Source organism: Anabas testudineus, chromosome 5, assembly GCF_900324465.2.
Source record: "Anabas testudineus chromosome 5, fAnaTes1.2, whole genome shotgun sequence".
NCBI lineage: Eukaryota > Metazoa > Chordata > Actinopteri > Anabantiformes > Anabantidae > Anabas > Anabas testudineus.
In genome coordinates this window covers 23,311,519-23,383,607 of record NC_046614.1, presented here as the reverse complement: position 1 = coordinate 23,383,607, position 72,089 = coordinate 23,311,519, and the positions used below count along the sequence as shown (strand labels likewise).

Here is a 72,089-nt window from a genome sequence, read left to right as displayed (position 1 = left end):
CTTGCTCCTGTTTTTGATTTAAAAAATAACGAAATAAAAAGAAGCCAAAACTCTATTTGCTCAACCATTTGCTGTTTTTTCCTGATATTTAAATAAAGATATGTATTATGTGTCATAGCCATACAAAGATCATGATCCACTGTAAGAAAGAAAATATATACTGCTCCCTATTGAGAGGTCAGAGGTCAGGATCAGCAGGAGAAGGTTGGCAGATTCAGTGTCTTGTTCTATCTCATCTCTGCCTGCAGCTGAGATTTTTTAGTCCTCATGGAGCTAAAAAAAAAAATTAAATAAAATTTGCTGTGTCAAAAAAACGGCAGCTCCCTCCAGTCATTGTAGTATCAGTCCACGCTGTAGCTGTGCTTTGTAGAGCTGCAGGGGCTACAGGTTGCCTGTGATTCTCTTTTCCACTGAGTCCAAGAATCTGAAGTTTAATAGTTCCAACACCGGCAGGTTTGCCTGTGAAGTCACATCAAACCTATTACATTCTAAACCATGGTGATTAACTAACCAACAGTGGCTTTGAATCTGACGTCCCTTCTCTTTCGCTTTCTGTTAGTTATTCTGCAGATTAGCTGCCTGTCCACTGGGAGCCTCTTGCTGCAGGGCTTCCTGCTTTCTCTCCATTTTTAAAGGGTACCTCGAGACTCCAGAGGGACACAGCTCAGGCTTTTTAGATTTTTACCTCATAGTTTTGACATGAGTCCTAATAGTACCTACAGTGGCAAGAAAAAGTATGTGAGCTGTTTGGAACTTGTCATAAAATATGATCTGATCTTAATCTATGTCATCAGTATTAATAAGATTAATAAGATGTGCTGAAGATAATAAAGCAAAAACAATTCTGCTCTTTCATGTTGTTATTAAGAAAAACCTCATAGTAACCCTGTGAACCCTTAATGACCTCAAAAAAGCTACCTGGAGTCCAGGTGTTATTATACCTTTAGTCTTGTTAAGAAAATGAGTTGGAGGTGTGGACTCGAGCTACTTCCACTCAAACCTTTTGAGTTTTCTCCGCACAAGAAGAATGTGCTTATGTGAACCATGCCTCGCCAAAATAAACTTTCAGAGGATCTACGATCAAGAATTGTTGATTTACATAAAGCTGGAAAGGGTTACGAAGTGATGTTAAAGAATTTAGAACGTCACCGGTCTACAGTTAAACAATCTACAGATGGAGACACTTTAGGACTGTGGCTACTCTACCAAGAAGTGGGCGACCAGTCCACACAACCCAGAGTGACAGCCAAAGATTTAAAGGCATCATTACAACTGGTAAACATCTGTGCTCATGAGTCTACAGTAGGTAAAACATTGAACAAGCAGAGTGTCTATGACAAGAAGAAAGCTGCTGCCTACTAAACTGGTTCAACCAGTTATTAATTCCAAGAGTTTACATATTGTACTTATTCCACTATCACTATGAGTTTTTTTTGGCTGTTCTGAACAAATACATGAAACATTTTCTGTGTTATTATTTAAGGCAATTTAAGACAAATTAATGCCACAACAGATTCACATACTTTTTCTTGCCCTGTATTAGTACACCTAAGTCTATCCTGAATCAGTCTGAGACTTTACAACACTGGCTCTAATGACATTGTCAATTAATCACTGTCTCAAAACCTCAAACTTATTATTTTATTCAGAAAACAAAGGAAGTGAAAACCACATTAGCAAATTTGACCACTAGAGAGCAGAGTGCTAAAGTAACATGAAACCCAGAAAAGAATAGCATTAGAATAATAATAGAAGAATAATATTAACACCAATAAACGCTGCATGTCTGTAGTTTGCTTTTCTGCTCTGCAAAGGTGGAAAGTACTAGAATGTGAGCTTGGAGTGAGTGCACATGGTTTTATCCTGAGAGCTCTCAAGCTTCCAGACCCTGCAATCTAGACAAAACCATGAAAGCTTGTGACAGATGAAGAGATGCTGGTATGGGCAGTATTACAGTAAGAACCCCAGTTTTCATATGGCAGAGAGTGTGTCATTTAAAATGGACACAAACATGATTATTAATGAAGATTTCAATCTGCCTTTTTATTTTTTGATGGTGACTGATGTATTATGAACTGTCTGCAGAATGATCAGTGATGCACAAAGAGTCACAAAGTATAAACTTAAGTTGAGTCTGATATGATGTGTTTTAATCTGTATCTTAATCTAGAATACTGCTGCGTTCTGTTCTGTTCTGTTGGACAAAATCCCAAACTGCACTGTGCTCAAACTGATGTTACAGTTATTCTAGTGCAGTTATTCATGCAAATACTTGTTCACACATGTTCATAAGTTTGTAACATGCCGGTTTTAAAGCATTGTTTTGCTTTCAATTCTCCAGTTCGACACCTCTCACGACCTGACGGTAAAATATCTGTATGGTTGGGATGTGAACTTGAGGCAAACTGTTTAAATTATTCATTAGGTTAAAAAGCTGATTGACAACAGAGCTGAGTGTTCAGCTTCGTCAATCTTTGTGGAAGCAGAGCTTTAGATGACTAATATAACTCACAGTTATGCACAACATTTGATCTTTTTTTTGTACATAAATCCATGTGAAGAGTTGGAAACTTCTCTCTCCCTCCTGTCACATTTTTCAATGACTGCACATTACAGCTTTTTCTCACCATCTATCTCCATCTCTTTGTCCTCATCCTTCAGTGTAATGGCTTTCCCATTTTTCTCTCACACTTTTTTCTGTGCCCCTCCATCACATAACCCAGTTTTGTCTGTCATTCCCAACAGTATCACCATTTATTTTCTCACCATTTCCAATTATATAATTCAGTTCTACTGACTGTGATCTACACCCCACACACATACTGTAATAGGCAAACTCAGGTCTAAATACATGTTAATCTAGACCTGACTCTTAACAAAATGCCAAAGCAGCCTGCCAGCCACACTGCTTCCATCACATTACCTCAAGTTTAATCTCTCTGACATTTGTAGGCACAATTAGCAAGCTTGCTGTCGATGGGAGAAAAAACATAAAATGTAGCTAGTCATGCAAAGAATAGTTGATTTTGAAAATCATCCACTCGACCGGGCAGCGGAAGAGCATTTTCAGCCATGAATACAGAGAAAAGGTCAAACATGGCTCTCTCATGTGAATATACTGTATCATCATCATCAGTTACTGCGATGATGCTGTAAATTCAAATGTTTAAAAGCTTAAAACTTATTTGAACATATCCAAATGTAGCATTTGGGTAAATCTACATCTACCTCTCTCCCTATTTCTCCACCTCTCCTACGTTCCCCTTCTCTTCCTGCCTACTGCTTTCCCTTTCCTCCCTCCCGTCCTCCGTTGCTCCTCTCAGCAATGCAGATGTGCTTTCTTTGATTTTGTCACCAGAGATTAATTAGCACTTTATTAGGAGTCCTATTTATACCGCCAGCCGAGAGAGAGAAAGCAAATGAGAGAGAAATGAGGAGGAAAGGGAGACGGGGCAAAGTCGGAGTGAGAGACTGATAGACTGAGGCAAAAATGGAGCTGGGAAAAGACGAATGTTGTGAGATAGAGGGAGAGATGGAAAAAGAGAAGGAAGCGGTCCAAGAGTGAAAGAAGATGGGGAAAAGACGAGAAACGTTCAGTGTAAAGGGAGACAGCAAGAGAAAGAGACAAATGGAAAGAGTCAATAGACGCTGAAAGAACACAATCTAACAAAAGAGGGAGAGAGGAGACTAAAGGAGACAAAGATTAAAGAGCAACCGAAAGGAGAAAATAGACAAGAAGACCGATGGAAGACAAAAAGTCATCCAAACTAAATGATAAAATAGGTCATTAGTTAAATGTGGAATGCAGGATTTAAGCCATGTTGCACTTTTTACGGCCCCCTGTGAGCTGCCAGCAATACAAGAAATCAGGAAGTGTGTTTAGTAAAAAAGAACATGCTAGGAAAACAAACACAAGGTGTCAGAGGTCATCAGATAAATAATTACCATTACAACTGATGACCAATGTTGGTTTGTACATCTGGACATTGTAAGTCTAAAATGATATTCAGTTGTGTGAATACACCATTCACAATAACCAAAATCAACAAGTTGAACAATATACATAGAAAGGATGTTTCATGTCAGGCAATGAGACAAAACACGTATAAGATTTTTTATATTAATTTGTTGCTGAATACATGTGAACCAGCACAATGTGCATCATCCCACAGGCAGAAAAAAGGATTTGATGACCATCACCTCTGAAGATGCTAAAGACCTGCTCAGCTGTGGTACATTTTCCACCAGCACAGTTCACTTCAGAGGCTCCTGACCAAGTAGAAACTGCTCTCATTGTCTTGTTCACTTTTAGTTCACAAGTATGTCTTTGCTTAGTTCATCTTAGCAAGTATGTGCTCATAAGTTGTTGTTAAACTCAGTTGCATAGCAACTGGAACGATGTTACTCTCTGTCGAGCACTTGCCTGCTGTTTGATTCATCGCTTGCTGCAGCAGCAGCATGTGAGTTAGGGGATCCGGAGCTCCCATCCAGGTGTAGCTCAAAGACGATAATTGTTAAAACCTGAGACAGAGCAGAAAATAGTGACTATTCCAAGCAGAGTGCGCTCAACCCACAAAAGTGCAGCTTGTTGGTATCAAAAGAGCAACATATGCAGACTTTAACAGGGTTAGCATGTTTTTGGAGCACAGTGGCTGTAATATGCTTAAAATCCAATCAGTTTACAAAGAAAATGGCACTGCTGCAGCAAAATGTAGTTCTCTGTTGCCAAACTACTCTAAGGCAAAGTACTTCTGTCAGTTATATCATTATAGCCGGGTTACATACTTTTGAATCAGCAAACAAATCTCTGATGTGTTCAGCAGTATTTAACTGACTGTAGGTTGTTTGGAGTAAGAATTTGTCTTACAATGTATTGATATTGACAGAATCAATGTATTTGTAACTTGTCATTTACACCAGTTAACAACATGCTCTTGTTCTGGTAAATGAAAACACATTTATGCGCCCTTCAGAAATCCTGTTGCTGTTTAAAAGCATAGAAACACAAAATTTAAGAGACCGTGTTGCCATAGTGGAGTTTATTGTGACAAACAGAATTTAAAATGATTACAGCTGAAAACTAAAACCTGCAGAAGAAAAAAATATAAAAGAAAAATAAAGGAGGCAAGAGTTTTGTTGTTGGCAAAACAGTACGATTCAAATATGATGGTCTGGTAGCTGCAAAACATATTATCTTTAAAATGAACAATACCCATAAAAAAAATAATGAGCATGGTGGGACCAAGGCTTGGACAGCCTGTTAAATTATCCCATTTCATTTTCAATTCACACCAGCACAGTGCAAATTTGCACAACAGTTCTAAGATGCAGAGATATTGTCTATTCACTGCATCAACAATGGAGGCAGATTAAAAAAGCCCCATTCAAAGCAACACAATCAGAAGAACTGCCACTTTGCATTTGATCATGTAAAAAAGTATGGAAGTGCAAAAGATGAAAATAACAGGATTTGATGTCATCTTTTGATTTTATCATGTAACATGTCACTTGTATGCCGCTGTCATAATGATGGTGCACATGGTTTGTGGGATTTCAGAATTCATTTCACAATGCTCCCCATCTGTCAGGAACAAACTGCAGTAGGACATTTATTTGCAAGATTGTGGCAGAGAACTAGCTTCAGGTTGCACTTAAGGAACAAACAACAGAAGCTACATCTATTTCTCATGTATATCAACAGTGCTTTGTGCTCGCTGCTGCTTTCTATTCGGTAATGCCTAAGTAATGAGAGAAAATGAGCCAAAGATGATAAATGGAAAAGTGCAGATAGTAAAAGTAGAAGAAATAGAAGAAAACAACACAAAGAAAATGTAAAAAAGCAAGAAAAACACTAATGAGGACAGAAGACAGAATGAGTTTTAAAGGGTGAGATAAGGACTGAGACGCCAGAGGGACTGACAGAGGGGGGTGAAGGCTGAATAAGCGACAGAGAGGTTAGAAAAGGCAAAACAGTCTAGGGGACATTAGAAGTAGCAAGAGAAAAAGTGTGAGCAAAAGGGAGGAGAAGCTACGGAAATGAAAGGGAGAAAGTGCAAAAGAAATTGAAAAAGTGATGACAGGTTGTGTTGCATGTTAGAGTAAAGCACGAAGGCAGTGACAAGTGCCAGTGTTGTCTGGTGGTATAAGTCAGATAAGGGCCGGGACGACGCTTTCAAGCAGCCCTTTCAGAAACCTTTTCAAAAAGCTCTGTTTGGACTTTCTCAGCTGCCTTAGTCTTGTGCCAGTGACAACAATAAGTTCACAGAAGGAATGAAAATAGGCAACAAAAAAATCCAAAAGACAAAGAGGCAGAAAGAGAGAGGGACAGCGGGAGACAGAGGCTTCACACATTTGGTACTCTGGCCTCATTATGTCAAGACAGTTACAAGAGTGCGAAAGGGAGGAAGAAAAAGACAAAGTGGGAGTAGTATATCGAAAGAGAATGAAAAACAAAGAGCGAGGCTGCTCACCACGGCTCAAAGAGAGGAAATGTACCACATGATATCAATTTAGAAAATCATCTTTCATATCAGATAGACATTAGTTTGAACCTTACACACAGCCTTTATCTAACATTCTGTAGAAAATCTTAATTTTAGTGATAGCAGATATGAATCATTTTATCATTCGGGACGTGTCAATTAAAGCAGTCAACACGATGTTCAGTGCGGGTTGTAATAGCTGTGTTCTATCTCATTGTTTTATTGGATATATTCACTTCTGGCATCATCTAAATGATATACGTGAACCTAAAATCATAAAATAAAAAAGATGGGCAGAACATTAGAACAGAATTACTTAGATTAATTTTGTCCATCTATTAAAAGTTGCTGTGTTGTTTGTTTTGGTTTAACCCTTGGGGTTGCCACAGCAAGTAAATGGTAATTGGTCTGCTCTTATTGTATATAGTGCTTTTCTACCTAACTGGTACTCAAAGCGCTTTTACAAGTCATGGGCAGCACATTTATTTGGCACAAGTTATACACCAGATGCCTTTCCTGACACAGCCTTCCCAAATTGTGAATGGGCTTTGGACCAGCACCAGCACTGGCATGTGCAGCCTCACTGACTGGGGTCTTTGAACAGAGTGAGGGTTCAGTCCAGACACACTTTGACATACAGTCAGGAGGAGTCAGGCCATGAGCCACCAACCCTAGAGTCGATGGGACCACTCTGGCAACTGAGCCAGAAATGCATAACTAATAATTACGGAAATAAATATGTAAATAAAGTCTCAGCTGCTGATTTTATGTAACACAGCATTGCACGATTTCTATGTATGTGCAACCCTGGCTCCTAAAAAACTTACTGTGCAACAAAAGCAGCACACACAAGTGCATTTTTGTATAAAACTGCACCATCCCTTTTAAAATATACCGTAATAGGTATACACCACTGACCTGAGATGGACTCCACAGACGTGTTGTGAGGCCCTAAACTTAACCACAGAAACTGCAGGCGACAAAAAAACAAAAACTTGATGTTGCTCTGCAGGATCATTAGTCAACGTACCCTATGTTAATAGAAAATGTAACCCAGCAATCAAATTTGTGGTTGCAGTTGAGATTTACAGAAACTTCATTTTTAGGAGACGGAGCTGGCAGATGACCCACACTGACTGATTGTTTCATTTGCTCATATGAACACCAGTGGTGAAATATATCTGACTGGTGGAGAATCTGAATTGCTCATATTTCCTGGGCTTTTTGGAGCAGCAGGGATTGTTGATCTGTTTTTCAATCAAAATAAATCATACATAGAATGAGAAGTAGGCTACAGGGAGCCAATACATGGATGAGACTGGAAAAAAATCGTATTATCTTATAATGCAGCAAAATAATCGACACACCCAGCCAATGAACGTCGGTTGTTTAAATTCATGGAAAACAGTAATTTTTTATACAGGTTTTTATTGATACACTGGGAGAGAAGCCGGAGAAGAATGAGATGTACAGCAGGTGCAAACTGTACAGAACTTTCTTCCCTCTGGAAAAAGCACATTTTCTTCAGAGTTTGTTGGATCCAAAATCTTAAAACTCCCTTCTAGGCTCCAAGTTGGGTTTAAAGTCTGGTTCAGCGTTTTCCCTCTGTTGAAGACTTAGGTTGAGGCGGTGTTTTAGATGTTGTTACCGTCACGAGTTATATCATCTTCAAAGAAAAGTCATTCAAGCCATGACACTATCTCTACTGTGCTTCTTTCCATCACTTTTGTGAAGGTTAGTCTTGGTCTCACGAGTCCATTGAACTTGTTCTAGACCTTTTCTGGCTCATCTCTTTTTCCAAAGTCCAACCTGGCTTTTTGATTCTTACTGTTGATGGCACGGCCTCTGTACTTCTGCTCATGAAGGTAGTTCTAATGGGGGATTGTGATATTTTCACTCCTGCTCTGTGGAGATTGTGAGTGATCTCACCAACAGTTGTTTTGAATATTACACAACCCAGTTCTGTGTCGCTCTGTACACCGGGGGTTTCTTTCTTTTCTCAGATTTAAATGGCATGCTGTTCTCCCTTAGATAGCTCTCTGCCTGTGTCTCTAATGATTGATGTTTCCTGTTGATGTATGTGTCACTCTACTCCATTCAGCATTTTGTAAATAATGTTTACTGCAAAAGCAGAAATAGCCAGCCTACCGTAGTAAACTGGACCTCAAATTAGATTAGAAAACATTAACACATGCATTTGAATCACTGTAGCTCTCTGTGTAGAACATCCATCCTAACAAGAAGAAACTTGCTTTTTCTATATGTAACCCAAACTTAGCACCAAGAGAAAAGATAGAGGGAGATGATATAAAAGAGGGAGAAATGAGAGAGTGAATTATGAGAGGACTGACAGGTAGGATAGCTGGCATGGCAGAAAGCTGTGATTCCACAGAGGAGAAGCGGAAAACAGATTCAGGGTTAATTTGCATTTCAAACTCGCCCGACTTCCAGCTTGTAACGCCAGAAACCTGCTGATTTGCACTCTACTCCCCTCCGCTGTCTCTCTCTATCTCATTTCATCTCAATCTCCATTTTTCACTATTTTTGTGATTTAACACAGTCATTTTTTTTCTATCTTCTATTTCCCTTGCAGATTGGTTTAGTTTTTCAGTTTGTTTCATTCCGTCAGTCTCCATCTTTTTTTATTTCTCTTTTCTTTTCTTTCGTCTTTTATTTTTATCTCTATATTTGTCTTGCTGTTTGTCACCTTTCCTCTGCCTCTTCTTTTTCCCTTTGTCTCTACCATTTCGCTTTTCTTCTTCACCACACTCTTTCATCCAATTACTCTTCCCTTCTGTCTTTATTTATCGTCTGTTTTCCTCAGCTTTCCTCTTCAGTCTTTAGTGTTGCTCTCAGACAGTCCTTAGTCTCCATCTGTCCTCATTTGTATCCTGTAGTGTGGAGTGCCATTAAAGTGATAGAATGAAGATGCACAGCAGGGGGAGATATACACTCAGAGACAAAGATACTGAGAGAATTCGAGTGAAAAGGAGGTAAAGCTACAGTAAGAGAAGTTAAAAACACAGAGATGTCGTCACCTGATGAGAGCAGGAGACAGACAGAGGCATTTGAAATCCAAAACAAACACTGAAAGTAAATGATGTCACATTCTGCATTAGTCTCTTTTAAGTTGTCTTGAAGCTGTAAAAAGCTGGTTGACCAGAGATTTACTTTAGTTAGTTGAGATTAAGACAGCCAGACCCCTCAGATTCTCAGCTACTTCTCGCTGTGAGTCTGTAAACATAAACATACTAAACTTTAATAATGATATAATCATTGTATGTTAATGTAAATGAAATGTATCATCTGATAGCGTGCTATACATCCGTTTGTAACTTGGCCTTCACATTAATTATCCTCACTATGTTGTCAGAAAACATATTCAGCTTGCAATTACTGTATGTTTCCTACAAAAATATATTTCCATTGGCTGTTTAGTTGGATAGAAATGTACTGAAACTAATGCAGAAACTAGTTATTGACCCAATGTCCATAGATAACAAAGAGCCCACCTGGTATTCCTCATTCATCTTTTACACCCCTTAGAGCAGTTCTAGTTGATGATCACTGTCACAAAGTGTTGAGTATCATCTGCATACAGATATTATCAACCAAATGTATTTGAGTTATATTCAATCTATCCTAATGTTATCAAAACCATGTGGCGGATGCTGCATTGTAAGATTTAACATTTAATGTCTGCATGTATGACTGCTGATCTCTTTCTCTGTGTGTGTGTGTGTGTGTGTGTGTGTGTGTGTGTGTGTGTGTGTGTGTGTGTGTGTGTGTGTGTGTGTGTGTGTGTGTGTGCGGTCGCTCCATGTGTAAAATGGCCTGTGTGAACATGCGCCACTGAACTTGGGTCTCTTATGTATCTGTGCGTGTTTCCTGTACTGAGCCATATGAGGCCATCATTTGCCACTTCAAAGTCCTTCCCCATAATCCCCAGAGTGTGGATTCATTTGCACTTGAAACCCACAGAATGGGGGAGAAGGAGAGAAGAGGCGAGCAAGAGAGAGGATCGCAAACGAAAAACTCCGACCATGTGCAACATAAAATGTGATTTTAAGTGACTGTGTGTGTGTGTGTGTGTGGTGCACGTGTGTGGAGGAGCACGCTGACATGACTCATTTTCCTAACTGCTTATTTCTCCTCCTTCCACCTCTGCCTCACTCTCATTTTGACTTTTTGCTCCAGCCTCTTTCATTTGGAGCCTTGAGGGCTGCTCGTGTAGGGATGCCCACATACACCATCACTAATGCAGTATGCTGATACACACACTTGGCCGACCCACTTACACACAATCCAGACTCACACATTGACCGTGATTACACACAAGCACATATAGACAAAAACACATCTATCTATCCATATCTCTCCAGTTTAGCAGTGATTGATGGCTAGAACTGGATAAAGTCTTCATTCAACATTACAGGATCCCTGAAAAGAGTTTGGTTGGAGGTTGTAGGCCAGAAACATAATTTTTTGTCAATTCCCTTTTCTGAGCTCGGTAAAAATGAAAAAATAAAATTATGAATAAATAAATAATAATAAAAAAACTGCAAAAGAAAAATTGTGTTTGCAACACAGTGACTCACACCAATTTCAAAACATTCAAAGCCTCAGAGCAATTCTCCATCCAAACAACTAGTGTGAGAAAAGAAGAACAAAATAGTGTTTGTTGTCCCTGTGACGTCTGACAGCCTGTTTACAGGAATAGTTCCGTGTGCAGTTTAATGTGAGTTTCTCTTGAAATAAAACACAGAACATACGGAATCCAGACATATTTTTTAGATGCCCTTTGATCAGAATTCACTCCTTTGGTGTTAAGAAGTTATTTATCAGACGTTGACATGGTAGTGTAGAAGAGTCTGGTGGATGATGTTACACAGTAAAGTTCCTGCTGCTGTGCAAAAGACAATTATGTGCAGCCCAGAGTTTATTAGGATTAGGTTAAACCACAGATTGTACCTAAATACAACAAGAATATAACTCATGTCATTAAAATGAAACTCGAAATGATTTTTCATTTTTATTTGAAATGTGACAGAGAGAGATGAGAGTTCATCTCTTAATTTCTGTATAGTTGTCCAAGTTTTGATGCTTCAAATTTGGTTGATTAAAGTCTTTTACTCTAAACCACTGATGTATTTTCAGCAGTGTGATCTGCACTGCTGATTTATCCAAACCTCCCAGACATCACAGACTAACGGTTCCTCCAAAAATACGCTGAAAACACACTGAAGAAACTCTCTTGGTTGGTTTGATGAGGTGTCCTGAAGCTTCATCCCCAGTGGTGTCAGAGAGCTGAGAGGAGCCTTGTCTGAGGGCTACGATGTGTGTTTTTCACTGTGAATTCACTTTGAAGATAAGATTTTTCTGCATAATATATTGACTTTGCATGTAAATGTGAATATGTCTGTGTGAACGAGTGGACTTCTGATCCACATTGCATTGTTCTTGGATACACCGTGCATCAGCTATTAAGCAGGCTATCGAGCGGCCTCTTAGCGAGTCTCTCTACCTGAAGCATGATACTGAAGTGTGCCATGTTTTCACATTATGACTGTGGATGGCACATTTATCCACTCAAACATTCAAAAAAGAAAAAAAAACTCCATTTGGACTGTTGCATGCATTGCTGGCATTGACTGTTGAGTGATTTGTAGCTAGACTGGCCCGAGCAATGTGACTCAGAACGTCTGCTGATGTAAAGATGCGAGGTTGAGCTGTTTGGGATGAATCTAGGTCAGGCAGAGCAGGCTGAGCAACCCTCATGATGAACTGGACATGATGGAGAGAGAGAATAATAACTAGGGTTATTAATGTTTCTGCCCCCTCACCCAGCCAGCAGACAGATTAGTGTGTGTGTGTGTGTGTGTGTGTGCTTTGAAGGCATTTGTGCATGTCAGATATTCATGTATGTACTGTATGTGTGGCTATGTTTGTGTTTTGCTTTGATGCTTTTGGACAGCAGGGGAGGAAAAGCACCTGAAGCAGCTACCTTACAGAGAAAAAAGAGAGAGAGATGAAAAGAGGAAATAAATGAAACGAAGGAGTGCTGGAGGTTCAGCAGGAGAAGTGACCAGTGGTTGGAGAGAAGTGAACTGGGGGAAGCTGTTCGTGTAAAGGAGAGATGTGTTCTTTAGTGTTATTTGTTCTGCTAAATGTTCTGCTCATTTACAGTTAATTATCATTATCACTGGTTCTCCAGTTTGAGCAAACAGTCATAGTAAACATATTTATAACATCTGCATCTCATAACAAAACACAAAAGTTAGTTTGAACATGACATTGACCTCCTGTGTAAATTCACTAACCACCTTATAGTGGGAACGACATTTCTCTTACACATAAAAATATGATTTCTGGTTTGTGTTGTTATGGTTTTTAGTAACTGAAGTTTGTCACGCGCTGAATTAGTTTGAACCTACTGTGGATAAAAGTGTCAGCAAAATGTAAATGTGGAGAGAAGCTGGAGGAGGAGAGGTGGGATGTCTGGAAACAGTCAATCCCTTTCTCTGTTTCTTTCTCTATCTAATCTTCACACACTCCTTTCATACCTCCACACATACTATCTCATGCTGGAGCTCTGATGCATTCACTCCCTTTCTTTGTGTACCCTCTCTCTCTCTCTCTCCATTTTGTACCAGCTATATGTATTTTAAACAAATTTAACCTCATTTATTGCTTTTCTGGGATAACCATGCTGGAATGTATAACAGTAATATCACTGCAGGTAGTAAAAGCTTTAAATATGAAAGGAACAATTTGTAATACATTTACTGTACTCAATAATTAAATGACCATTACAGGTCATCAGACATATACCTGTCAGATAACAAGGCTATAGCCTGTAAACTCTTTTTGAAATGGAAGAACGTCTGTTTCTGTTTAGACATGTGTGATCAGCCAACAGTACGTTTGCCCAGTAACATTAGGACACCATGCTAAGGCACAGGTAACTAACCCAGGTTACCCCTGCTGATTACCTGCATCAGGTGTGTTGAGCCAATCAGAAGCTGTAAGTGCACGTAAAACCAGCAGAGCAGCGGCCCTAAAATATTTTTTTGTGTAATACTTTTACATACTTTTAAATACTTACGTTTTCACTATTGCTTTAGATAAAACCTCACAGCACATCTACTGTGTCAATCTTTGTTACTACAATGCACCATCCTTGTAGCATTAATATGGATTTATCAAGATAAATTAAGAGAATAACGCTAAGATAGTGGCTGATATTAGGTGCCTTGAAGAGGAATTTACCTCTGCTAGAAGATGACCTGTGGCAGTATAGTAGATTCCATTCAGCTTATTTGACAGATCCACAGATAAATGCAGATGTTTCAGCTTCACGTGCAGCTAAGTAATGGGTTACTGCCCAACACTTAATAGAAACATCTACTGCCTTGTAAAAACTGGCCACATAGAAACAGGCAAACCCAGGAATAGAGGGCTGTAACCTGGACGGGATATTAGTATAAATCGCTCTAAATAAAGATGGATGAACTGGCTCTAACGTAACCTATCTCACAATCTGCTTCCTCTCTTGTTCTCCTGCGCTCTCTTTCATCTATTTTTATCTTTTGTCGTTCACTCTGCCTCATAAAGTCAGCATCTCTCCTTTTCCTTTCTTTTTCCAGCCTCCCCCCTTCCCTTAAATAATCTTACACACATTCTCTCCTCTAAGCTCATTCTACACTTTCTCTCTTACTCCCTTCTGAATGAGTGTCTCTCTCTCTCTCTCTCTCTCTCTCTCTCTCTCTGGGGTTGAGCGGTCGTAACGTAAGCGGCAGTCATCTCTTATCATCGCCACTGAGTTCCCAGAGCGCTCGGCAGTCTACATCTCTCCCTCTGTCTCCTTCCCTCCCTGTTCTATTCTACCCTTTTAGTGTCTGTTTGTCTCTCTTTCTTCTCCCCTGTGGATGTTACTATAATAAGGGAAACTTCATGTCGGCTGTCATGTTTTGCGGTCTGAGGAGGGACGTTGGGGCAAATAGTGTTGGTGAGTGCAGAATGCATGAGGGAAATTCCTTCAGTGAACAAATAGCAGTGTTAAGCTTTTAATTATTCATCTATTGCTGTTAAGCTGCTGTTGTTGTGATGAGTGTGAACTACACTTCCCAGAAATCACCTGTCATTACAATATTCTATTGAGGCATCTTTTTTGTTGGATGTTCTGTGGAGGTGGTGCTATACAGGAGATTATTCTTTCTTCTTTGCATTTTATAATTTTGTATTTTGGCATATGTGTCTTGTGTTCTGAAGAAAAGAACATTTCCAAACCACAACTGTGTAATTGTTGCTTTCCTTCTTCGAACATCAGAAACGTGCAGCAGCTCAAATCCAACTGATCACAGCTCTTGTGTTTTGCATGCTGTGTGTTGTGTACGCCCTAATGCACAAGTAGGCCTAAATCCAGCTTTAAGAGACACCAGGTGTCAAACACAATTCAACCAAGAGAGCAGCAACAATGTTCTGCAGACTGTTGTCACTAACTGAAAGCATCACTGCCTGATGCCAGTTTTTCACTGGGGCCAATAAACTGAAGATCATCATTGAAAGTCATTGTAGAGAGGGATGATGATAGAGATACGGTCCTCTGTGATTTCTGTGGCGTTCACAGGTTCCTGCTAAAGAAACGTTGACATTTATGACAGGTGGTGCATTGTTTCAGTTTATCAGTGGTAAGACTTTAACTTGGTGCCTGTTGAACTTCCAAATGTGAAATGCCTGCAGTAGAAAAGACCAGATGTGAGTGCTCCTGTTGCAGATGTGCATAGCTGCATGTGCAGTGGAAAAAAGAAAAGGGCTCTGCAACATATTTTTCTACTTTGAATAGTATTTGAGGTGGTAGTGACTCAGTTACCAGACACTGACCCCCAAGCTGTCTAAAAAAGCCCAGCCCAGGCTCCTAGACAAATGGACAGGGTCCATCAGGGAGGGCGTTCAGCATAAAAACCTGTGACAAACAAATATGTGGATCCTAATCTGCCTTTATTTGCATACTAGGCTGTCTGTCTGCCTGTCTGTCTGTCTGTTTGTCTGTCTGTCTCATCTTGAAGTCCTCCAATCACAGTTATAGTCAGGATACAAAACTAGCAAACAAGATACAAGCACAGTGATGATTTTAATTTCTTCCTCTATAGTCTGCTGTACTGTAGCAGAGTTAGTAAAATGCATTAGCAGTATTGATAAGGTGAGCACCATCTTATTTCATGCACCAATGAGCATAGGAGCTATATTCACTGCGCTGGCCCCAGAGACTGAGATGATAACAACGCTGAGAAGGTGAAACCCAGAAATATGTTTTTATTTCTTCAGAGGTCTCACATTTCGCAGCAAGCATTTCTAAACGGACTTCCTTCTTATAAAGGATTAAAAGTAAAATGGCTGTGAGGAATGGTTTGGAGAACAGCAGGTTAAGCTGTTTTTCCTCCCCTTAAGTGATTTGGGAATGTCTTCTATCAAACGTTTCTTGGGCACATTCTGTTGTTATGAAAACTAAATGTACGAATTCTGCTCATTAATGCGTTTGGGATTGATTTAACCTTTTCATTATTGTTGAAAAGATGAGCACATAAAATACTAATGGGGAATAAATGAATGATGAGGGGTTTATCACTACCTTGGCTTTCTGCCAACTGCCCGAGTTGATCCACTTCATTTTGTGCGCATTACCGAGCTGGCCGCACAGCACAATTTAATAGTGACTGTGTTGGATGTTATCATCAGCTGTGCATGATGCGTGCACTTTTCTCTCCAGTTCCCTACAAACTGCTTTGCGCACAGCATGCTGCAACCATAATCTTCCAGGAGGCTGTCTCTGCTGTGATTACGAGCGTGAAGTGATGCAGCTAAACAGCACACGAAGACGACATTGTAATGAACACATACACACACGTACTGTTACGTTATAGTTGTTGATTGCACTTGAATGTTTCATAAATTGTAACGACAGTGATGTCTTTTCTTATCTTTATTAGTGTTTTCAATGACAGAAATACACGTTTCTCCCTGGGTCTTCATCTCATTTTGTTCTCCTCCCTCTGTCATTTACATTTTTAGGCATTTAGATAACGCTCTTACCTCAAGCGGCTTACAAGCAGCAATCAAGCACCTTACGACACCGTGTACGGGAGCTGATGGGGCTCAAACCATGAAACTTATTAATGGAGAAACTGTCTTTCACGCCACGACACTCACTTGCCTCGCATTTCCATCGTTTGTCTCTCTGTCTTCTCTCGCTGGCCCTCTGTTGAACCTTGTCAACAGTGTTAAATGGGCGTCATGTTGGATCTACGACCTAGAAGTGTTGGCAGAAAGAAACTGTAACTTCAAAGGAATCCTTGATGTTTTTTTCTGCCTTACACCTGCCAAGCTGTTTTCTCCTCATGTCTGCCTCTCTCAGCTCTGAGCCATTTACTTGTGTTTTTGAAAACCAGCTTTCCTTTTGTTTGTCATGTTTTTCTGGAGGCTCGGCTGCTATTATGGAGAATTTAGTGACACGTTATGTATGTAACAGTAGAAAAGCAAAACCCATACAAACAAGGCTCTGTCTCTTTTAGTAAAGAACTTGGACTGTACAATATGGTATATAATATGTATATGTAGTGTCTGGAATGGCACACACAGGTTGTTTAGCCAAGGATCCATAGCAAATACATTGATATGGAACAATTCTGCACCTCAGTGTGTACACACACTGCTACTGTCCAGTGCCAACGGAAGACATAGCGTGATGTGTATGGAGGTTTAAGAGTATAGTAACTCAGACTTCGATGCAGGAGACCAGATGTATTCTGTTGTTACGTTTTCTTTTTATTAGCATATCTTTAAGCACTGTCTTACCCTAATGACAACCATACTGTCATTGCGATGTGATTCTGAAAACATAAACACTGCCTTTGGATATAAAAATGAACATTACTGAGCATAATCCAGAGATTTGCAACACACTGTTGTTTGTCTCACATAAGGGTTTGTTATTTGATACCTGGAGTTATTTGCTTTACCACTTGCTTGCATTCTTGTCAGTTGTCAGAGCAAGAAAATTCAATTTGAGCAGAGCCTGAGTCTGAATGGAAGTAGAATGACTGAATTAGAATTGTTTGGCAGTGAAAGACGCTGCCAAACAATGTTACTGTGTGGACGAAGATCTAATTTCACCCTTTCTAACGTTGTAAGGCAAAGGTTACTGTTGCTTTATGTGAGAGTAGATGCTTGTGGGTTTTTTGCATCTATCTTGCAGCCATCAGACGAACTGCATTTTCTAAAAGGGAAACACAAGCTTCTTTCATAGAGTTAGATGTTACGGAGTTTCCTCGTGACGACAGCGGCACACTGGATTAAACAGAAACTGAAAATGATGTCTTCCTCCAATCGGAGGGCACCTCAGGCCACAGGTTTAAGAAAGTTTTACACAAATAAAGTTCAGAGCTTTGAGAGAAAGAGGTAAAAGGGGGATAGAGCGAGAAAAACAAACATGAGATTGTTAGCGCTTGAGCAGTGATGACACCCCTCTTCAGCCCTCCCTTCTGCTCCCCCACTCCCCACCAGATCCATGCAGTCTGCAATTAACCACAACAGAGAAGCCATTAACCGTCCTAATTACTGCTTGTTCCTTCCATAGCTGTTCTGTATGTGTGGGTGAGAGATAGTTGTGTGTGTGCGTTGTGGATGAGGGGGTGTAAGAAATTTGTGCAAGAGGTGACAGAGTTTGTTTGTATACAGATGAGGCTAATTGTGAGAGTTTACTGTACATGTCTTATCGTGCACTTTTGTTTCCTCTGCTTATTTTTCGTCTGTGTTACATTTGCTGGACGGGCGGGGTGGTTGATACAGTTCATGTGTAAATCATTGTGTATTCACTCTCTCGTCTCTGTTTCTTTTTTACCCCTGTGTGTGTGTGGTTATGTGTGTTAACCACAGTCGCTTTGTGTGCCAGCATAGTCGTGGACAATAGCTAATTACACATCTTCCCCGCCTTCAGCATCATAATGGCCGCAATCAGACGCTTTGGCATTCAATAACTGAGAGCCTGCACACACACACACACACACACACACACACACACAGTCTCTATTTTTCTTTAGTTCAGTGTGTTTTTGTGCATTGTGTGTGAACATCTTCATACTTTTACAAATTTCCACTTATTCTTACTAAAGACACGTCTTATGGTCTTAAAATAAGTTGCATATGGAACATTTTATCAGATATATACATATAAACAAGGTGCACAAACACCATCTACCGGACATTAGTGCTGTCTTTAACGCTAACTCTATTATGTCTTGATGCAGAGATGAGCCGTACCTAGTTGTTGACAACACACTAAAGATTTCAACACAGTCTCACTTTGTTTGATTATCAAACGTGTTGAAAAGCAGGTAAGTGCAGGTTTGTTTAGGTCGACACCAATAGGAAACATGTTGTTCTAGCTTTAACCAATAAGGCTGTTGACTAAAAATAGCTTCAGGGTTAGAATAAATTACTGTAACGTTTGTCAGGCACAAACTCTTTGTTGTCAATCCCAGTGATGTTTGTTGGACAGCAGCTGGAGTTACACGACAATCTTAAAGATATTTAATCTCATTTCATCTCATCTTCAGTTCTAAGTGAAAATGCTGTCAAATCATGTTAAGTTAGTTAGAGAGTGTAACAATTTCGCTCTATATCTGCCTTTTCTTGCTTTTTTCATTGCAGCAGCTGCTGCAGTCTAATGTAGACATTGGTAATATTTGAGTTGATGCAGAATTAGCACAAAAACGTTATCAGTGTCATGGGAAACTTTGGTAAAAGCGATGACACGTAAGATGAAGGAACTGCTACCTTTTCATGTTTCTATTTAAAATCTGAAGATGATTGTTTTAAGCTTGTTGTTGTGACAGTCTTTCTGTAAAATAGCTGTGAATAAACAGGTGTTCCTATCTTTATCTGACCTCTTCACTAGCACGCCAGTCCATTTGTGTTATCGTGCCGGTTGGTTCGCTGAATAGCTGGTTGATTATGTGTCAGCTTAAATACCTTATTCAACACACTGAAACAGGCTGAGTGCATTACTCTGTTCAATTCAGCTCCTTTCAGTGGCATCTTGTGTTTTCTTCTATGCATCCAGTGAAGCCTTGCTGAGAGTTGCTGCTCTTTTTCTCAGCAGCAGCCTGCTTTACTCTTAATACAGGTGTTAGTACCTGGCAGGAGGCCAAAACAAACACAGCACAATCAAACTCATTCATTATGCACATTCACTCAGACAATAAAGGTCCACCAGTAGACAGATTTATTATGTTAATATTTATTATAGTAGACATTCTGTTGATTTCCTTGTTATTGGAGAAGATTTTTTATCTTCTGTGTGATTTGCTCATTTGTGATTCAACTGTAAAGACACATACGTGAAGCTGCAGTTAAACCTGCAGCATAAATTAGTGTTTTATTTAAGTGGTTCTGAAAATGCATGTTGAGGTTGCTATAATCAGAAACTTCAAATGAAGTTCTCAGATGCTAATCTGAAAAACCCATTCATGCTCTTTTACACTGCCGTTATTAGTTGAATGCCATCTTATTGAATTAATTGACTTCACTGCACCCCCTTCACGCTACTCTGCTACACAGACACATTTATAGATGAGCTTCGTGTGCTGTTCTGTGTCTTTATGACAAACACAATACGCTTCAAGCTGCTTGTGAATTGTGTGCGTCTGCGTTGTATCTGCTACACGTTTACATGTGTATGTATCCAAGAAGAATGGAGTGAAACGTGCGTCTTTGACGTGTTTGTGTGCATCACTCTACCTAGAAGAGTCCTCATAGATAAGGTCATCGTGACTGCAACTAGCACAACAGAGCCCTCTGGCAAAGATACGCAAGTGTGTGCTTGTGAGAGAGAGAGAGAGAGAGAGATAGAGAGAGATAAAGAGAAACTGAGATGGTCCTTGAATGTTTGTGTAATTAAGTAATATCGCCCTGTCAGAGGACGCTCATACAGTAGATACTCCATTTGTGTTTTGTTTGTTTGTGAAGCTGTGTTTGTGGGTGTTTTGTGGACTGCCTGGAGCACCATCTCTCTCTCTCTCTCTCTCTTGTTGTCTGTCTGGCCCATTGCCTGTTTAATTGGTTTCCAGTGACCTTGAGGTAAAATTTGAAACTACACTGAAACAACATGGTAGCTAAGTGGTACAACAGTTTTCTTTGGAATGAGCTGTACGTCGCCTGTTTGGCTGAGCACAAAGACCAAAAGGATGTGCAAACACAAACCTTAACTACAGGAGCAACACGGACACACTTCTAGAACTGTCTTGTTTAGATGTTGTATGTATTCATCTTGCAGTTTTTCCAGAGAGAAACAAATGATGTGCAAAAAAACATCTACTTCTCGATTAAGACTCCATAAAGACTAAGTTTCTTCAATACTGTGGGGTGTTAACTTCAACTTTCAGATCAGCTTTCAGTTGGTATTTAGCTTCACTTTCTACATGTGTTTGATCCTCAGTGTACAATGTGCAAATAGAACAGCTTTGAAGCTCAGAGATAGATGATCTCTGTTTCACCCTGATACCATTTGTTTTGCAATTGATTTATACTTTGATTTATGTGGTATGAAACATTTGACTATAACTTATTTTAATGACTTAATTCATATTAACAATAAAGCTGGTTGTAGTAACTGAATACAAATCAACCTCCAACTGAGGCCCTGTGATTTGATTGGCTGCGCGAGGGTCACTGGAGAAAGCAGGAGGTGATTAATAGGAGCTAACAGGAACTAGCAGAAGCTAACCTGAGCTAACAGGAGCTAACATGGACTTGGCTGGAAGTTGACTGGAAGTTGACTGTGATGGAGAAAAGTTTCGTGATAATTGAGACATGGAGAACTGAATCCTAAGTGAAGGTGGAGGAGAGCGTGTACCGGTGGCGCAAAGGGAATCAGAGTAAGAGAGCGACGAGAACCACGTTGTTGAAGTTGTACAATAATCACAGCAGCAACAGGCTCTGGTCCTCTGTAACTGGTGAGTATAGTATAAGCAGTTTGTGCCACTGGTCGTATCTTCTCCAGCCTTGGTCTGTCTACGATCCCGGCTCATGTGTTTTCTTTTGACCGCTGGTGATGCGCAACAGTCGGTGCTCTCGGTTGGTCTCTGCCTGTCAATGGCAGCGCGGATGGTAGCATGCTTTGTTTTAATTAGTGGAAACTAAACCAGACTAAACCTTAAAGGAGCCAGACAAATGGACATCGTCCAGTTTGTCCCATTTCTTTGACATTACTAAATCAATGCATGCGTCACCGAGAGGAACGCTGCGCATTTTACGCACACAGTACGCGGTACTTCCACAATGCAACCCAATGCATGGTTTAATTATAAACTGATCTAGAATCCGAATGACAGATGTCTACTGACATTTTGTTGTGCCGTTTTGTAAAGATAGACTGAAACTGCAGCGAGGACTACAACAGTCACGACTCTGTGAATCTCAGGTTTATGCAAAACAACCTCATCCCCAGCAGCCTGCACCAGTGGTGGAGCTGTGTGTGTGTGAGTAATTATACTGTATATGTAATGTTTGTGTGTACAGCTCTGAATGTGCGTGGTTGTGTGAAGCTTTGGTGAAAGCTGGAGGGAATCCTGCAAGATTCTACAGTGAAGTGTCTGTTAGTTTTCCCTTCATGCATGCATGCACATTCAGACTGAGACACACACACAGGCCTAGCAGGTGTTTCTGTATGAAACTGGATGTTTGAAATCTGACAGGTGGAAGTTTTTACCTACAACCCCGTACAACAAGCAGAAGATACTGCACCTGCATTACAAATATGTGCTTGTGTGTGTGTGTCAGAAGATAAATTATTGGTGCCATTTGGACTGCTGCACTTTTAGCTGCATTTTCAAAAGAGATAAACTATTCTGAGTGTGTGTTCTTTGTAACAAGTAAACCTGTCCTCATCCACTACTGCTCTTTACAGGTCTGAAAATAGATGGATGGATGACAAAAAAGGCACCTGCTATCCTGAACTAATTAAAAGGGATGTTTAAAATAATTTAAAATCAATTGACTGTCGTGCACAAATCTAAAAAACGTAGGACTTATCAAAACTAGTCAAAGTTGTCTGCTTGAAAAGATGCTCATGCTGTATGCATTAGGTCTGTGTTTCTACTGCAGGAAGAAAATCTGGCCTGATGCCTTGTCTAAAACTCAACCTGTTCAGTAAGCTGACAGCGCCAGCAGTCATTAGCCTAATCACATTCAAATTATTCACCAGGAGACATTAATTTATCAGACACAGTAGGAGAGAAAAAGCAGTGGAAGAGAGGCCTTCCAAAGAGTGTCAAAGTGAAGTCGATGTGTATATGCGTAAAAATAGGACTTTTAGTGCCAGCAGATCATCTGTTAGGCTTTCAAATCCATGTTGTGATAAATATGTTTTCAGATACCTTAGCCGCCATGAGAGAGCTGTGGGTTCACAGCACTGAGGGAACAACTTTGTGACTAAAGCAGTTTGTCTTATATCCAGTTAGAAAGACAGAGATGGCAAAGGTGCCCAAAGCGTTCCTTTTGTCTGTTCGTGTGCCCACGTTGCTTTCTGTGCATGTAGGACTTGTATTTGTGCACATATTTTTAGTCGACTTTGTGTGTTTACGTGCCTGTGCACTCACAGGTGTACATTTGGTTCCTGAATCATTTTGTGAATGCATCAGTCTGCTGCTAGAGGCTCTTCCATGTTAGTTTGTGTGCATGTTTCTGTTTTGTGCGTGTGAGTTTGTTGATGAGCAGCCTTTGGGGTCCATTATGCCTGTGACAGCCCCACAGCAGGAAAGCAGCCAGCCAGCTAACTTGCGAAAGCGGTTTAAAGCAAAATTGAATCCACAACTGCTGAATTATTAAACTTATTACACCTCTGTGAAGATCGCTAAATTCCAAGACTCAACAACAATGGCCTGTTTTCCACTGTCACTGCTGGGACAAGAACTGATTTCTAAGCATTACCAGTGGGAAAGTGCTGCATATTTTAAAGTTGTTAGAGGGCAGGAAAATGTGCCATGTGTGAAAAAGCTAGACGGAAAATACTTTATATATTCAGGTTATTGGAAGTTGCATGGTAGAAGAATACTTTATCAATGTTATTTGAACGTTTCAGATAATTACTTTGTGCTTCAAAAGTTACCGATGTGTGTGAGCCCAAAAAAGTACTAAGTAAAGTACATAAACAAACAAGCTGGAAAAAATATTATTTTTAAACTTGAATTTCAACTTTTTAAATAAAAAAAAACAACCCTAACCCAAAAAAATGTTTTTTTCCACAATGTTCTAATTTGTTGAGATACATCTAATCCTAACCCGGAAATCTGATTCTATCAATTAACTTGTCTGCGGACATGAGTTGTCTTTGAGCTTCAGCTCTGGTAAGGCGTTTAAGGACAGTACGGAGTGTAGGTCAGAGTTCAATAATCATTAGCATCTCAGTTGTTAGTTATTTACATCTGAATCGAACTGTGGATTTGGTGAATCCACAGTTCAGCATGTTCTAAAAGCTTCAGTCAAAATTCAGTTTGTACATAATGTACAACATTATTCTTTTTGCAGAAATTGTAATGAATAATTCAATATATCTACACCGTATATATTGAGTGGTTAATGTAGATCATTTTTTGCTAGTTGCTCTTTATAGCTTTCTTTCAACTAACTCATCAAATAAATATCTTAAATCCACTGCTGATAATGACCCTATGTGTAAAGTGAAGCACTCTAACAAACCACTGTGAAGAGGGATTGTTCTGTTGTTCCTCGGCACTGTCGAGCATCTTTCCAGCTGTTTTTCCATCTCAGAACTCAACTGTTTTTGCTCTCTCTCACCATGGCTAGTTGAATCCTTTCCTCAGTCATCCTCAGTCAAACACCAATACAGGCGGACACATTCATTGTCACATTTAGCCTTCTTGTTCATTAGACAGCTCATAGCCACTGTGCTAACAACTGAGCCGCAGCTTAAGATTTAATTTTAAGAAGTATCGAAAAATCAAAACCACTATTTGATGAAAGTCTCATGAAATATTTTGCACGTTTTTTTCTTGTTATATTGTGGAATTGGGATTTGAAGGCAGACTTGTGTAACAGAGTGTGAATGTAATTTAAAGGAGAATTAAAATCACATCTTAGGACACTTGGCAGGACACTCGGCGTATTAAAATCCTTTCCAACTGCTCTGTTGATGATAGTAAGCTGGCTTGAAATGCTGCTTCGGGTGCTGAAAAGCATTAAAAATACATTTATGCAAGTGTAGCACAGACATTTCTGTTTAAGCAATGGTGTAATTGTCCTTCATTATAATTCAACATAATTACACTTCTAGAGTAGGGTATGAGTAGAGAATTGGCAAATGAATTGTTAAACTTCTCCCACCCCTCTGATGGAGCAGAGGTTGTAAAGTAGGACACATCCTCTCCCCTCAGAGCCACAACAACAGCCTCAGCTCCACTGTCACAGCTGCTGTCAAACTGATTTAAAGTGTGTGGGTTAGCAAAATATTTAATATCCTTCATATATCATTGATGAAGAAATATCTACATTGGAATCCCAAAGTGCTCAGTGAAAAAATACTTGAGACTCCCTGAAATCTAAAATGAGGCGCTCTCAGACGGTTATTAAGAAAAAATACCCACAGTTGAAAGTGATTTTCAACCCAAACTCTGTTTATTTCAGAGTAGTTCTAAGTTTAAACCTACACAAGTGCACACTATATATCAATACTGTCTCCTACAGACATAAGGTCTCCAAACTCATCAAACTTTATCCTCCAAAATAAACAAGAAATGCATGTTCCATAAAGGGTTAACCCTGCACCAAAAAACAAGTAACAAATGCAGTTTGTCCGGCATCAGGCGGCTTACATGTCATGAACCACGACCCTTCATCCATAGCTGCAGGACTGAAACTGCCATCCTGCGGTTTATGTTCTGGTGATTCACGTGCTTGGAAAAATTTGTCCAATGTTATTGTAAGAATTTGAAGGTTGTAATTTCTTGCAGATTGCTGTGATATACAGTTCAGTAGTTTAAAGGTCCAGCTTGAGACATTTGTGGACAAGTAGAAGTTATGAAATATTAAAAACCGCAGACCTATAGTGTTGTTGCCAAAAGCATCTGCCACAGACCATAAAACAGGACATCTGTTTCCTCCTGTGACATGTAACAATAATGGCCTCTGTTTTATGGTTCAACCAGGGAGGAGACAAACTTCATCAGCACTTCACAAATGGCCTTATTGTGTATCACCCAGCCTAATCAACCATATAGGTCGCCTGTCCCAATCCTCAATATGACTCATAAGAGCATCTGAAATAGTACCCCTTTGATGGGAGGTGTACTGGACCTCCGTTGTAATGGTTACAACACCAGTCTCTAGTGTCAAAGTGCAGTGAGTTGTTGACCTGGCCATGCATCCTAACCTCATCCCTGCATGTCACCACGTAATGACAACACCACGTGATGTGACCTTTGCTTCTGTCATTATTATGGGTTTTAACAAGCTGAATTCACAAAAAATCAGTAGGGCTCCTCTACAGCGCAAGGCAGCTTCATTTACCAGCTTAGCAAATGATACCTAGAAAATTGTCCTTACTGTACATGTAATCTTCTTAAAAGGTTGTATATACAAAATGGATGCAATTGCATTTGTGAAGATGCCAAGTGAGTAGATTATAAATGGGGGAGAGGTTTTGAGCATTTATGAAGCATTTTTGTATAAATCTTAAACAAATTTTACACTTGTCAGGTAAAAGAGGCCTATAAAACAGGTTTTAGTGAACTTTTTCTAGGAAGGGAGAGCTAATGTGGTGGCACTTGTTTAGTGGGACTGGAAACTTTAAGATGGTTCTTTAAGTAAAAACCTTTGTTGGTATTATGACGTGCTGGATTCTGCAATTTCTCAGCATTTATATCCCAAAGATTCTCAATGGGGTTAAGGTCTGGACTATGTGGTGGCCAATCCATGTGTGAAAATGTTGTCATGTACCCTGAACCTTCTTCCACAATTTGAGCCCAGTGAATCCTGGTTTTTCATCTCGGAATATGTCCGTGTCACCAGGAAAGAAAAATTCCATTGATAGAATAACCTGGTCCTTCAGTATATCCAGGTAGTCAGCTGACCTCATACATTGGACACATAACGTTGCTGAACCTAGACTTGACCAACTGCAGCAGTCCCAGATCATAGCACTGCCCCCACAGGTTGTACAGTAGACACTAGACATGATGGGTGCATCACTTCACCCTCCTCTCTTCTTACCCTGATGCTCCCATCACTCTGGAACAGGGTAAATCTGGACTCATCAGACCACATGACCTTCTTCCATTGGACAGTTCTTAACCCAGTTTTAGTAGTTTCATCAATCTCCTTAGACGTTTTCTTTGATCAGTGCCAATAATTTGACCCTTCTGAAACAAGATTAACATCCTTTTCACCACCACAGGATGTGTCTTCAGACATGGTTGTTGAGAAGCTTGTTGGCAGCTGAAACATAATCATCCATGCAGTAATTATCCAGGGGGAGGCTCCTACCTATTTGCATAGTTAAATTCAGGTAGTGGCAGGCAACGTATTTTGAGAAGGAGATGAAATGCTTTCAGAGATGAATGACTGACAGGTAAACATGTGCAGTATGTACTGCAGTGTTACTAAACTACTAAATTAATTTCTGCGTGTGCTTTGATGACAAATGCTTTCTTATCATGTAAATTTCCATGTTGAAAAGATAAGAGTAGAAAATTCTCTATTCTTGGAGTTGTAGATATTTTCACACATGGTTGTAGTGCCTGTTGTCAATGTGGAGCAGATGCTTGTTAAGTTTGGCTAAAATGATCATATTATGTGATCAGATGTGCATGCTGCACATCCTGCCTCTGCCCCTTTACAACTCTCAACTTTACTTGACCTGCAACTCACCTCTACAGTGCTGCTTTAATAGTAGAGCTTAATGCGATCCCCTTTTTTAGTTTCCTTTTTGATATTTCCCTGTTTGAAACTCAACTGTTAACAACACTGGATTGAGTGATACACTGTGTATTATATGTACCGCATGTTTTGTCATAGTCAGATGATCACGATATTTTAATGGTTTTCTCTGTGTCTTTTGTTTCTAGATGATGGACCGTATGGAAAAACAAAAGATATCTCTGGACCTGAACACACCATGGCCTCAAGAAGACACAGTATACCAGGTACATAACACTTCTATCACTCGATAGATCAGTCTATAATCTGTCTACATACTGAAGCATCACCATGGTCTCTTGTCATATTGTCACATATATTTCACATATACATATTATTCCTACTGCAGATTCTGGCAAAAGCAGTTTCCTTAATTGGCCTGATATGATATGTCACTGAGACGGATAATCTTCTTTTTGTATCTAAGTGGCAGTGTGATCTGATTCCTGTAGAGACAGTCTGATAATAACAGGGTCTCAGTTTGTCTGTTGACAGATGTTTGCCGAGTTTAAACTGTTCCACTAACCATTTATATTGTAATATCTTTTGCCATAATACACATACATTTATCGTTAACCTCCACACATTGCTTCTCCCCCATAAAATTACGTTCTTTGCACTTTTAATTGTCATTAATGAAGACCTGATGCTGTACAGTGTTTGATCTCAGACAACTCGCAGTTTATTTGTAGCATTATTAAAGATTAAACATTATGGTGGTTTTCAGGCATTCACAACAGTTTGTTTAGACTAGATTAAAAAGAATTGTGGTCTTGTCTAATAGTGTGTTCACCTTAGATACAACATGTTTATTTATCTTAAACTAAACCACAATCTTTTTCTAATCTTATCCAAAGTGTCCTAAACCTAATCACAGCTCACACTCACATCTGTGATGTGACAGCATTTTGTAAACACACCATCCACCTTGTGACTCATTTTTTTGTTGGTGAATTCATTCATTCAAAAATATGTGGCATCACAACATAATTGAGTCACTCATTTAGTAACAAGTCTTTGTACTTCTCTTACAGATTGGATTGTAATACAGTCAGAAGTTTTGTCTTTTTTACATGTAGACAGTCTGTAGATTCCAGCATCCACAGGGCTCTGCTGCTTCAAATAGGAAATTGGATTTTGGTTGTTAAAAAAACAACATTGCCTCCCTGCAAACACAGTTTGTTAAAATATTTTTATCTGTTTTTGTTTCACATCTCCATGTTGTGTGTTACCTTCTTATTCCGGACTCAGGATTCTGCATATTTGCCATTTTATTTGTATACCTTTACACCTCTGCTCTTCTCTCAGTCGGTATTCATCCGTAAACTGTTACATAACTGACCTCTGTGCTCAGTTCCAGCGTTTCCATGTGTCACAGGTGTACGGCTGAGTTTGTAGTTATCACATTAGGTAGCCACATCCTTGTTGATTCGCTCTGTTCTCTTGTTGATATTATTAGTATCTGAATGTGCCACATGTGAGGGTTTAAAAGATTTTCTTTTCACGTGCCTATTTACATCTTTACTGATGTAAATCACACTCGGTTCAATAGAATAAGAATAATGACATGACATGTTTTTCTGTCCAGTGTAACAACTACTGTCCTGTAGCTGAATTCTATGAGTGTCGATTAAATCTTATGAATCCCAAATTCATTTTATAATGGATTTAGCTCAGAAGGTTTCTGTGCACCACACTACATTTGTAAAAGCTTTGGTGCTTTTATGCAAATATGAACAGTAGGAAGACTAATGAGCATTTGTGCAGCTGTTGTGCAGCTGTGTGTGTGTGTGTGTGTGTGTGTGTGTGTGTGTGTGTGTGTGTGTGATGTAGCCATCAGAGATAACTGTGGTGTGAAACACCTCACTGATCCTGAGTGTCACCTGAGGGAATTATCTAATCTAACCATCCATCACCCTAAAGCTTCCTTCACCTGTGTGTGTGTGTGTGTGTGTGTGTGTATGTGTGTGTGTGTGTGTGTGTGTGTGTGTGTGTGTGTGTGTGTGTGTGTGTGTGTCTGGAGATTTAGATGCAAACTGAGAAATAGCTGTTTATCAGTACATTTTTTCAGTGCTCAGTCAGTGTGTTATATGTACATATGTAATGGTAATGATACAAGTTTTCTGGAAGATAAAACCTTGACACCCCTCAAAGCCCCGGTCCCCTAACTGATGTATCTCACAGTGGAGTCTCCTACATGTTAATAGCAGCTCCCTGTTGCCTTCAAATTCACTACAATATGATGGAAATCAGATATTTCTTGTGTGTGCGCTTTACATTAAGAAAGTAATATTATGTTACTTTAACATAATATAAAAGCCATAGCTGTCAGCTGTAAGTTTGACGTGCTGTGTTTAGGGACAGTAAGAGTGTAAGTCATTGGTGGTTTTTGAAAGCCCCAAAATCCCCATAAAACGGAATAAAAACCAAGGTTGCAGCTGAACCGTGGCTCAAAAATCAAGACCTAAACCAAACCATGGCTTTGGGGAAGTTCCCACCATCACCAAACCCTAAACTGTTGTCCAAACCACCCTCTGCTTATTTGTCTTTTTAAATATAGAAGATTATAGTAAGTAATGTACTTGCAGTCTTTCTTGCTCTACGTGTAACTAGAAGGTAAAGGCTGTTTGATACCAATTAGAAGTTAGTTTGAACCAAACCTGATCATATTTTTGTAGAAGTTACAGATAGATTTGAACTCAGTCAAGTGAAAACTAGTGTTTCTTCAGTAACTTTTGTCAAGAACTTAAACTTCAAGCAGGAGGATGAAGGTGAACTGAACTTTGCACCTCTGTAGTGTTGTTCCCAAGTCAACCCATTAAGTTGTTTACCTCAACGAGCCTTGACTCATCCTGAGAGCAGTTGCCCCTTTACAGCGAATAGTTGTTAGTAAAGTAATTTCTCTGAATATTGTGATGCCTTTGTTTATATACTGGTTAAGTGGATAGGGAATATATTGTAGCACTGTGCAGTAGTCTTTTGTTTGTTTGTTTTTTTACTGGTCCATTGTTGTTTGATCCTCATTACTACACACCATACTTTTCCCTTTAGTGGGTTGAGTGGAAGGTTATAGTTTTATAGTTAGAGTTGAAGAATGTTTAAACTGGTATAGTACATTGTTGCATAGTTTAAATTCTGCTGAGTAACACACATGTCCATGACAACATATTTTAGATTTATTATTTACCTCTAAAAAGGACACCTTCACTGGCAGGAAAAGGGTTTTGAAACACTGGTTATTATACTTATCGTATTTTTACAGAAAAATGTAAAAACAATGTTCCTCATTCATCTGTAACAATTTAATTATCTAAAACGTCATCATTTTCAAAGCACCTTTCTCTAGAAATTCAACACACAGTTGGTGGACTTCAGGTAACTGAAACCAAGTCTTGTGGACTTGTGTGAGTCTAAGTTTAAGGTGTTTGGATCCATGCGAAGAACATAAAGTGCAGAGCTCATGAAAAGATGATAGATGCCTCCTTAACACCATCAATGAAGCATGGAGGTGGAATCATAATGATGTGGACATGCTTTAGCAATGGGAGAGTGGGTGGTCTGAAGTGGCATGCATCCAGGCAACGACTAACTGGAAATAACATTTTGCAACAGACAGACGGTGACCCTAGACATTCTTCCTGGTTATGAAATAATTATTTGGAGAAGAAAGCAGCTCTTTTTGTGATGACTTAGCTCAATCTGGTGTGGCAGAAGCTGGACCCAAGGATTGAGGAATAAATGAATGGTGTTTCCTTTGATTTCAGTCTGAATCAGGTGATGTTTTTTGTTACAGCTTTGTTTCAGTATCTTTTGATTCACATACATTATTCTGAGAGTAAATAGTTTTGTATCTCCTGTACACGCACTTTAACCTCTCAAGGCCTGTTCATCCCTGTCAGGAGCTTTTCAAATGGAATGACGGCTCCAAACAATAAGGCTTTGTTAATTCTCATTAGCTGATGTTTATCTTTGCTGATGCTCACATTTACATTTGAGTCATTTCAGCTGAGTCTCTTGTACTGAGCACACAGTAGATCAGTGTCTCACTCAAGGACACACAGCAGCCAACATGTTTGGGTTTATCTTTATAGTCTGTTAACTTAACTTTAATCCAGAGGTCAGCCACTAACCACTAATCTCTCTGCTGTATTTGTGTGTTTGAGTATGTCTTTATATGTCTGTGTATACATCTGTGTGTCTGTGTCCTTCGCTTTGCCTGTTTTTTGTGTGTGTTTGTGTGTATTTGTCTTTATGTGTATGTGTGTTTTTGCTTAGAAGCTCTGCGGGGGGTGACCATGGTTGAGTTGGTGAAGAAAGAAGGCAGCACATTGGGCCTCACTATCTCAGGAGGAACCGACAAGGACGGGAAACCACGGGTATCAAACTTAAGGCCAGGAGGACTGGCAGCTAGGTGGGTGAATCACAGGCGTCACCAAAGAAGAAGAGAAAGAAATTGATTAAGAATGATGTTGAGTGTTAAAGTAGAACCGTGACTGAACCCAGTGTAATTTCTTCAAGCTCCTACAGTATATGATCTCTTTGTTGTTCAGGAGTGACCAGCTAAATGTTGGTGATTATATCAAGTCTGTGAACGGCATCAATTTGACCAAACTGCGGCATGAAGAGATCATCAGCTTATTGAAGAATGTGGGAGAGAGAGTTCTGCTGGAGGTGGAGTATGAACTGCCCCCTACAGGTAAATTAATTAATGCCATTATGTTGTCTGATATGCTGTCTGAAAACTGAATGCATAGCAGAAAAAGTTTCATGAGCTTTTTATCTGACTGAAGCACCAACCTGCATATATGTTTATTTTTATTACTCTGCAGTTTATTAAAATGTGAGTTTTAACACCCACAGTAATGGACCATAAGAATCCTTAATTGAAATCGACACTGCTGTTTATTCTGGGATCATGTTGCAATTTGAATTAAAATGTTTTTTTCCTATAGTACTGGTGTCATTACAGACGTTGTTGTTCACACTTCATTATTAATATTAATTATTAATTATTCTATGAACCACTTTATTATTTCTTGATAAAGTTTTTGTTCTATTGACATGGTACAACATTCATGTGAGCAACTTTTAATTCTACCTGGTTATGACATCATCAGACGCAAGTTGCAATAAGAAATTGTTAACAACAGTATAAATTACTTTCTCTCTTTTACTAATAGCTGAAGTGTGTCTCCCCTTCCTTCTTGTCCTCATATCAAAGCACCAGACAGCACCTCAGGGGTTATATCAAAGACAATCGACATCTGTTTGCACAAAGAGGGGAACAGCTTTGGTTTCGTTATGAGAGGTAAGCTTTAATAGAGGAACCCAATAATAAATGTTTAGAAAACTATAATGTATGACGAGTTTAGACTGATGGGGTGCAATGTTGGAATGATGTCACTATGTAAAGAAACTGTTGTGTCATCATGTAATAGTAATCATGGTCGTGCAAACAAAAATACAGTTAAATAAATAAGAAGTTTAGTTTTCTGGTGATGTGGTTCCAGGGTTTAGTCTGATCAGATTTGCCCTGCATTGCTTACAGGTGGTACCCATGAAGACTGGCACAAGTCACGGCCCCTGGTGGTCACCTATGTCAGGCCAGGAGGTCCTGCAGACAGGTAGCACCACAGAAACTCACATATACTGCAAAAATCAATGCAGAATTATCCTGAGTGGTGGTTATACTGAGACAAATTAAATCAAACGAGTACTGCCCTCCGTGGAGTTTAACCAAGCAGCAGCACAGCTCTGCCATTTCCAGCCAGGAGTCTGGTAAATGTGTCTGTGCTTTCATGCAAATAAACCCGAAGGATAATGGCGTCATTCCCTGTGACCATCACTGGTATGTTGACAGATATGTTAGTCATAGCTACAGTGGAATGAATCACATCATATCCCTTTAATGTTGTCACCACGTGTCTGTCTCAGTTTTCATGGTTAAGTAATATTCCATGACATTTCCGTATAAATGTCAGTTGTGCTTTTTAACGATGTAGTGAAACAGTGATTCAACCTCAAAAGACACATTTACCTTCATATTGATAAAAATCCAGTTTTTAATGCATCACACTGTGATACTTGCATCTTTGTGCTTATTTCTAGTTTGTTTGTCGTAATTAGTTAAGCCTTTAAATGTCTACATTTCTTGACTGGATTTGGATTGTCTGGGTTAAATTGTTTTGTTGAATGGGGAAAACAAACCGGGTCACAGAAACACAAAGGGATCTAATAAAATGCAAAATCAATTCCAATTCAACAAAAGTGTTCTTATAAAGAACATTTTTAAATCTTCTGTGGAAATATAAAAAGTAAACTTTAAATGTATCAAGTAGTGGACCCCCCTCATTAACACAGACAGTTGGTCTCTTCCACTTCCTGTTGGACAATAAAGGGCCATCTTAAGTTAATTCTGATGTTTTGGTCAAAAGAAGAATCAACTTTCACATGACGCCCAGAAAAGGTACAGTATAAATTATGAGCTATAGAAAAGATGACTGGAGAATGCTAATTAAAAGTTCTGCAATCAAATTAGAAAAGAAAATGTGTTTAAAATGGAATAAATAATGCACCGTGGAAAACAAAGGTTGCTCCTGAGGCTAATTTCATAGAAAATCTCACATTCACTTGTGCTAAAAGTAATGGACAGTACATTATGCACATCAAATTGTGGCTTTTGTTTTAATGTCGAAGAACCACAGGCAAAATATTGCTGAAGCAAAAACGTGCACTACTACTTTATCCGAGAATAATTAGACCCCCTTAGCAAACCTAATTTAGCCTAATTTGAACACATTTACATGGCAATTTTTGAGTTGTTTAAATTGTCAATCAACTTTAAGCAATCAAACTGTAACAGAGGATAGTGCTTGGTTTCTTTTTAGGGTTGTAAAAAAGCGTAATGTGACCCCGTGGCATTATTAGCAGTGGTGATATTATAACACAACTTCGTTTGTGTTTCAACTTTAATTAAAATGGCACAGTTGGGGTTTCACTGTGAAGTGTTGTCTAGGAAATGCTGTTTAGTGCCTGGCTGTGACAGATACCCGCAGAGTGTACTCCTCTGCAGAGTGTACTCCTCTGCAGGGTGTACTCCTCTGCAGGTACTTTTGCTGGAGGTTTCTTCCTCTAAAGGGAGTCTTTCCTCTCCACTGTCTCCTGGTGCTGCTCCAGTGGGGTTGTTGGGTTTTCCATATAATTCTGTGTACAGTTATATTGTAAGAGAATATCTTTAGATCAGCAGCTGGATGAATTATGGCAAAGAGCCTTTTAGCTGTTCTGCATTCTTGGTGCAGTAACAGCTTACTAAGACACTCCTGTGTTCATAGGGTTTTCAGTCAACATGTCACCCAAGATTGTTATCACAGGACTATAAAAAATCATTTTAGCTGCTTCCTGACTCAGCAGTTTATTACTCCTTCTCTTCAGCCAAAGCAGGAAAAGACAAGAAACATGAAATACGGCCATCTTCTCTGATCAGTTACCAGCTTCAGACAGTTGATGCGACTTAAGTGTCAGATGCTATTTTTATTCTAACTAATATATCTGTGAAAAAAGTACTGCATATAAATGAATACATGTATCTGTATCCTCTACAAATAAACAAACAAAACTGTGTATTTTATTTAAAATAAATATTTTATAAACCTCTGCTGTTCCACACATACAGTAGGTTGATTGAGGCTGGGACAAGACTAAGATTAAATTCTATAGTGGTATTGAGTTATTTCTCCCTCATCTAACAGTATTCTAAAGAAAACCGTCCTAAAAATGTGGGTCAGTCCAGGGGAGACGAATGAGATATTCACGCTGCTTTATATCCCATTTTTAATGCCAGTTCGAGGAGACTTAATCCACAGCACCATACAGTCCAGGAGTGCCTACATTTTTAGTATTACCCTGTCAAAATTCAACTGAGCATAATGTTGTTTTTTTTTTTTTTTTTGCACGACCACAAAGAAACAGATTCCCTGCATCATTATTTGAAGAGAAATAGAGAGTGGGAGCTTAAAGCGAGGCTAAATGTCACTCAAGTCCTATAAGGTCTATCATTTTCCACCAGCTTAGGCTGCTTTAAAGGGAGAATAGTTATTGGTGAAGAAAACAGTACTATCGCTCATCTACCTGGTTCCCAGGTAGATGGAGAAGAACTTCCAGTTTTTTTCAAATCAAGAGAATTTTGTTTGACTCCACACTTTTCATATGAAAATTCATCCCCAAGATATTTTCATGTAACCTAATTCCAGCTACAAAAAGTCTCAACTTAGCTTGCATCATGTTGTTAGAAAGCTTCAGGGCTATCAGCTTCATACTTTACAACTTGTGGCTGGCATGATGACAGCTGTGTATTACTCACACTCTGGCATCATGCATAAAGCATCATACCAGCTCTCTAATGCAGTTCTCTCCATGAAACATTTAGAATGCTGCTTTTCCATTTTTGGGGAAGTAAATTGTTGCCTAATATGTACCATTAACTGCCTCTAAAATATTGAATATTCAGCTTGGAAATGTGTTTTTGTCAATGAAGGACTGAAAATTACAATAATTTAAATGAAGCCAGATGTAGTTTGAGTGTTCGGTAGTTTCTGTCATCTTACTGCTGTTTCCAGTATCTTTATTTATTGTTATGATCTAAGGATGAGTTCAGAAAGACAGAAAAAGAGTAGTAGAGGCTAAAACAGAAGATGGAGAATTGAAGGAGAAGAAATAAGGGAGATAGGAACAACACTGAAAGCATTAGGAACAATCAGAGAAAGGAGAAAGAGGCAGGGATTGGTTGAAAAGCATTTTGCTATGTTTTTGAGTTCTCATGAATGGGTTTATTTGTCAGAATTTCTATGAAATCCAAACCTTTTTTGACAGTATATGTTGTAATTTACCCGATTTTGCAACAATATTCATTCACAGTCCCATAAAAGAAGCATATTTTCACAAGTAAAGGTGAGAAGGAGTGATTGAAAAGAAAGGAGGTAAAGGAATTGTTCAAGGAAACATGGAAGGAAGTAACGAGAAATACAAAATTGCAGCTTTTCTCCAGACAAACAGTTGAATTATTTCTGCTGAGGTGGATTTTTCTGTGTTTGAATGCTCTTCTGTAATCACTTATTTTTAAATCAGATGTCTTCTTTTGATACTTTTTGGTGTCTGTGTGTGTGTTTGTGTTTAGAGAGGGCACGCTGCGTCCCGGTGATCGCCTCCTCAGTGTGGACGGTGTGCCGCTGCACAACGCCAACCACAGCGACGCCCTCAGTGTGTTGGCTCAGTGTGGCCAAGAAGCCCTGTTCCAGATAGAGTATGATGTCACTATTATGGGTGAGAGACCACACACACACACACACACACACACACACACACACACAGAGTAAAGCTTGCGGCAGACATTTCTACACTTTTCTAAAATGCCACAGAAATTGGTTTGTTGTTGTTTGTTGATGTGTTGGCATTTTCTGCTTCAGGCTGAGCTCTGCCTTTTTGGGGCAAAATTTACTCGATTTATTTCTCCCAGAATGCATTGCAAATAACCCTCTGGCCATCACATCTGGTGGTTTATAGATTTAAGGGTTTTTTTTCAACCTCAGCTACTGGGCTACTTAATGGTATAAATGCAGAAATTAAAAGGTAGCCTGCTTTTCCCATACGGTCAGTTCATCGTGCACAGGAGCACAAAGTCTCAGTGAAAAACCAAATGTGTAAAATGAAAATCATTTTTCCACCCATCAGACACAGTAGCGAATGCCTCTGGTCCACTACTAGTGGAAATCGCCAAGTCACCGGGAGCAACACTTGGTATCACTCTGACATCGGCCAGTCATCGCAGCAAGCAGGTCATTGTCATCGACCGGGTGAAGCCTGGCAGCGTGGTGGACAGGTACACACTCAAACTAAGAAAAACACTGCATGTTTGAAGAAGAATACACACTTGTAGAGTGACCTTGATGTGTTGTGATGTGTTTGTGAACAGTGTCCTTAAATTGTCCTGCTAACAAATGTCAAACAGCTACATTAATGAACGTTTTGGTAACTCCATGGCTATGTTATATGGTTTGAAACAGTTGGTAATGTCTTGTACAACATAACCTATAATTGGTGGAACTTGGTTGGCACCTACACAGCCTGAGAAGAACCGCAGACACCATCTCTCTCAGAGAAATACACATACGATCATATATTTGCAAGGATGCGGCAGTGAAAGATGCAAGTGCATTATTAAATGATTGAGAACAATGCATTATTTATTTACCTTTATTTGTGTGAACCACAATAATCAAGGTAATGACTATGTGTTATTTGCTAGATTGAAATAAATGTCTGTGAACAGCATCTCTATGCATTAACTCTCTTGGTTTCACTTTGCCTCTTTCCAATACACAATCCAAACATTAGGGCTGGACTGCAGATGTGCAGTGGTTGCAGATTTAAACACAGAAAATCCAACGCATGCATAGCCACACAGATTCAAAGGAGGCAGCAGGCAGGATATTGCCCCGAGCCTCAGTCTGGCTCTAAAATATACATGAAGCACTTGAACTTTGTGTCAAGCCTGAAACGAGCACTAAAATAACCTCACCCAACTAGACAGGTTGACTGTGGAGGTCAACGTTCTGTCACTTTTCATTCCCGCATGCTTGCAAATTCATTTTTAAAATTTGGACCACAGTATAAAGAGCCTAGACATCAGGCTGACCAATGCTGCAGCAGGCTGTGCTGAGCTAATCAGGCTTGCATACGCTTCCTCTTTGTTCCTCAAGAGACCAAAAACAAGACCAGAAATGTTTAAATAGCCGTTACAGTGTCTGTTATTGTAATTACCAGATGTGGAGCATTGCATGCAGGGGATCACCTGCTGTCCATAGACGGGACGTCAACGGAACACTGTACAGTCCTGGAGGCGACACAGTTATTAGCGAGCACAACAGAACTGGTCAAATTAGAAATCCTCCCCTCGCACCAAACACGGCTAACGGGGAAACAACATGATACAGGTGTGTATGAACATTTTTTAAAATATGTATTTGTGTGGAGGTTTTACCTCGATTTAGGTGAAGCATGAAAACAAATGAAGCAAAAAACATTTTTCAGCCTTTTTCCTTGAATATTAGAATTTATTGAACCTCTCACATGGAAATTAATGCCATGTCTTGGTCACTTAGTCATTATACGGTTTGCCTGATATCTTGATGGTGGCTTGGTCTCATGTTTCCATTCATTGTACTGTAGTACAGGTTAGTGTTGGTAGTACTTCTTTCTTCATCATGAACCCTGATTGTGAACAGATAACTCAACAGATTTAACATCTCAGTATTTGTTCAAGTTGAGCTGGTGTTTAAGTAAAATGTTAAATCTGTTGAGTTATCTGTCTACAAATAAATAAATAAAATAAATAAAGTATTTTTACTTTAACACCTTGTGCTGTCCTTCATGACTAAAGTGATTTCAAGTGATGCAACTAAAAGGGTCACTGTAGTAGCATTTTTTTTTTTTTAAGTTTAAGGGAGAGATGGTGAAGGTAGATTTATTCAGATGCTGCTCTGATACACTGCCTGTTTCTTCATTTCTTTGTGGGTGCATGTCTGTTCTGTATGTGACTGAGACTTGAAGTTAATGAATATAATAAGCTTTGGATGAGATTGTAGCTTCCGGCTGTCAGTCTCGTTTTCACAGCTAACTCTAAGACTGTGTGTGTGTGTGTGTGTGTGTGTGTGTGTGTGTGTGTGTGTGTGTGGTGTGTGGGGAAATACATCTTCACAGCGGTGTCTGAAGCCACCAAATCCTTAATTCTTTTTCCTTTTTCCCTTTTTCTGATTTAATTTCTGTCCACAGCTAGTTTCCACTGACCTGCTTAAGTCAAACACACATATACAGTGAAGTGCAGTGAAATTTTTTGAAACCTTTGTTTCAATGTGGCTTCATTCCCCCCCGCATATGTTTATTTTTATCAGGCCCTGCAGTCTAAGTACTTTATTAAGAGACACAAATGTCTGCATTTATTACTACTGTTCTACTGGAAACACTGGATATCATCAGAGTTACTCCACAAAACTGAAATGGGTGACCGCTGTTTTCAGTTTCAACCCAAAAGTCGATGCTGTGTTTTTAATAAGTTATAATGTTAACGATCTTTCCCTAAACCGAGCCAAGTCATTTCAGTTCCTGTACACTGTTTATACATGGTTACAAAAGCATAGTAATATAATATATGTGTTTCAACGTGTTGCCATTTTGCCTAAATAGGGCGGATTAAAAAAGAAGAAAAAAAAAACAAGATATCGTTTGGATTTAGCCTCAATTAAGTCGCTTCATGCACATTTAGCAGATTAGTGTGAAAAAAATCCCTCTCATCCTGGTGTCTTTCTACCTGCCGTCCTCTCTCGCAGAACACAGACTGAGGTATATTTTGGCTGCGATGGCGTATTTGTGCTTAATTAGCTCAAGGAGTGATTCTTCACCTGAAGCTAAGCAACAGGATATCATCTGTGGGAGAATTAGTGCCAGTGGATTTAAAGAGGGAATGCTGCTTCCAGTGGCTGTTTTATTATTCCAGGTTAATGACTGAAGCTGAGGGGTTTAAGAAAGACAAGTGTACAGACACATTAATACAAGGACACATGTACGTTCGTAGAAAAAAAAGGAATGTATGCAGCGTGGCACAGGTTCACACCTCTGTGGAGCGTGTGCTAAAGCTGCCTGTAACAGTAACCTCAGCCAAACACATGCATAAATTTAATTCATTTATTAATAAACCTTTAATCTCGTCAGTGGGAGGATGTGTTAGGATGAAGGCTGGAAATTACAGACTAAATAGACTAGAACCTCTGTTGTAGCTTTTTATAGAGTTTGTTTGGGGTGAGAGTTTCAGCTCAGCATCAAAAGTACAGGAAGAGAAAAACGTCAAAAGAGCTGTGATGAGAGTAAATTTAAAAAAGGGGAGTATGAGGAAAATAAGAATTGCAGAGAATTTAAAGCAGGATGGTATTTAATTAAAGTCACCACAGCCCTTTTGCAGCTGTCAGAAGCTGCTTCCTCTCGATCATTTTGCTCCCCTCACTCCTTGTGATTTCTCCTTTCCTCTACTAATCTCCTCTACCTCCTCTCTCCACTCTATTTTGTATGGACCACCACATGTCTCTCCTTTCTCATCGTGTCTCCCTTCATTTTCTTTCATTTTCTTCTTCCCCTTTCTTCTCTCCTACACATCAAGCTACTGTATCTTTTATTTTAAAGTGGCAGAAAATAAACCTGTGAAACTGATGTTAAACAAAGTCGCTGAAGTTACACATGAACCCTACACACACTCGAAAGGTCACCATCTCATTTTGTATCTCCTTCATTTGTTTGAGCAGGGCAGAATTCATTCTTTCCGTCTTTTAATCACGATTGTGTGACTGTGTGTATTTGTGTGTTAGGAAATGAACGCAGATCATTAGGATACTGATGGCCTTGCAGCAAACCTTGCAGCCAGCTTGCCGCTGCTTTATTAATAGACCCTCTGATTAAAGGCTGTGAAATGTGCTGGGTGTGTGTATAACTTTGTGTGTGTTCCTGTGTGTGTGTGTGTGTTACTGCGGCATTGTGCATTACTGCAGTGTTGCTGAGACAAAAGTATGGTTGAAAGCAGATTATATTTTTTTATGTCATACGTGACTATGCGTAACGTCTCATTTTCCATTTCCTGTCTGTGTGCATCTGTTTATTTGACTGCAGCCACTTCCTGTCTTCTCTGGATGCACTGACTTTCATTTTCTCAGGGAGGATAAGATGAGAAAATGGTGCCACACTTCTCAAATCTTACAGCGAGGCTGCCCGACACTTCTGCTCTTCACATGCCCTGTGAACAGAGTAGTTTAGATAAGACGACTCACATGTCCAGGAAAGAACAGCTCTGCTGGATGGATGTGGCAGTACAGGGCAGCTTAGGATCAACTTCAGAGTTCAGATAGGTTTGTATAGTGAGGGATTACACATTCTGCAGTAGAGGTTGTCAGACTTTAGCTTTGATTGTATGCTGATGGTCTCAGTGGGGGTTTCGCCAGAAGAGGTTCTCTACAAAATGGGAAGAAATGTTGAAGCACAGCCCACCAGCATTTCTGTTTTATCATCTCAATCATTATATTAAGAAATAATGACTCATTGCATTTGTAGCCACTGTGTGATAGCTCTGGCTAACTGACAGTCGAATGTCATGGCATATGCTAATGAAGAGCAGTCTCCTATATAATATGTGTTTATAAGTCTGAATGACTCATAGGGCTTCTTATATTTGTACTCAAACTTAGTCGTCATCAGTATTTGTAACCATTTTTGAAAATTAGTATAAGAGGTAAACTAACCTTCAAGAAACTATTCTTATTCTTATCATACTTAATGGCATTTAAATCTAAATCAATGCTGAAATAAAAACACTGGTTAAACACATGAGTAACAGGCAGCAGAGCAAAAACGACAACAACGCATTCTGCATTATCACTTTCATACAGCACATCTTAAGACCTATGCTGTGCAAGACCTTCCTGAGATCTGTGGGCTGACAAACTGTGATCTGCATAGGGACATAATTAATTCATAAAGAAATGTAGGAGTCAGTACATGAGCTCATTCATAAACATGAAATATCCCGAGCGGATAAAACAGAAGGACATAACACTTTAAATACGTTGGAATTTATTAGAAAAAAAGCTGCTAACATGGCTCCCAGGGTTATGTGTGATAGCATGCTGCTGTATAGTGACTATATTCAAAGGATTTTCTGATAAGTTATAATAAAGAGGCTCCATATACAGTTGTTGCAGTTTTATTTAGATCCTGTGAGAATTACAGCCTGAACTGGCTTTATTTTGATGTTTTGATGATTTTATGAGCAACAGCCTTTTTAAAGGGGGTAAGAAGCCTTCGAGTAGAGAACAGCTACATGATTCTCTGAGGATTTTGAATTGGTTTGATGAAATACATTGATCTAGTGGCCTTGCAAGTAACAAAACCTTATCTGTGTATGTTTCAGTGAAGGTTCAGAAGTCAGACCACCCGCACTCCTGGGACTCCTGTGTGAACTACTGTCATCCTCCAAACTCGACCCTCAGCAACACAAGCTCCACCCTCAACAAGTCATGGACTGCCTCAAATAATAATACCATTAACAGCCTTGACTACTGCAAGTGTAAGTGCACAAATACACTGATGACACAAACACCTCTCTCTCTTCCTTATTCACCTGTTTGCTCATCCCAGTTCTTTCTGGTACTCCTCACTTTTTTTTCTTGGGTCTTCTCGACGTCACTGATAATATGATCAGATCCATTTTCATCCTACTTGGTGAAACAAAGGACCTGTGGTGAATCATACATACCTTGATTGTTTGTTTTTCTCATTTTAGCTCAGTTGTCCCCAACAGGCATTGTTTCTCTCTCTTCTTGGCTTTTGAGATTCATTCTTTCACCCCTGTCTTCCTGTCCATGCCTTGCAGTAAAGGAGCAATAGACTTTTTGTTTCCTTTCCGATCTCTTTTTCTCTTTTTTTGCAGCTCTGGTGTCTGCCAGTTTCTCTCCCGGTTCTACAACCACATCGGGTCCCAGTAGCCAGAGCTCCAGCACCCTGCCCAGGCCTACAGTTCCCATGAGTCCACGCAACTCGCTGCTCAAACGACGACAAAGAAAGAAAGAGCACAAGAGCTCGTGTAAGCCCCACCTGTCTGTCTGTACAATAACAGGATTTCTCATGTAAACTCAGGTAAACATCTATCTAATGTGTCTGTATATTTTTTTTAGTGTCTCTGGCATCTAGTTCAGTGGGTCCAGGTGGTCAGGTGGTTCACGTAGAAACCAGTGAGGTCGTCTTAACAGGTGACCCATTGAACGGCTTTGGTGTCCAGCTGCAGGGGGGAATATTTGCCACTGAAACATTGTCTGCGCCCCCACTAATCCGATTCATAGAGCCTGACAGTTCTGCAGAGAGGTGAGCATACACACGGTGACTCAGCCGCATAAACACATTAGTTGCATGAAACACTCTGTGAATGACATGTTTATAGTTTACCTACGTATGCTCTGTAACGTTAAGCATTAATAGCATATTGTCAGACAATCCCATTGTAGGCATAATGTGAAGTGGAACTCAGCAGAAGTCAAAATTCTCTATGTGCACAACTGCAGTACATAAAGTCTATTGAAGTCTATTGGTTTCACTGAAGAGAAAATATATGATGTGTTTTGTAGTGTTTGGTAAAATGACATTAATGTGGGATGTTCTTATGGATGCATGATTATACAAGTTGTTTCAGGAAGGGAACCTTTTCTGTGGCTTATTTTATTTTTAGAGGACAATCGACTATTAGTGCCTTTTTGGTGCGGTAACTGTTAAACAGGGGTGAAAGGTTTGTTCATTTACACTGATCCTTTCATTTTGGCAGCACAACTAACAGTTCAACAGTAAATGGCCTGAGCTACGTAAATGTTACAGGTTTTTATAGTATTAAAAATAAAATATCATTAGCACATAGTTTAAAACAAAACTGGTTTATTATAAATGCACATCTGGAAAATAATTTGACAAGATGATTAACATCAAATATCTCATAACAATTCCACTGTTATGTGGTTTAAATCCAATATGAACTATTTTGTGATGTGCATGTTAACTTTGTACTGTTACATTAAAAAGAACAGCAACAGTGTGTTTGTATTTGTGTTTTAAACAAGCTGTTTTTCCACAGCTTTGCTGTTGGCTCTGTGTGTGTGGACATTTGGCCACTTCAGAGCTGCATTAACAGCTTTTCTTAGCTTCCCTGTGTGTTTTGTGAAAGTGTTTGTGTGTGAACTGATGCTGGTGGCATATGAACAGCTCGGTATTCTTCATGTGTGGGTGTATCAATATTTTTTAATCCTTTATGCACAAGTGTAGGTAGGGTTCTTCTAATACTGATTAGCAAGTGTGTGTGTGTGTGTGTGTGTGTGTGTGTGTGTGTGTGTGTGTGTGTGTGTGTGCACAAATGTCCTTGTCATATTTTGTTGCACTTTGATTTTTGCATGTGTTCACAGTCGCACGTCAGTTTCTCTGGAAGACTTCTCACTTGTGTCTTGTGTGTGTCTGTGTGTCATCGGATTTCTGGTCCTGTTGTGTTAACAACTTCTCTAAGTGCTGGGTGTGTTTCTGCACCCCGAGGCCACACTCTCTTCCCATTAGCGCCCACGCTAACACCAATTAGCTAGCTTCCCCTCACCCACGCAGCAGGAATCGATAAGTACCTTCCTTTCCGCTTGACAGGGTGCATCCAAACAAACCCCTTCACATCACCCTGTATTACACTTTACCACAACACGCGGTTTGGGGACCAGTGTTTGAAACCATGGGTATGTTGCACTGGGGACTAGTGGCACATTACACTAATGCAGAACACATAAAATATAACTCATGATAACCTGTTAATTAATAACATGCCATCTGTATTTAAGAATATTGTCTCTCATGATTTGAAATAAATTTAAAATTAAAGTTAATCAAGATTTTTTTAGATTGTTTCTGGTACTTTAGTCCATTAAATATGAGCAAAAACATGTAAACTCCATTATGCTGTGGGATTAACTGGTTTAATTTGGCCCATCTGATCCACAATACACTCAACTGTTAACTGCCAGTGTAGTTTTTTCACTCACACTGTGAAGTGTATAATTAAACATGCTGGTCACGTGATGATTTTTAATGAAGGCTGCCATGTAACAGCCTGAAATACAGTATAACCGTTGTACTAGACGGGTAAGTAAGAATAAATTGTGTAATTAGCAGAAGTGAACAGCAGCTATGTACTGTATTTAATTACAGCACCTAATTACTTTATCACTTTTAATGCCAAATTTACTGGACATTAGTAATTATTAACCAGCTGTGGGTAACACTTTGCAAAGGGAAGTACAATGTGTCTCACAGTAATGCACAGGCAAAATGCCAGATTTTTAGAGGAGATGGGTGACTAAACAAGGACAGCTGCGTTTGCCATACAACCATTTGTGATCACTGAGGGGTGCCCCATCTGAGAGAATTGTGCAAGAGTTGGCACAAAGAAAGACCAGTGCACTTTAACCCACACAGCCACATCTCCATCATGGCTTAGCGTTGTGCAACAGATCTGAACATCTCTGCACCACCAAGGTGTAGTAAAATACACCAAGGAACAAAGTAGTGCATTGTACAACACTCTAATTAAAGCAGGGTTATGGAAACTATGTACTTGCAAATGAAAAATTGCAAAGGATAAGCGGAAAGGGGTAGGGAGACTGATAATAGGAGGATAAACACTGACATTGCATTTATTCAAACTAAAAATGTATGAAAGTGTTCAATAGCCACTAGACAAAAAATAGTAAATGGAGGGGCAGTGAGACAGGGCTATCTAATCCCCAGTAGATCATATTAATGAAGATGTGTGATGGTGTATTAATGCAGGTCACCTACTCGTGGTTTAATGGGTGATAAATCACTTGGCGTGTTTCACATTCAGACAAGTTCATGTCCTTACTGCCCTGCAAATCCAAAGGGCAGTGACTGCATAAAGGTGAGGCCACGTTAAAGAGAAACAAATCCCTACAGCTTCATTTTCCCTCATCCACAGATACGGGGAGAAAAGTAGCATTTAGTGATTTGGTTCTTACTTGAGTTGTTATGTTCTACAGTGTATGACATGATTTGTGAAACATACGATAACATGTTGCTGCCTTTTGTAAGAGAGAGTGCTGTTGGAATCACATTATCTACCTTCTCTATTCATTCATTATAGAAGTGAACACACCCAGCATTGCTGTAGTGCTCTCATAGCAAGGTACAGAATTTTTAAAATTAAATACCAGAAGTCAAAGCTACAACTCAACTTAACCTTTTTCTAAATGTTTTATTAGCTTTTGATTGACTCTAAGGTCATATGAGGCAGGCTGTCTTCCTAGTTTGGATAAGCAGAGGTTTATATCATCCAGTCTGGCCGATATCCCAGAATGCTATAGTCTTCTTGCCAAGGTAAGAATTATGGTGTCTACGTTCAAGTGATGGAAATAAAAGGTCAGAGTTGAAATTGTGAGTGCAGCAGTGAGACATGAAATCAGAGGGATGCAGAATAGCAAAAATAGCACCGCCACAATTTCCAGGACCTTCATTTTTTTACATTAGAAAGCATTAGAGAGCAATGACCTCTCATCAGTGGCAAGTGAATGTCGATGTGCATGTAATGTGGTAGCAGTAAGCGGCAGCACCTGCTGGAGATCTGAAAACACCTGTGTTAATGAGGCATGATTAAAAAGCAGACTTTGGATTGTTCTCATCTTGCAGCTTGGTCTTTTGTTGCTGTCTTGCACATCATTTGTAAATTTTAGATGCTGTGTGCAGAATTTGAAGCTTTTTTGTTTTGCTGCAGGTCACGTTTTGATTTGACTTGGAGCATGTGTAGCTAATAATTAGCACTGTTCACCATATGATGTATTCTGCTAGTAACTTGTTAAATGTTTGTTTTCAGTGGAGAATCTTAATTAAACCGTCAAGGGAAGTTGCATTTAATGTTAATGAGGACCTCGCATTATTAACGTTTGTGGCATCTTTGTAGCTTTGGAAAGAAGAGCTCATTTAACAGTAATGTTAATTGTGTGTCTGGTGACTCTTGAATTGGTTTCACAAGTTAATAAATAGCTGAGATCTTTCAATTCATTGAATTCAAGAGACAAAATAACTCCTTCATAACATACCTCGTTTTTCCCAGAGAGGTTATTTTTCATGATTCAAAACGTGAATAGTCAGCACAAAATCTGCTTTACTTTCAGTCCAGCGCCAATTTACTTTCTGTAGATAGGAACTAAGTGTCTAAATGGTGGATGGCTCGGAAACATTATCCAAAGAGCAGAAATGAAAGCTAGAAAAGATAAAAATAACACAGTACTGCTTTGTAACACAGCAGGAAATCTGAGGCTCTCATATTTGGAAGAGGAATTAAAACAGAAGTCAGCCCAGGTAGGGGCTCCTGACAACTACACCTAATGTTAAGCTCTTGTTTCCCTCTAAGGGGAATTTAGACTCTGGGCAGGAAGTAACTGCACAAACACATTTTATTTTAGACATACAAATGTAGGTCAGTGACATGTTTTTTTGGAGGCCTTTGTCTCCCCCTTCTTTACAGAGCCTTTGAGTCATTCAGTATGAAATAAATAGTGAACCTCATAGACCCGTTCTATTCATGGTATTAAGACGCAGACTCTTGAGCTGATTACAGGTGTAAACATCCACCAAGCTGCATAGCTAAATATATAACTTTTGATCTTAAAGTGGAAGGGATGCAGAGATCGTCAAATCTGGACATAGCTTGTCTGCTGGACACCTTGGAGACACACGTGTACAGGTGTAAACTGCCATGTGTCTCACCTGTCCATTTCTGATCTGATCACAGAAGATGCATCTTAATATCAGGTGTAAACAGGGTCTAAGTGTCCCACATTAAACCTTTCCACAATGGCGTCTTAAACCCCAACACTACCAGTTTTAACTAAACATACTGTAGGAATAACACTCCCACTGGGAATGCCTGGAGTGTTTTTAGAAGGCATTGAAAAGATTTGGAAAAAATAATTCTAATAAAACCTTACCAGAACTTTAAGGTTCGGTTCAAAACTTCAAATTATGATTCATATCCATGTTCTGTTATATCAATTAACAATCTTCTGACATCAACATGTCTCTTGTTGTAGGTGTGGCCTGCTGCAGGTTGGAGACCGCCTCCTGTCAATCAACGGAATCCCCACAGAAGACGGAACACTGGAAGAAGCCAATCAGCTTCTTCGAGATGCGGCGTTGACCAATAAGGTCACACTGGAGATAGAGTTCGACGTAGCAGGTCTGTAAAGTTGAGATGTCATAAGATATCATGATGTAGATTTCTACTACAAGTCACCGACTTTTAATCTGTTCTGATAATGATAGTGTGATAGAGTTGTTCTACCTCAGCAAAGTGCCAATTATGTCTGGTAACTGTGCCGGTGATGTGCCAATTCTTCGCTTGTCTATGCGCTTTTAAAACATTCTCATATAATCAGAGAAAGCCGAGCACCTGTTAAGCATGTTCTTTATTACCACGCATTTAGGAGTTCTGACGGAGAATACACAAATAGACACATTAGCACACAGAGGATGAACTGGTCAAGCTCGGCTGCTAAGAGCTTTTGAGTCCATGCTGGCAGAGGAGGACAGATTAATTACAGCTCTTGTGCAGGGCATGGTCACACCACATGCTTTTAACCCCAAAAAATAGTCTCTGGGTACAGAGCAGTATATCATTATCTTTACTTCAGATTTCTGTGTAGAAGAAACTTACAAACAAATGATAATGTAATTATTACAAGTTTTGAAAGATAAAGTTGACAGGGGATTATGTTTGTTCAGAAGCTAATAGAGTGGTTAACGTTTCATTAATTTAATGGCTGGGATCTGTGGGGAGGAGCAGTCTGCTGGTTTTCATCAAGAGTGAGAAAACTGACTTCACTCAAGTGGACTTAAAGATTTTAGAAATATCTTCCTCAAGGATCTGTCTCTGTACAGTAAATCATATGCACCAAAAATCAAGCTTTGAGGTAGTTTTATGTCTCATCGACTCAAGGTGCATAGAACCAACAACACACAAATGAAGCACCTGTACTCTGTCTGAATAAAATAAATAAACAGGTTCTATCGATTTGCAAACTATACACTCCAATATTTAGACTACATTCTGTACAGTTATATAGATACATTATAATATATCATGTAAACAGAAGGAAATTGGATTCCAGACCTTTTGAAAGTGTAATATTTACAACACCTGATGTCTTTAAGTTGTACCTATGACTGAAGTTCTGTCAAATACAGCAGTGTTCATGAAATTCAATCATCTAGACATCAGAAGGCCCAAAATGATCCAAGCCAGCTTCTTGACATTGCTGGCGTTCAGATTGGCAGATTGGTTGTTCCTCTCTTGGTTCTGCAGGAAATTGATGAACCTGTTGATCATTTCTTCCGTGTGAGTGAATGAGAGGAGTGTGAAATGAGGCTGGTCCAAATTACTGGTTAAAGACTCTTAAGTGGTTTCTCTGCTCACAACTTGCACTCATCATGTTTATGTGTGAATGTAGAATTGTTTTACTGGTGGAATTAGTATTATGACTCATGCAGGCAAACAGTGAGGATTTGAAGTCACAGTTTGCCCCAGAGAAGAGCAATTCAGAGGAGATAAGAGCAAGAGCTAAATGCCTTGTAATTACAAATGTTAAGCGGGATGAGAAGAATTATTTCCTTGTTTATATTAATGGCTTTTCTGCATTTTTTTAAAGACGGTCTGTGTGTGTGTGTGTGTGTGTGTGCTTCTGTTACAGAGTCAGTGGTGCCTAGCAGCGGTACTTTCCATGTCAAGCTGCCGAAGAAAAGAGGAGTGGAATTAGGGCTCACCATCAGTGGTAGAAACACATCCACACTACACGTTACTCATATGATCTATATTTTGTTTTTTAAGGTGAGCCTGCAGGGCTCAGCTATTAACATTAGCATTGTTTATAAAACTGGAAAGATCCCAGGCCGCATGCTCGCACTGCTTCTTATTGTGTTAACACTACTCTCAGGCTGTGGTTGTTTTATACTGGAGGGCCAAAAGTAAGTGGACAACTCATCTGTTCTGCTAAGATGGATCTTAATGCCAACCATTGTACGTGCATTTCCAGACAACAATGCAGCATACTTCCAACCTCAAAGCAGCCGTTTGGAGAAACCACTTTGCTGTTGTCAGATTGCTATGTACACAAAGTCAGGCCCCTAAAGATTTTCCCAGTGGAACAGTCAGTCCTGCCAAGTCATTAATAGCACACTTTACTGTAAAGCCTCAGCGCTTCTGTCCACACAGTTATAAACACGGTCTGACTGCAGCAGGAATAACCTACATTTGGTGTAGGTACGTTTTGTTTGTAGTTATGTGGCAGGTATTCGGGCACTCTGTTCTATGTTACACTGCATTATCTACATAGCATGAACTCTGTGACCGAACAGCTGGACATGGCACATTTACGCACATCTGGACAAACACGATTTATCAATAAGTCTTCCGAAGACTGAGACGAGTTTTACAGACTACAAATTCTCAACTGAATACAAAGTGTGGGTAAGATCATTTAAAAGTGTGTTAAACTGATTTAAATGAATCAGAGGAAGTAACTGGATAAAATGTACTCAACAATCTGACCAGTCCTTTTACCTCTGACCCTTTTCAGCAGCAGCTCGAGAAACGTGCTCTGAAACTCTGGATATTATTATTGAATTCTCTCCTAACTGGTTATGTTGCGGCTTTGATGATGTAGTTTTGATGTGTAATAGATAGCCCCGTTTAAAGAAACCTCATTTCTGACAGTCCTGATGTAAATGAATTGCTGTTGTGATTAAAACACTGGTGAATAAGCTCAGCTGTGGGACTGGCTGCACTGAGAATGGAACAATGGTGCCATCTGGTGAATGAAAGTCTCCACAGCTGAGAAGATCTTTAGATGCAAAACACACTGGATGTTTTTAGCAAAGATTTACCAGCTAACTTTGGCATTTCTCCTCCCAATAAGAGTACAAGAGAGTACTCCCCCTTCAGTCTTACTCTCTGTTTCCTTACATTATCTCAAACTTCAAGGTTCAAAGTAAGTGAAACTCAAAGGGCTGATAATGCAGTGATTGGTGATTTGTTTCTTTATTATCAGTGTTATTTGAATGTTAATATTAATAATAGTTGTAGGAAGAATCGTAGGAATAGAGTTACAGGAATAGAGCTGTAGTTTAAGTAGAGGGTAGGGATGTTATACTTATTGTTGTTGTTGCTGCTGTTTATTGTGACATCATCTTCTTCCACAGCAAGTAAGAAGCCCGGAGAACCTCTCATAATTTCTGACATCAAGAAGGGCAGCATGGCCCACAGGTATCATACAATCGACAGTATTCTGTTACCATACTGTGTTTGTGTCTCTCACTGCTAAATCTGTATGTCTCCATCGTGCAGCTAATGCATTTCATGTATTATTAGACATTAGCTTTATGATGAATTCTCCTTCTATAAGGTTAGAATTTCTCAGTTTTTGTTGAAATAGTCAGATGTGATAACTCTACCATATGTTTATGATTAATGTCATAGACAGTGGAGTAGTCGCACTGTAATGCATTAAATAAGAAGGTGTTTCTAATGTTTTGGCCCCTTTAATCATTTTAAATAGGATGGCCATAAACTTTAGAAACACCTCCTAATATATGACTCCAGCACATATTTACCTGCCCCCCAACCCCCATCTCTCCTTTAGAACAGGAACATTGGAACCTGGTGATAAGCTGCTGGCCATTGACAACATTAGACTGGAGAACTGTTCCAAAGAAGACGCAGAGCAGATCCTGCAGCAGTGTGAGGAGCTGGTCAAACTGAAGATACGCAAAGACGAAGACAACTCAGGTGAGCACATGCCAATACACATGAATCTGTGTATGATGATCATCACAACGTTGAAAAAATGTTTCTAGATGAAACAGATGGTATCAGTTTGCAGAGGTGCATCAACTTATTTGACCACCAGGTGACGCTATTGACCACAACTCAGATTGTGCTGCAGCTGCTCTCATTATATGTGATGCTGTTTGAAGCATCTTTATTTATTCCCATGGGGAAACAGAACAATTTAAATCAGTGTAAAACAATAAAAAATTAAACACCAAGAAAAGGTGAATAAAGCTAAGATAACCTCATATGATGGTATCATGCACTGATGTGGTCCAGTGTGAAAAACAGTTGCTGCAAAGAGTTGTCACCCTGTGTTTTTATGGTTTGTGATGAAGCCAGATTATGACTGAGAGTTTATAATCACATCTGCATCCTCAGGACATGCACACAGAAACACAACACAGAGATTATTTGTTCATGTTACACGGCATGATGACGAGGCAGTCTTCTCCTTGGTTACCATGGAAACTGTGTCTTCCTCAGTGTTTTCTGGAGAAGAGTTTTGACCTACTTCTGGAATGTGTGTGTGTGTGTAGATGTGTGTGTGCATGTACATTTTAGATGAACAGGTAACGTGAGGCAAATTCACCAGGTGAACCTAAAGTGGTGTTAGTGTGTGTATCAGATGACCAGCATATATTAGGCGGTATCATCTACTCCTTGGAGCTGAAATAGTAGAATAATGCGTGCATGTGTCTGTGCCTATGTGTATCAGATGAGCAGGAGACGTCAGGCAGCATCATCTACACAGTGGAGCTGAAGCGGTACGGAGGCCCTCTAGGTATCACCATCTCAGGCACTGAGGAGCCTTTTGACCCCATCACGATATCTGGCCTAACCAAAAGAGGCCTGGCTGAGAGGTACACACTCACACACGCTATATATATTTTTTTATCTTGATTCCGTTTGAAAATGTGAGGTATTAGACACATATTTTAATATTTTGTTCCAGTACCAATGCAACAGTACAATATACTTACAGTAAATCATACAAAGTGATACTATGTTAGGATGCTTTTAAAAGCCACAGTCCCACTGAATTTTCTGTTTGTGCATAAATACGACCTACGATCCAATTTTCATGCAAGCCCTAAAACAAGATAAATGGAATTCAGTTACACAAATTAGACATAGACTTTCCACTTATTCATTTACTTATTGTGGTCAATGATCTAATTTTACATGTTTCAGATAGCTAAAGTATGTGAGCTGAGATTATCAATTAATTTGAAGGAGATATTAGAGGCAGTCAGGGGTAAGTGTAGGAGGTTCTGCCTTATTTAAAGAGGAGAAATGTGAGTCTTCACATCAGAGATGTGCGCCATGGCTCAAACAAAGAAGATTTCTGATGAACTTAGAAAAAACATTGTTGATGCTCAACAGACTGCAACGTGTTGCAAAAGAATTTCTAAAGAATCTGATCATTCAACAGTATTGTGACCTCCCCAGTGATAAACTTCAGTGGAAAATCTAGTTGAATAAATAAAGGTTAAGAAAATGGATCAATCTACTTATGAGATAAGACTCTAACCAAAGATAGTGTACATCTGTCATACTGGTGTGAGTTGGATATCTGCAATTAAATAAAAGAAACAACCCTGAAAGTGAGAACAGTCTCTTTATTAATAATCAGAATAATTAACTCTAATTTTAACTAATTTTTTTGATCCTAGAGAATAGTAGCTGATTTGAAATGAACAGGCCTGTTTAAAACATCAAGATTGTCTTGAAAGATCGAATTAATTTCCATTAATATTGACATAAAAAGATGCAGATATAATCTTTTAGTCCTTTCATGGTAACGCACAGAAACATAAAGCCAACTGTGACTGATGAAGGGATCTCCAGATGTTGCTTTATTTGGTCGTCCTTAGTGGGGTAAAGACCGTATTAGGAGAAATGATAGAAGAAGCCTTTTGGCAGTACACAGAGGGATTCCCCACCAGCAGCTGAGTGTGCAGCAGGTGCCATGTGACATGGAGTGATGACAGCAACTCGGTGAGGTGGAGAGATGGGAAAGCTGCTGGTGTCCACAGCAACAAGGCTGAATAAAAAAGGGACATAATTGTTTTCCTGAGTAATAATCATCTAGTGAATTGAGCTTATAACCATAAGTAAATGATTCATACACATTCACTGTTCATGTACTGTTCTTTGGTTGTGTAAAGCTGCTTTGTGACAATGTCAATTGTAAAAAGCGCTATACAAATAAAATTGAATTGAATTGAATTGAATTAAATACAAAATACAGTACAAAATAATACCAACTCTTAAAAAAAAAAAAAAACAGGTAACTTGTCATTAGGATTCAGTTCACTGCCTCCACTGCTGCACCTTTACACACACACACACACACACACACACGCACCCTCTGACCCCATTTTGTTGCGTTTGTGATGCAAATGTTCTATTTCCTGTTCGGAACTGTTGTCGATAAACCACTTTACCTCAGATCTAATAGCGCTCTATTAATAAACTTAGCTCAGCTCGACACAGAACAAAGTGCAGGAACACAGATGATATCAACGCTGTCACATCTGTGTGGCTGGTGGAAAATATTGCGTTGACCCGGTTCCCAGATGAAATAAAACATATGAAATCCAAAAACATAGCTATTTGAAAAACTCACACTTATCTGACTTTAAATGCACGTGCAATCAAAGTTCAGTATGTACATGTGATGCGGCAGTAGCTCAGGGGGTAGAGCAGTCGCCTACGAACCCCAGGGTGAGTGGTTCGATTCCCGGTTCCTCCTGGCTACTTGCTGAGGTGTCCTTGGACAAGACACCGAAACCCCGTAGTGTAGTGCTGACATACCGTCTAGCAGCTGTCCACCCACAATTTCCCCAAGGGGATCAATAAAGTATTCATTATTATTATTATTATTATTTATTCTACAGTCCCCTTGTTATGATGATATATCCATGTGATTGTTTTGTTTAAACACAGAAACCTAAATTAAATTTCTTAAACTAATCATTGCTGCTCTGTATCTAGTCCTGAACTCAACAAATCAAATGATCAATACTTACACTGTGTGTGTGTGTGTGTGTAGTACTCAGTTGTATTTTATTCTGTGTGTCAAGTGTGTGTGAATGCAAATGTTCTCCTGTGCATCCAGGACAGGGGCTATTCATGTAGGTGATCGGATCCTAGCTATCAACAGTGTCAGTCTTAAGGGGAAGCCGCTGAGTGAAGCAATCCACCTGCTCCAAATGGCTGGAGAGACGGTCACGCTTAAGATCAAAAAACAGCTCGACAGTAAGTATGAAAACATTCAGTGCAACAGAAATATCTTAACACATATTCAGATGTGGGCAAGCTGCTGACTGTCAGAATCTTATTTATCCTTATTTCTGCTTTTATTCTCTAAGATTTAGAGGACAGGAAGGCAGCAGAAGCAGAGGACACAACAGAAAATGAGCTCAGTGACCCAGATGAGGACGACTTGACAGACAGCCAACAGACCAATAAGCTTTCGGAGATCTACTCCACAACCATACCCAGTGTGGACTCCGCCATGGAGTCATGGGATGGCTCAGGGCTGGATGCAGGCTACTGCAGTCAGGGTAAGTCTCAGATGAATGAAGTATATTCAGGCTTCGATTTACAAAACACAGATTTTTTTTTAAGCTCTTTTTTAATGGAGTGATTTTGTCCTTGTGGAGCAGCAATGTGAAAATGAGCACCTCTCTCCTTTTGCAGGTACCTACAGCCATCAAGCAGCTGGTATTGCCCTTCACCCGCACGAGTGGAGAAGTGCCAAGCAGCAGCAGCATAGCACCACACCTCCACCTGGACGCCGGAAGAACTACCCCTTCAGTGATGGAGGCTTTAGTGAGGATGACTGGGACAAACCACCAGGGTAGGGCTAGACCTTTCTATTGTCAAGTTCAAATCATTTATCCTATATAGAGCTTTGCCGAACACTGCTGTGACCTAAATTATGTGATCGGGCTCCACTGTGAAAATAAATAATTAATTAATTATGCGTCAGGTTCCGTGTTTGGTGTTAAAAGATGACTCATGTTGGATTTAACCAGAATGAACTGCCTCGTCCCGCACTGGTCTGTGTTTATGTTGATGAGGTCTTGATTGCTAAGACATGCTGTATAGAAAGAGGAGGAATACAGACTCATTTCCACAACACCCATTTATTTTCATTAGTCTTGATGAGTCATGTACTGTTTACCAGTAAAGGAACATTTTCATCTCATAAACAAAAAAACACAGTTTACATAGTAAGACATGACCACAAAGCTGATTTACCAACAAACAAAGAAGAAGAAGAAAGAGGTTTGTCAGAACTCTGATCATGAATGTTTGATTTAACTTGTTTTTCTATGTCATCTATCGTCTGCTGACACTGACACGGGTGAAGTGACTTGTTTCCAAAGCAGCTTCATTTCATTCTTAGCGTTTATGACAGATTTATTGGCCAACAACCAGACGGGATTCTGTTGGACCCAGACGACAGTTTCTGGTGTCAGGCGCTTGAGGATCTTGAGACCTGCGGCCAATCAGAACTACTCAGAGAGATAGAGGTCAGTTAGCATGTTAACACCCACGTCCAACTGAAATTCAATAACTTTTAACTATTTATTAAACATAATGGAAAAATAAAATATTAAACATTACCACATTGTCCCCAGCCACTGAAGATATTTCAAGCACCTGTGGTACTGGTGCTTCAGCAATTAGATATTCTTATTTTAAATAATGAGACACTTTATAATTAGTATTTTTAGATACTGCGATATTTTAAATACTACCAGACAGATACCTATGTTCCTTATACACATTTACAAAGATGCATAACACCTGTTGATGCAGTGCTGTTACCATTAGTGGAAATGTAATTGTGTCTTTGTTGGTCTAGGCGTCTATCATGACAGGCACAGCCATCAGTCTGGGCGTAGATGGTGTCAACAAGCCTCAAGGTGAACCCATGCTGAGTCACAGCAGGATGAGCCCTTTGCGAAGAAACTCTCTCCTGCACCAGGCGAACTTTCTCCATCAGGGTGCACATCTTCACCAGGGGGGTCATCTGCACGAGGAAGCCCATCTTCATGAAGAGGCCCAACTGCACCAAGGTTAGTGACGGGGGGGAAGGGGGTTGTTATCTTCAAGTTGCTAATTTACAAGAGTGAGAAAAGACTAAATTGTATTTCATATTAAGTACCTTTTTAAAATCCAAATCTTCTGTTCCATCCAGACACACACCTGCACCCGGAGGCCCATTTTAACCAGGAAGCCCACCTACTCCAGGGATCAAACATCCACCAAGACAACCAGTCCCCTCTCCTGCACCACGATCCCAAGACCAAGGCCTCATTGAGAGTCTCAGAGAGGACGTGGGAGTCTCGTCGGATCAAGGAGGAGATGCAGGGGATTTTGTCGCCAACGCCTCTGGAGCTGCACAAAGTGAGTTTAAAACTCTGTCATGATCGGTTGTTAGTTAGGACTTGAGCTTAAATCTTGACAGGATTGAGTAAAGTGGGGGCTTGAAATTAGAGTAAACATTAAAATTGGGACTGCAACACATTGTTATAGCACAGAAACAACTGATACAAACAAGATAAGAATTAGAGTCAGTGATTGTTTGATGAGCCTGCAGTTAATCATGTTCCACTAAAATGCAGCATGGAAATACAGTACTATATCATAGAAAGTAGAACCACGTCGTAACACAGGTCAATTAAAGGTTGAAATCTTAGAGTAAATTAAATGTAGTCACAAATTGGTAAATACTAAATTTAATAGCGTGAAATCTGCATCATATTAAACTTACACTTCTTGGTTTCAGCATCAGGAGCAATTTCACATGTTTACAACATTAAATATGGCCTCAGTGTGAAAAAGCTGCCTGACTAGCTGTTAATTCTACCTTTACATTTTACATTTGGCAGACACTTTTATCCAAAGCGACTTACAAGGGTAGGCAGGGTAAGTGTAAGGAGGTTTTGCCTAAGGACCCCTACTGGAGGTAGGCCACAGCTGGGATTCGAACCCCAGGCTCCCACATGGAAGGCAGTGATCTTCAACTAACTTCATGTTTAATTACTAATCAGATTGATAAATAAACTCACTTCTGCTAAATAATGCATCCACACTAATGGTAAATTAGAAGGAATTTTTCATATTTACACCTCATCACACTTTAACTGTACTATGCTGTAGTGAACAATATAGTTTAATAGCCTGATAAGAGCTTTGTGTTACTTTACTTGTGTTGTTACCCTTTAATAAATCAGTAATTACTGTGTTGTAATAAAGTAGTTTGACAGTATTGGTGATAATAGTGTTTTACTATTGGCCTCTGCTGCATTATCTGCATTTAAATCATCTACTGGAGTAGTGAGTGGTCTTTGTCACCACCTTCTGATTCATTAACCAGAATCGTAGTTGTAGAGTTACTTAATGTTTGGCCAGTGAAACAGTGCCTCAGTAAAGAATGTAAAGCTCAGTTCTTGTCTGGTTGATGAACTGTTACAGTAACATTCAGGCCTAAGTAAGAAATAAATAAATGATAAATGGTTGATGCAACCTGTGTGCTCAATTATCACTTTAAAAAAACACACATGACCCCCTCAGAGGCTTCCTAAGAACGACTGGCTGAATAGATTTTTATTTTCTCTATTAGGAGCTCAGCTTCTGACTGATCACTTTGTTTTATGCTGCTTATCAGCTGAACATCAGCTGTTGTCTTTGTGGTCTGTTAAAGTTCAACTTTTAACAGAACATTAAATCATGTGACAAAGCACTAGCTGTTTTCTAGGAATGACTCACTCCTACATCACACAGAGCACAAGTTTTTCTTTCCCCTTTAAACTAATTCACTTAGAGGCTAAACTGAGTCAACAGATTCCCTTTGAACCAACCTTGCTTGTGTTGTCTTCTGTAGGTGACGGTGATAAAGGACCCAGAAAGCGATGACTTTGGTTTCAGCGTGTCAGATGGCTTCTTGGAGAAAGGAGTTTACGTCAACATGATCAGACCGGATGGGCCGGCGGACAGAGCCGGACTCAAACCCTATGACAGAATCCTGCAGGTAATAGATAAAAAAAAAAATCTAATGTAATGTGAAGGCCATATTCCTCTAAGGTTAATATCAGGTGGGATGTTTTTAACTTCATCACCCTGACTTACAGCCAACAGTTTGCTTTAATAAAGACCAGACTCCTGAAGTCTGAAAAGATCTACAGCTCTTCTAGTACATGGTTCATTTAAACAACCTCAAGTTAAAACTGAAAGTCTCCATTTCAGCCATGTACCTATATGTCATTAATATTCAGAATAAACACAGCTACATCACATTACTACTACATGTTATTAGAACTATAACAACACTTATGTTTTATGGATCATGCTTCAATAATTTCCTTCATTTCTATCAGTTGTACAGTAGGATTATTCAACTCACCATCACTATAGAAAAGGTCCAACAGGGCCGTAGATTTGTAGTTATCATGTCCAAACCTACAAGAAACCCTGCACAAAAGGTGAATTTGTCAGATGAGCATTGTGACATAATTAGTTTTTTCTAAGCTGGGAATTTGTTTACAACCTGTCTGACTGGGTGTTTTTAATTCAGAGTCCTTATAGCTGTGATATGTTAAGATGTAATCAGAAATGATGTGGACAACTTGCCTTGTCTCCACTGCACGTCTGTCTTTGTCCAGGTGAATCATGTGAGGACGAGGGACTTTGACTGCTGCCTGGCGGTACCTCTCATCACAGAGGCTGGAGACAGATTGGAACTGGTCATCAGCCGGAACCCGCTCGCTGACGATGATCCAGAGGACAATAACAACACTTTAGACCACCCGCTGGATCTGTAACAGACACGAATAGATACATAAAATAATCTTTAGACATTCACTCTGTCACATTGAGGCAGAAGACATGAAACCTGGTGAAGTGTAGTTCTATATGTTTTGGAACTGGCCCAAACACACACGCACCATCGGCTTGCAATAATTCTATTTAACATAGAACCCTACAGGAACACACACACACACAAACATTTGCATGCACATAGCTGCCCCACCCCATCCACAAGGGGTTGAACTACTGTGATCCAGTATCTCCCTGTGAGGAAGCTCTGCCACAGAGCAGAACAACCACTGGAGGTTCCACTAACTGGTCCTTTCAGTGTTGGTCCAAACAGCAGCTACTTCCTTGGCACTTTAACCAATTCTGACTCCTTAAGAGTTTTCTTTGCTTGAAACAAGGGAATAAAACCTGCAGTTTGATGAGCTGTTTAATGCCAGGCCACCGATTTACCGATGTTCTAGTAAATGGAGATAAAACGTCTGCAGATTTCATTTGTTTTAAGACAACATTAGATGATCCAGCAGACTGTTTCTGAAGGAAGTGTTTGTCTGTGGCCTATACAGATGTAGCCATTGTAGAAGTTCATTTAGCTGCATAAAGAGTCAAATCCTGCTGTTGCCCAAATGCTAATTCAGTGAGTAATTTTCTGGAAAGAACAAATTTAGCTGTAATTTCATCTGTTTCAAAGACTTCTATGTTGCACACTGCTGCATGTGATGAGGTCAGTGATGCAGCATGAAAAGGAAAAAACAATTATGTCAAGATAGTGACATTATCACAACTGCCAAATGTTTTCTGTTCGAAGTCATCATTGAATGAAAGAGAAGAACGGAAGGGGCTGCTGTCCCCCCCTAATGAAACTTAGCATGTTAAATGGAGGTTATTAATATAAGTAACTGCAACACAACTTGTGGAGATGCCCCGGACAAAACTGTGTTGCCAACAGAAGAACATCTTCCTGTAGACTTTTTGACAGATTGTTGACCCTTTTCTGTTTTCCCCTCTGAGAGTTGCCCAGATTGCCACTGTAGTTGTCTTAGAGCATTGGATCCTCTTCTTGCTGGCTTGCAAAATGAAAGTAGTACCTACTACACGTATATACATTTTAAATAGCAACTGTGGTTTAGGTTTAGCATGATCAGAAGTAATATTTCCGTGGACCCTATAAGTGCTGCGTGTAGCATTTAGAAGACATTGAGCACCACTTTCATTTTGAGATTTTACTGTAATTGCATGAAACAAAAAAATCCAGATTGTAACAGCCTCAAAAGTGCATTTTACTCTGAGAACCACTGGGGCAGGCTCGGGGCAAAATGACTCTGTGATTATAAAACAAGGCAGTGCTCTTCAACAATAAAGCCAAAGCTTGTGAATCCCTGGAGGAAAGAAATGGCAGAAGAAATGGAAAATTGAAAAACTAATCAGAACATGTTTATCCAATATGATTTTTCGTTATAATAAACAGATGTAATATTGGCTTCATTTCTAAATTTCTCTGGCAAACAGCCAAATTTGGCTGGCAGGGAGATTTAATAGACAAAACTACAAAACTAAAACAATGTAGGTACAGTAATAGCAAAGAGATGTGACATTTAGCATGAATGCTTTACCACATATTAAGCATTATAGGTAGAGGGAGTTCATTGTTCTACATGTGCAGTAGAGACAGTACATACGACAACAAAGCAAAGTTAAAGGTACTATTATGTTATTTGCTATAGAAATCAACGTTCATGGGTAATCCAGTCTCAGTTAAGCAGCACTACATTTCCAAACAGGTGCCATAGTTCAAATCACCACCAGTATGCCTCATTCCTAACAAACTATCATAATTAAATTTGACAACTGATGTTCAAAATGCTACACATAGCACCTTCAAATGATGTTTACAGATCAACCATGAATGTGTTACTGCTATTTGAACCTGTAGGGAAGACACAGCAGTCATGAACAAACCTAAAAGGCACATATTGCAAACAGAAGTTAAACAGTCAGCATGCCAATACAGTACAAGTCACATCACAGAACAGAGCTAGCAGCACAGATAAGGACATGGAACAATGCACTTTGTGCGTGTGTGCATGCATAGCATTTTGTCATTATATATTTATCTTAACCTTTGTTCATCTTTCTGGGATTTTGGAGTTCTCTGCATATAGATGTGCAGTGTCAGTACTTATTTCTTTTTGTGTCTGTATGTGTGCATATACTTACTGTTACTCTCTGAATTTGGCCTTAAAAATCTGCTGAAGCCTTAAAGTAGCTTCAGATGAGCTATAAGTTGTATTTTACATATATATTAAATTGTTAAGTTCAAGAGGCTGCTTATTCTTGAAAGGGTTGACTGGAGAGGAAGCTAGACAAAGGTGCGAATTACACCTGTAGAGAGTCTAAAGCTTCTCGTGCATGTACACGTGCCTGTTGCTTTACCTTTTTTAGTCAAAGTGCCACATCTTTTCTACCATACAGTTAGAAAATAACCACCACATTCCATAAGGTTCACATACTTTTTCTTGCCACTGCAGTTGTTTATCTAGGAGACCTGCGAAGAGGAAAGCTGTTTTTTCATTAGTTTGTCTGCAGGGGCCTCTTTAATTCCAGCTGAAATGAAACAATATTAAACTGGCTGCTACTCAACTTTTACCACACTTGGTAGAGTGTGTGTGACAGAAAGTGTTTACATGACTAACAACTAGTTACTGGAGGTAACAGTTTGATATGCATTCATATGTGACAATGGAGAATGAAGAGTATGTTGCAAAACAGAACAGTGCACACAACAGAAAAAATACTGTGTGTATGTGAGAGAGAGAGAGAGAGAGAGAGAGGACAGAAAAGCCTTTGTCCTCTGAAGGATTGGAAAATGTTTCAACAGGAACAATCATAACCTCTGTTCTCTCTCTTTCACTCTGTTTGTCCTTCACTCTTTCCTCATGTCCTTACATAATACAGTTCGAGTCCAGCTGTCCCCTTTGAGAACATCTGTGTGTCAGTGAGTGAGGCCGTGTGCATCTGTCGAGGTTCTGTGTGCACAACATACAGTGGCTTCAGAAAGTATTCTGATCTCTTCACTGTTTGCACATTTTGTGTTGTTACTTCAATTTTAACTGGATGTGTTTGCTATTTTTTTGCATTTCAGTCTACATCCAGTTACCCATGATAAAGTGAAAAGGTAATGACTAGAAAGGACTGGAGCTGACAAGAGTGGCCACATAAGGATCAACAAGAACCCAAGAAGCAAACATCCAGCAGGAGGACTCATACTCTGAGGCCTTTAGCGTAGAGTAAGAAAGATGGAGTCACAGTGTGTTTCATAGCCTGGTTGGAGTTTGTCAAACGACTTTTAAAAGGACTATTCCGTCATGTGACGAGACAAAAATGGAAATCTTTGGACAGAGCCCCAGTAAAAAGGAAACTGAATTGAGGGAAAGCTGGATGCAGCCAAATTAAGTCCTTGAAGAATTTATTTAGGGGTTCAACACGAAGGATTAGAGTTTGAGATAAATAACTCTTAAAACAATTCAAAATTATGAGTTTCTGGGTGTAAATTGACAAAGATTGCAATTTTATTAATTTTAAATTGAATGTACAACACAAACAATTTTTTCTGAAGCCATTGTACATGTACTGAATCTATGAGTGTTTTTTCCCCTTTTGATATTATTTACATATTTAAGACTTTTAGAATGAGTGTTTTTCTGTGTGTGACCAAGAAGGAGTTAGGTGGTGTACGTTGTTGAGTGGTGATAACTTTCAGGGTGATTAGAAAATTCGTGTTCCACTCTGAAACCCTGATACGAAAGAAAACATACATTCTTTTTTTTTTTTTTTTTTTGTGAGCTGGTGGCAAAAGACAAGTTTTTCCTAAATAACAAAAAAAGGGAAATTAACTTAATAAAGCACTTACTACAAAAAAAGCACACTGTTGAATACCATGCACTGTAAGTATTTTCATGTACAGCGGAACAAACGTGTCCAATTTGTTTGTTTGTTTTTTTTAATGCAACATCAAGTGGCCAAAAAGAGAAAAAATAAAAAAAGGGGAAAAGAAATGTTTTGTAAATCAACAAAATAACAGTTGCTGAGAAAAGCCTTCCAAACTATTCTGTTGTTTTTATGTACTGTATGTATGTGTGGTCCTCCATACTCCCTATGCATTTCTGGGTCAAAGGTCAGTTTAAAGCCCAATCCGGAACTGTAACAAAAGCGCAATTACTTCAAAAAAATATAACAAAATCTTCAAATTTCAATAATGTAATAAACTGCAGTTACAGTGAAGTGTTTGGAAATGTAAATACGACAAAACATTTATTTATAGCAAGAATTTAAGACTGAAAAACAAAGTAAGGATTACAGACTCCTAATGTATGTTAGTTTATGGGGGGAAAAAAGTGCAATGTCACTTTGAGGATTTAAATCTGTTTTAAAAAAAAGGTGAACATGTCCTGATCTAAAAAGCTACGCTGCAGCGCTTTCACGCCTTAGGCCTGCTATTCCTGCCCGACTCCTTCAAACACGCAACCAAAATCTAGTGTTGGTTTATTTCAACAGGTCCCACTGTTCAAACTCCTTGAACACAAAGGGAACCCAGGCTGTGGATTTGCCTTCTTGTCTCTTAATCACAACTGTATGATTATTAGCAACAGACCCTTCAGCCAATATTGGTCCTAGTGGCCACCCATGGTACTGCAATGATAAATTCCCTTTCAGCCTATTAAGCTTCTTCTCAGTTTAGAATGATTAGCATCGTCCATAAAGCTATGATGGAACACCTTGAGCTTCAAGAAAGGTTTTTTTTATCTGAATTATTAATGTTTTATCTGTGACACTTTGGCAGAGCCCATAAAAGTGACTTACACAGTCACAACATGGACGTTATGGAGCCACTAAGGGTCTTGGTGGGGAGTTTTGTGCTCCCTCGCAATACTTTTGCGTTGCCTCTGATACACGATTTCTATCAGCCTGTGGCTTCTGAGCAGCTGTATAATAGTTAGATGGTGACAGTTCATTAATGGAGCCAGACAGTTATCAACTCTGTTATTAGGCTATGAGCAAGGGTCACTGAGACAATCTGTAGCTGGCATTAGAGTTGGGACAGTGCTGGTGATTGTGTCTGAGTACATACATTCATTCAGGATGGTTAAACACCATAGAAATACTGAATCCACAAGCACAGCTTCACTCAGCAGATCTAAACAGCAGAGCAGCTGCAGCACCACTGATACAGGCTGCTCTCAAAAGACCGGCCGTCCATCACGGACCAGAGGCAACAAAAGCATTCATGAGGTGTCCTGTCCTTAATTCACTGTTTTAAATTTGGAGACAATAAAGAGGAGGGTGTGTGTAATTTACCCTGACGTGTGGCTGCAGTAGAATTCAGACATGACTTCTGTAAGTATGTCTGATAAGTGTATTTGATTTTTCAAGTTTTGCCATTTCACCTAAATGAAACTATATGAAACCCTGACGATGGTTCAGAAAACATGTTAGATGGTTTTTATGGAACACCAAGCTTAAAATAATGCAGTTAACTAGATAACTATAACATCTAATCAGCTAACCCTTAGGTTTGTGTCAAAGAAACTAGTAAGCTGTAATCCAGTAGCATTGTTTAGCCAACTAAAGGTTAAACTAGTTACACTTAAACTAACCACAGTATTGATTTAGCTAATGAAGAGCACAGAAAACTTGTTGTTAACCTACTGCTTAAAAAAACTACTTGAATTCAGTCGTCATTAGAGGCCAGATAACTTCAGTTAGGTGTTTACTAAAAGAGTTAGAACATTTCTAATCTAGTCATTAGCAAGTCATGAATTGGCTGTGGGACTGGACAAAGGTAGATTTATGTCTGGAGCATGTTTTCATCCTGGCATCTCCAATCTTTTGTGTCACTGTAATAGAAATCAGTTACAATACAAAGGAATTCCAGGCTTTATTTGAATAAAATCATTTTAAAAGGATGTGTTGACAAGTGGGATTAAACCTGATCACGGTTCCGGATTGGGCCGTTAATAATGTATGCGTTGATATTGTGTATTTTTTTCAGATTGTGTAAAGTTCTATTCTATGTAATATAGTATTTTTCTATGACAATATTACTCTTCCATAAAATGGGAGGAAAATACAAAACAAAACTGATGAAAGGGAATATAAAATGTATATCTTTGTTGTTGTTGTCGTCATTTTATTTACTTTTTTCATTTTCTATGAAACAAAGAGTGTACTGTTATACTTCTCTTTTCGAGAAGAACGTGAGAAAAGAACGAAAATAAGAAAAATAAAATGTCTAATTTTATGTCGACTGGTCTGTCATTATTCTGATGCATGCTTTTTGGACACTCAAAGACTAATTTAAAGCATTTAATTGTTTTTATTATTTTTTTATATTTTAGATACTGAATACTGTTTAAACTATGAAACCACACATATGAGAGTTTGGACGATGGGTTTTATGATTTTGCCTTTTTACACCACCACAGTGGATTTGAAGTGTAAACTTTCATCTTTGCTTTAATAGGTCTCAAAAAAAACATGGCATTTACCATTCAGGCATTACAGCCATCAAAAGTAGTGTTAGGGAAATAGTATCAGGACAGTTAACTCGCAGGAAGTTAGTTAACCAGCTGTGATTAATTTCCTTGTTAATTCAAGACAAATGAAGCTGGTAAAAGGTCTGGAGTTGGAATTGGCAGCTGACTGACTGGAGCTTCTAATATGAATTTAAAAGAGAACTTAATGCAAGTGAGGGAAAAAAAAACAAAAAACTTATAAAAGTTAAAGCCTCCAGTCTGGCCAAACAACATTTGATTTGTAAATTCCTAAAAAGAAAGAGAGCTCAACAACATGGAAAGAGCTGGAAGCAGTAAAACTCTACACTTTGACTAAATCTTGTTTTATTTTAAATCCATTGTGGTGGTGTAAAAAGGAAAAATAAAAACTCTCGCTGTCCAAATACTTTTGTCTACTTCTTGATTTTATTGATGGCAGTTCAGCTATTAGCATAGTTTTAACAGGACTGTTAACTTCCATTTTTGAAAAGCACCAGTTAGGGGATAGAGAACAACATTTCCAAGTCTTTGTGGTACAGTTAAATCCATCATTATGGTACATCTGTAAATTTGATCTCTTTAGGAACTGTCTTCTTAAACCAACTGGCTGCACTAGTGATGATTCAGGTATCTTAAATGGGATGGAAACTTGCAATCACTTATTTTTTAATTAATTTATATTCATTTTGAATTACCACCAATTATAAAAAAGCTGAAATGTGTAAATCTTATAAACTCATTTTATTCACAATAGAACATAAACTGAGAAAAAAATAAATAATTTTAAAATTGATGACAGCAACTTATCTTAAAAAAACGTAGAACAGACGCAATGTGGTTCTAACAAGAAAGAACATTTTGCAACTAATTAGGTTAATTATCAGCAGGTCAGTAAGATGGGCAGATGTTCAATCGTTTACAAATTGTCAAACTATTTCACAATGATGTTCCTCAAGGTAAAACTGCACAGACTTTAAATATATCATCCTCTACAGTACATAGTATCATCAAAATATTAATATTCAAAGAAATTGCTGAAATGTCTGTGTGCAAGGCACAAGGCCAAAATACAAAGTTGGATGTCTGTGATCTTTGGGCCCTCAGACAGCACTGCATTAGACTGGAAAGGCACCATCAATGCTAATAGATCTATCCAGGTTTTAAAGCAGCACATGCTCCTTTTCAGCCGACGTCTTTTCAGGGAGCATTTTGCATGTCTCAGCAGGACAATACTAACCTGCATACTGCATCTGTGACAACAGCATGGCTTCATCATAGAAAAGTCCAGGAGCTGAACTGGCCTGCCTGCAGTCCAGACCTTTCATCAAGTGAACATATTTAGCTCATCTTGAAAAGCAAAATACAACAAAGACGAACCAGGACTGTTAGAATCCTACATCAGGAATGAGACAGCATTACTCTCTTAAAACTGGAGCAAGCGGGTTTCTGGTCTCTCTTCCCAGACGTTTGCAGGCTGTTGTTAAAAGAGGAGAAGAGCGGATGCTACGCTGTGGTAAACATGGTCTGTCCCATCTTGCTGCCAACAATTTTTAAAACTGCTATATTTTTTTCTTAAAACTGACCTTTTTTTTTTTTTTAATTATGTTTTCTATGTTCTACTGTGAATAAAATGTGGGTTAATGAGTTTTGCAAATCATTGCCATTTCTTTTTATGTAGTTTTCATTTTGACATGAAGGTGTATTTTTTTGTAAACTTGTCAAGAAAGTCAAATTAAATTAATCAAGAGTAACTGTACTATACTGTACTGTAAGCATTTAACCTTCTTTGTATTCGTTTTCTTAACCTTGGGTAAATTGTGTGTGCATTTTTTAACAGAACTCCCCTAAATGACATGCTCCAGTTTGTGAATGTGCACACTGTACTGTATGTTCTGCTTCTGTTGATTTAATTATCCCCAAGAGTCTACTGTTACGTAACAGGTCCGGTTAACGCAGTACAAAAAAAATGCATGTGCGCACACACACACACACAAATACATGAGAAAGTAGCTTCATACTAAATGCACATTTACACACGTAAATACAGGACTGATCTACATAGTAAATACACTTCCAGCACACTGGATTGCAGGGATAGTACAACTTGATTTTTACCAACAGGCTGCATCACAAGGCAACATGCATTGTGTTTTTGTACCAAAACATATCCAGCAAAGAGTTTGAGAGACAAACTGGACACATTCATACTAAACATACATTATCAATGAGAAGGGTGCACAGTCTTACCATAAAGTTGTCACCAAGTAAGGCAGGTGAGTTAGTTTCCTCATCAAGATGAAGGGATGATGAGAGAACCCATTCTTCAAAACCTACCAAAGACATTGCAAAGAGTAATTAAGAACAGCACATCAGTCCCTGCATCACTGCAGTAAGGATTATTCAACATATAGTATAATTTAATAAAACTCTTTCTATAGTCACACGTTAGCATCGACCTTGATATCTGGATGGAAAGTAGTAAGTTTATCTTAGATGGGCCATCTAAGATAATTAAAGTTAATTGGCTCATAGAGAATCAGAAAATACAGTTCAATGCAAAATTACTTTTACTGTAGCAGAGAAGCTGCAAACACATAAACTAGTGACTGGTCTACAGTTCAGAGAGAGCTGGACATGTGAAGTGGGAGTAAGCGGAGGAAAGAGTGCAAAAACATTGTCCCCAAGACCCCGACTGAGCAACCACAACATCCTGGGATTAAAACTGGCAACATTTGATGTTCACATCATCCATCTTGCTCTGTCATTCTATTTCCTGACTCTTTCTATTTTTGAACACAGAACAAAAGGCGAAAGTACCATCAAACGCTCGTCTTAAAAACACACAGGCTTGTTTTTGCTTTTTGTCTTGTGTCACTGCCAAAAAACTGTCCTGAAAGTGAAGTAGAACAAAAAATTCTCAGCAGAAAAGCCTATTCTTGGAGCTGGAAGGCAGAGAATAGAAATGTCAGTGGTGAGTTTCTTTCTCTGGAGTGACTGTTATTTAAAGCTGAGAGTGCAGCGACACACCAGCATCATTAATGTTCATATAATTCAAGAGCAGGTTCAAACCAGCATTTTCAGCCATCCTGCTGAAACAAGAGGCTTTTGTTTGGTCACATGGGACCAATAACCACAGCAATCATGGTTCCATTTGTGGGCAAAATAATGAATCCAAGTAAAATAAGGAACAGAGATTTGCTACAGGGTTCATACTGAGCCTGAAACACCATTGTGTCTTGTATTTATTTATTTGTTTTGATTGCTTACAGTGAGATATTAACAGGACATTTTTATATTCATATTTTGCACTCATGTAAATACTTTAATGGGAATTGCTGGTTGATTTGATTTGGGGAAAATGGCTCATGTCATGTAAACAGCTAGTGATGGAAAATTACAGCCTGGGAAAATTAACTGTGTTTAGTACCCAGCTTGCCAGCTATTAATCACCAGCATGTCTAAACCTTCGCTTCCATATTGTGAAACAGATGTTTGGGTCAAAATGTTCAGTATCTGAAGCCTGTAGAAGCGTCACACAGCTGTTTACTGCCATTATTATAGAACACGTAGCTTTATTTGTGGGGGTTGTACTGTTTCTCTCTTGTTCTCAGCAGTTAGGAGCTTAGGAAGGTGATTTGTGTTTATGTTTGTGTTGTTAGGTAAGCCTGGGCTGATTACCTCAGTTTCTCACTTGTTGTGCCCAAGACAAGGCCACAGCTTTGGGAAAATCCATTTCTTAAAGTGTGAAAAACACTAGAGTTACTCACCCAGTAGTTCCCAGTGCTGGAAAAGTCTCCGCACCATTTTTGTTTAATAGAAAACATCACCTGGATCGAGGAAAAACATACAGCGCTCTTACACCAGCAGAGTCTGCTGTGAGCAGGCCTGATTTCCTCAAAGACTCCCATAAGGAAGGAAATCACCAACCAGGAGCTACCTGGGCATTCATTCAAACCAACCAATCAGAAGCTCAGCTGCAGGTCACCTGCCTCACAGTCACAACAGACCCACATGAAAACAGAGTCACTGTCTTAAGTAACTTCACTGTTTGAGACACTTCATTGGTGCCGTTTGTAATACTCTGTTTTCTTTGTTTACTTGTCTTTTTGTTGGTTGCAGCAGTAAAATGAGGTGGACTCATTTCTAGTCTGCTGTGTAGCAGGGAACTCTTCTGCTCACATTGTGGTTTAATTGTGTGCTGTTCTCAAACCTCCAGATTGGTTCATGAGAATGAACGTTCTCAGTTGTAGTTCGTACTGTCTGAAAATGAGAAAACACCTGGAGAAAAGGAACGGTCTGAAAATAGCAATAAAACATTCTCTCAAGTAGTTAAAAATTAGATGATTGCCAAAACGTTTCAGAGAACTTGTTAATATCTTATGGTTTTCTGAAAGTCAGCAGATTTGAGGGGTCAAAAGACATTTAAGTGTCCTCATATAGTCCCATTGTATGTTTAATATTTTACACAGACAAGATAGAAACTGTATAAATGTGTGTATGAGCATGCAGAAACTACAACTACAACGTCTCACATATACTCTACACACAACCTCTAGGTTCTCTGCCTTTTAAGGCTTTACAATATAATCAGGTGCCAGATGATTTGGCACAGTCGCCCTGTTATTGTGGTTATTATGGAGTAATTTTAAACTCATTCTGTTACTTTCACATATTTAAGGCAAAGTGGCAGCAGTGAGCAGGCTGGTGTGTTGTCTCCAATACCTTAAACCTTGTATTAGAGGCTTTGTAGGATTAGAGTTTATTATGTTGTCAAGGGGACTTAGGTCCCACGAGTTCTGAAAATTGAACTGGAATGGAATAATCTGTGTTGTAATATTGAACAATCATCCAGACAAAAGACACTCGGCCCTCATTTTCTGAAGACATTGTTTTTATTAAGAAATAAAAAAACATTTACACACCTTGTAAAACCTGTTTAAACACATATTTAAAATCTCATCTAGCTTCCAGGATAGCAATAGAAATAGAAAATAAAACCTTTCAAATTCTTTTTTTTAAAAATGTTCTTCAACGAGAATTAAAAAAACATTTCCCCCACGTACATTCTCAACAACGAACGGCTGGTATATGGCATACAATGCAGGAAAGACAGAGGCGTTGGAGAACAGGCTCCGAGTCGGACACAGAGAGGATGAGGAGGATGAGCAAGACTCCATTTCCCAGAAGCCTTCACACTGAGGCCATCGGCATAACTCAAAGGGGCAAAGATTTGCAGTGTTGTTGTTTCATTGATAGAATCTTGTACTTACAAGTCGACTGGGGTTTCCTAGTGGTGGTAATTATCAAATTTCAGCCCAACAGCCAGATGTGATCTCGTTAAAGATGTTGCCAGGAAATGGAGTCCCATTTTTTAAATTTACCTTTGCCACCACACCCCAAGAGTGACCAAGACAGATGTTATGTCACGTATCTCAAAGGTCAATAGTTGGTCTATGTTGCATCTGTGCCACAGAAACAAACTGATCTGATTCTGCTGTTCCTGTGTAGATGCCATTTGCTTTTTAAGTTATTCTGATAAAACTCCACAGCTGCAGAAGGTTTGGTAGAGCGGCGTTGTGTCTGAATAAGCAAAATGTAGACATTGCATATGAGGTTTGAAAAGAAAAGCCCACATTTGATATGGTGTAATCTGGTTTTCATTGGATTTACTGCTTTCGTTGCTGAGGGGCAGATTTCCCAAAAGAACCCCAAATTGCTCCAAGATATTTG

At 39.2% G+C, this 72,089-nt stretch overlaps 1 protein-coding gene across 2 annotated transcripts; it reads left to right on the top strand.

The window, feature by feature from the left end:
• Positions 1 to 14,422: 14,422 nt before the first annotated feature.
• On the top strand, positions 14,423 to 66,061 carry grip2b (glutamate receptor interacting protein 2b). Of its 2 annotated transcripts, XR_003298074.1 has the most exons (26): positions 14,423 to 14,490; positions 27,620 to 27,697; positions 31,746 to 31,881; positions 32,021 to 32,166; positions 32,692 to 32,778; positions 33,019 to 33,094; positions 36,643 to 36,788; positions 37,197 to 37,344; positions 38,289 to 38,458; positions 42,472 to 42,627; positions 42,991 to 43,143; positions 43,235 to 43,421; positions 48,182 to 48,327; positions 49,838 to 49,918; positions 51,345 to 51,408; positions 51,785 to 51,930; positions 52,691 to 52,835; positions 55,097 to 55,236; positions 55,350 to 55,544; positions 55,681 to 55,840; positions 56,405 to 56,519; positions 56,855 to 57,068; positions 57,191 to 57,399; positions 58,880 to 59,026; positions 59,658 to 62,865; positions 62,951 to 66,061. XR_003298074.1 is itself a non-coding variant. In XM_026349305.1 (25 exons), exons 1-25 carry the CDS (start codon positions 14,436 to 14,438, stop codon positions 59,814 to 59,816), a joined length of 3,459 nt encoding a protein of 1,152 aa, XP_026205090.1. In that variant the 5' UTR covers positions 14,423 to 14,435; the 3' UTR covers positions 59,817 to 66,061. The 2 variants fall into 2 exon arrangements, 1 of the variants encoding a protein (XP_026205090.1); XM_026349305.1 differs by having other exon boundaries at positions 59,658 to 66,061.
• Positions 66,062 to 72,089: the final 6,028 nt, after the last annotated feature.

What these genes read in the sequence shown, in the direction of transcription:
- grip2b (XM_026349305.1), top strand. Translation starts at nt 14,436, where the DNA reads ATGTCGGCTGTCATGTTTTGCGGTCTGAGGAGGGACGTTGGGGCAAAT. An exon ending in CAAAGACGAAGACAACTCAG is followed by an intron (nt 51,931 to 52,690) that starts GTGAGCACATGC and finishes TATGTGTATCAG; the next exon opens with ATGAGCAGGAGACGTCAGGC. An exon ending in GATCAAAAAACAGCTCGACA is followed by an intron (nt 55,237 to 55,349) that starts GTAAGTATGAAA and finishes TTATTCTCTAAG; the next exon opens with ATTTAGAGGACAGGAAGGCA.